Source organism: Rhinoderma darwinii, chromosome 11, assembly GCF_050947455.1.
Source record: "Rhinoderma darwinii isolate aRhiDar2 chromosome 11, aRhiDar2.hap1, whole genome shotgun sequence".
Taxonomy (NCBI): domain Eukaryota; kingdom Metazoa; phylum Chordata; class Amphibia; order Anura; family Rhinodermatidae; genus Rhinoderma; species Rhinoderma darwinii.
In genome coordinates this window covers 30416542-30488630 of record NC_134697.1, presented here as the reverse complement: position 1 = coordinate 30488630, position 72089 = coordinate 30416542, and the positions used below count along the sequence as shown (strand labels likewise).

Sequence of the window (72089 nt, the reverse complement as noted above, 5' to 3'; positions counted from 1 at the left end):
GCATCAAATATCATAAGTTGGCTGTTTTCACATTGAATGTAGAGGAGAAATGGATCAACCAGTATATCGCTGAGTTCACACGGGGCGGATACGCTGCATAAAAGCATGCAGCGTATTCGTCCTGTGCAGGGCCGGCCTTAGGGGTGTGCGACCTGTGTCTTAGCATAGGGCACATCGCTCCAGCAGCTGGAAGTGGGCGCTGCGCTGGCTCCCTTCCCCTGCTTGTTTCAGAAGTGCCCGGTCCCGGCAACTCAGCAGTTGCCTTTCTGCCCGGGCACTTCTTCACTCAGCGGCCGTCGCTACCGCTGTAGCAGCCATAGTGGCTGGTAGCGGCGACACCGCGCATGAGGGCGTCACATCCGAGGTGGACCCGTGCGGGATGCGTTATCAAGGAACCCACATAGCATGAAATGTAAGAAAATAGGACATGTCCAATTTTTCACATACCCTTCAAACGCTCCGTTGAAACAACAGTTGTGTCTAACGGCCCCATTGAAATACATTTGTTCGTGTGACGGTCTTTGTTTTAACGGCTGTCACACGAACAACTTATACGCTCGTCTGAATGAGCCCTATCAGTTATATCATGTCAATTACTGGCTTCAAAATGCTACGATTCATTCAAGCAGATTATTATGATCATTGCAAATGAATGTACAATAAGCATTTACATAAAGCAATTTTCCATTTTACAGCATTGGTCTGTGACACTGGGGGGGGGGGGGGGGGGGGGTCATTCCTACGCTGAAAACTGAAAAACACACCTGTTTACATGAATACCACACTGGGCTCTATATGACGAAACAATATCTTAAGGGGAGTGTCCAAATTTGTAGCCGTTTTTCTTATAATTTCCCAATTAATCTAAAATAAAAAATAAAGTAGCTTTGGAAAAAGTCATAAGTAAAGGTTCCATATCGTATTGTGTCTACAGCTCCAATGCAAACCTATATATTTTCAATTCTTACTGTTAACATTGGTAGATTAGCAAGAAGTAGGGGACATGATGTTTGTCACCATGACTGCTGGATCAGACTACATAGGGATTGTTTGTAGTCTGTAACCATGGAGACATGAGGGTCTACATTGGAGCTGTAGACATAAAACAATAGGCAATTTGTAACTATGACTATTTGCTAAATTGCATTTTCCATTTTAGACACATTGGAGCAATAAAAAAAAAAAAGGTTTGCGAAGGTGTACATAGCCTTTAACAGGTCAGATAATTTTTTATTACCCTGGCAGAAATGATCAATGAAACTTTATTACGAGGGACATTTACATGCAGCTATGATCGCTAGATGTAATCAGAATGAATAAAATCACATGACAAATCACACCGTCTTACCCTACCCCAAAACCAGACATAAGATATGTATACCTTTGAGGGCTTTTTTTTTTTTCATAAATAGATCTGGCGATTAGTGTAACTTCCTAATTCGTTTTTATTACAAATTTGTTTTACTTTTGGAGATACAGCTGCTCTGTATTCTCTATACAGAGCAGCTGTATTGTACGCTAAAGAGGGTTTTATACTCGGCAATTATCGGGCAGACAAGCGTTCATTGTCGATAATTGCCCTGTGTAAATATGGCAGCGATCAGCAGATGAACGAGCAAACACTCAAGCATCTGCTGATCGTATTGTTTTTTAAAAAGTAAAAGATTATCGTTGCCATCAGCGCATCTCCCTGTGTAAACAGGGAGACGTGTCGCCGACATGATAATAATGTATGGGGACGAGTAACGACCGCTCGTCCCAATCCATAGCTCCTTGTGACAGGTGCAAACGAGCACCGATCAACAATGTCTTGGATGGCGCTTGCTGCACTGGCCAAAATCGGCCGGTGTAATAGGGGCTTAAGAACTGAATCCGTTAGTCCCGTGGACCTGATGGGTTCAGTGTCGGCGAGTCCTGCGTGTCTGACACGCAGGAACCACCTGTAAACTATCACATCTAAGTTTGTGATAGAATACAGGTGGATCCTGGTGTCAGAGACAAGCAGGACTCGCCGACACTGAACCCATCAGGTCCGCGGGACTGACGGATTGAGTGAATAGCGAACGATACAGCTGCTCTGTGTAGAGAATACAGAGAAGCTGTATCTCAAAAAGTAAAACGAATTTTTAATAAAAACTGAAGTTACACTAAGCACACTAATCGTTAAAAAAAAAAAAGCAGCCCTCAAAGGTGTAGATAGCCTTTAAGCATAAATAACTAAATCCACCTGATGAACTACTAACTAGATTATCTCTGCGGGGCGACTTGAATCCGATTTGCAGGAATCACTACTGTCTATATATTATGAATACCTATATAGAACCAGACCTAATAATAAACGTTATGGTAAACGTCCACACATATCAAAGAAGAGCAAGCAATAAATACCTATAACTGTATGTGAGGACAGATATTAGCAAAATATAAAACCAAGTACAGCCAAAAATTTGCAAAAATAATATATCCTTTATTACAATAAATACAAGAACATGTTGGCCATCAAGACCTAAAAACCACAAACAATTAAAATATGCACAGTGGACAACATAAGGCTACTGACAAATGGCTATTATACAGAAAATCAGAAAATGCCATAAAGAGTCATACTGACAGTCATGCCATAAATGCGTAAAAATCCAAAAAATTACAGAAACCTGGAGCTGTATCTCCAGAAGGATATACAAAACCTGAACAGTATAATATAGACCCTGGTCGAAAGTGGTATGCAGATAAGACTAAGTAGCCAACACTGAGTAGTCAATGTAAATGAGGAGGTATAGAGACCAGGATATCACCTAAAGTAACAATAGGTCCCAGAAGCCATACCAACCAATATACTGCATGCCAAGCCAAAAAAATTAATGTCCACAGCAGGAGCCCCGACGCGCGTTTCGCGGTAGCTTTTTCAAGGTGTACTAGCTAGTGATATGACTTACGTTGTATTTATACTGAGTTGTAAGGGAGGTGTGTTGAAAAAATAGCGAATGGCAGCACAAATCACCAACACAAAACACCTGAAACATATCAGGTGTCATGCATTGGCGAGTCAAAAAAGCCGGCACATAATTACCAATAGCTTCTAATCAGTGGGCAGCAAACCGGCATTATTGCCGATGACAAGTACGTCCGAGAAGTGAGATGCGCGCATGCGCGTACGCGTCATTCAAAGACGCAGACCCAGGAAAAAAGTCATCGCATATAGATGACAGATCATACGATAGTGGCCATCTTAGATATGGGCACAAACACCGATGAGGAATGCGCCTGCGCGTACACACCGACCGCCGAGAACAAATGTCAGAGCAAATATGTATGACGTGTTATACCATGGTAACCACTGTAAACATAAACAATAGCAGTTAGAGGTCCAATTAAAGAGCAAGACCAGATTTAGCATGAGAGTATAATGAAGCTATAGGATCTACACTTGTAAACAGACAATGCACATAATATCACAATATCAATTCATACATCTAGAATACTAAGGGGACCACATGTTAAACAATGTATATACATGATACAGAAAGCACATAATATAAGAAGAAAAAATAATTAATGATATTTAGTGTTAAAATATAAATTAGAATAATGAATGAAAACAAGTGAAAAAATTTGCAAAACACGTGTTATTTATGTCTATATATTATGGCTGCTAAAAAGATTACAACATACACTAGAAATTTCTTAAAGAGAAGGAGTCATGAAATTAGTTTTTTTTTATCATATTGCTTTTAATATGATATTAACATAAATTTTATTTATTTGTGTTTTCATGTTCTACTTTTTACTGTGTTCTTACTTTTACTTCTCTATGAGGGCTGCCATTTTTTTTTCATCTCTGTATGTGTCAATTAGCGACACATACAGAGATGGAATACGGCATATACAACCCCATAGAGAATGCAAACGGGAGCCGTTCCATTCTCAGAAGCATACGCCGTCTGTGTGGGAACGGCGCATGCGCCGCTCCCACACAGACCAAAACGAAGCTCGTTCGCAGAGCGAAATCCGCCGCCATTTTCATGTGGACCGGAAGCCGCTGCCGGACAGTCAGATGACGACTTCCGGCCGCGGCTTTCCGGCCATATGTTCAGGCCCAAGGAATAGGAGCGTAGACCAGCGGAGGCGGCGGCAGCAGCAGGTAATTTATGTTTGTGTATGTGATGTGTGTATTATGTTCGTGTGATACTCTCTGCTGAGCCCTGTATCTAATCCTCCTACACCATGCAGTCGCTCAGAAAATGGAGGCACACAGTGTAGAAGGTTTGAAGATTCAAACCCTCCCTTCTCCTGGCACTAGCCTGAAGAAGGGAGGGGGGATTGTGTGAGGACACTAGAGAGAGTGTGTCCACCCCAAATTTGCAGCATTAAATCAATGAGGTTGCCTTAAAGGAACAGTGTCATCACAAATTATTTTTTTATGTGTTAAAGATGTTAGTGCTTTATTAAAAACGTTTATATTCATTTGTGTGTTTGTGTTTTACTTTTTCTTATTTTTACACTTTTTCTTCCCTATGGGGGCTGCCATTTTTTGTTCCATTTCTGTGTGTGTCGATTAACGACACATACAGACATGGAATACGGCAGCCACAGTCCCATAGGCACTGCGAACGGCTCCCGTCCCATTGACTGCAGTGTACGGCGTCTGTGTGGGAACTGCGCATGCGCCGCTCCCACACAGTCCTATTCGAAATTGGCGCCGTCCGGCGCCATTTTCCTGTGGACCGGAAGTCGCGGCCGGACAGTAATATTACTACTTCCGGTCGCGGCTTCCGGATTTGTGCACTTGCACCAGCGGCAGCAAACGGAGCGGACGGGCCGGAGGGAGCCGCGGCGGCAGGAGCAGGTAAGAGATTTCAATGTATGTTCGTGTTTGTGTGTGTTTACTACTGTATGTAAACCTACTACACTGTGGGTTAGCTCAAAAAATGGCGACACACAGTGTAGGAGGTTACACCGTTCAAACCCCTCGTTTATCCCGGCACTAGCCAGGATAAAGGAGGGGGGGATGCTGAGAGCTCACTAGAGCGAGGGCTTTTAACCCAATGTTGCAATGCTGCAATTTTGGGAACAGCTCCATCTAGTGACCAAAAATGGGTAGTATTATAAATTAGAAATAATTTATAATATTTCCTGACTCGTGAAAAAAATAAAAAAAATTTGAACAATGTTTAATCACCCACACACTAAATTTTTAATTTTTAAAAAAAAAACATGTTTTTCTGGCAACACATTCCCTTTAAAGGGAACCTGTCACCAGCATTTCACCTATTGATCTTTACTTATCCCTCACTGGCCGCTGCTATCAAAAGTTCATTACCGTTATCCCCTCTTCTAAACTCCTCCTCCGACTGTAAATAACGCTCTGCAAACATTTTGCGCCTTTTATCGTAATAATCCGGTTTCCCGTTGTGCGCACACACCAGAATAGGACAACAATGCGCAAGCTCAGGATTTTGTGTGGTGAGGAGCTGTCAATCAAAAGTAAGGAGGCGGGGTAAACTCGGAAAGACTTGAGGAATGAAGATATGACTCTTTTCAAACGAAGATTTTACTCTTTTCAAACAAATGACTCTTTTCTGCTCATTAGCATACGGTGTGGGAACACTAAAAAACTGAATACTAAAGCTACAAAGCCGACTAAGAAAACAATTATAGGTTATATAGAAATTATTTTCCATCCACTACCACCAGGTATTGCTGGTTTAATAGGTGAAATGCTGGTGACAGGTTCCCTTTAACACATTGACAATGCGGGACCTGCTCCCTCTAGTGCCCAGCACATGGAAATGTTATAAATTAGAATCTAATTTATAATATTTCCTGATGTAAAGGATCTGCCAGGCACAGCTTCGGGGTTAACTCCCAGAATTAATCAGTCAGCACCTGAGGCTACACCCCTGAGACTGACTCCTGCTTCCACCACTGTGGCTGGCAGGCTTAGGAGTGGGAGAGCCTATCGTAACCTGGCCAGACTCAGCTAGCTCCCGCCCTCGGTCTATTTAAGCCTGCCCTTCCTGTCCCTCTGTGCTTGTGATTCTTTTCTTGTGGTTTCCTGGCCCAGCTACAGCTCCTGCTACTTTTGATCCTGCTCCATACAGACCCTGGCTTACCGACTACTCTTCTGCTCTTCGTTTTGTACCTCGCACACTCCTGGCTTGACTCGGCTCGTTCACCACTCTGGTTGCTCACGGTGTTGCCGTGGGCAACTGCCCCTTTTTCTTGCTTGTGTTCCTTTGCATGTTTGTCATGTTTGTCGTGCACTTACTGAGCGCAGGGACCGCCGCCCAGTTGTACCCCGTCGCCTAGGGCGGGTCGTTGCAAGTAGGCAGGGACAGAGTGGCGGGTAGATTAGGGCTCACTTGTCCGTCTCCCTACCCCCCGCCATTACATAATCACAAGCCCATACCTAGTCTACCCTGGTCCCTGACACCACTATGGATCCCCGTGAGACCCTGGCTCAGCAAATGCAGGGTCTCTCCCTACAAGTCCAGGCCCTGGCTCAGAGGGTCAACCAGCCTGATGCTACCTTGGTAGTTCCCCTCACCGCACCTCTTGAACCCCACCTCAAGTTGCCCGACCGGTTCTCAGGGGACCGGAGGGCTTTTCTCTCCTTTCGGGAGAGTTGTAGGCTTTACTTTCGTTTAAAGCCTCATTCCTCAGGTTCTGAGAGCCAGCGGGTGGGTATAATTATGTCCCGGCTCCAGGAAGGGCCCCAAGAGTGGGCCTTCTCCTTGGCTCCTGACGCCCCTGAACTTTCCTCCGTTGATTGTTTTTTTTCTGCTCTCGGACTTATTTATGACGAGACCTTAAGTCAGGGTAAGAGACCTGTGGAGGAGTATTGCTCTGACTTTCGGAAGTGGTGCGTAGCTTCTCGGTGGAATGACCCTGCTTTAAGGTGCCAGTTTAGGTTGGGTCTGTCGAATGCCCTGAAAGACCTGCTAGTTAGCTATCCCTCTTCTGACTCCCTAGACCAGGTTATGGCTTTAGCGGTACGACTTGACCGACGTCTCAGGGAATGACAACGTGAACGTTTATGTGTTTTCTCCTCCAACTCCCACATGATGCCTCCCGAAGCTCCGTTGCTTCGTTCCTCCCCGAAAGATTCAGAGATACCTATGCAACTCGGGGCCTCCGTGTCCCCCCAACAACGTAGAGAATTCTGCAGGAAGAATGGTCTCTGCTTCTACTGTGGGGACGACAAGCATCAAGTGAACAACTGTCCTAAGCGTAAGATTGCAGCCAGAGAACTTCCGCATCTAAGTGATCATCAGGGAGGTCACTTGGGCGCACAGGTATTTCCCGTAAATAGGAAACGTACTAAGATCTTGCTTCCCTTTCAGGTCTCTTTTGGTGGTAGGTCTGCTACCGGCAGTGCCTTCGTGGATTCAGGGTCCTCTACTAATATCATGTCTGTGGAATTTGCTATGTCTCTTGCTATGCCTCTGATTGATTTGCCTAAACCTGTCCCGGTAGTGGGTATCGACTCCACTCCTCTTGCTAATGGTTATTTTACACAGCATACCCCTGTTTTTGAACTCCTTGTTGGCTCCATGCATTTGGAGCAATGCTCTGTACTGTTGATGCAGGGATTATCGTACGATTTGGTTCTAGGTCTTCCCTGGTTGCAGTTGCATAATCCCACGTTTGACTGGAATACTGGGGAGCTAACCAAATGGGGTAATGAATGTTGTACGTCATGTTTTTCTGTTAATTCTATTTCTCCCCCTAAGGAGGCGAATACGCTACCCGAGTTTGTTCAGGACTTCGCTGATGTTTTCTCTAAGGAGGCCTCCGAAGTGTTACCTCCTCATAGAGAATACGATAGCGCTATCGAATTGGTACCAGGAGCTAAGCTTCCTAAGGGCAGGATATTTAATCTTTCTTGTCCCGAACGTGAAGCCATGAGAGTGTATATCCAGGAATCCCTGGCCAAGGGTTACATTCGTCCCTCTTCTTCTCCGGTAGGTGCTGGCTTCTTCTTCGTAGGGAAGAAGGATGGTGGTCTTAGGCCATGCATTGACTACCGTAGCCTGAATAAGGTCACGGTAAGGAACCAGTATCCCCTTCCTTTGATTCCTGATCTCTTTAATCAGGTTCAGGGGGCCCAATGGTTTTCTAAATTGGATCTACGGGGGGCGTATAACCTTATTCGCATCAAAGAGGGGGATGAGTGGAAGACTGCGTTTAACACGCCCGAAGGCCATTTCGAATACCTCGTCATGCCCTTTGGGTTGTGTAATGCCCCTGCGGTCTTCCAGAATTTCATAAATGAGATTTTGAGAAATTACCTGGGGATATTTCTGGTAGTGTACCTTGATGACATACTGGTGTTTTCCAAGGACTGGTCCTCCCACATTGAGCATGTCAGGAAGGTGCTCCAGGTCCTTCGGAAAAACAAACTGTTTGCCAAAACCGAAAAATGTGTGTTTGGGGTACAGGAGATTCCATTTTTGGGTCAAATCCTCACTCCTCATGAATTCCGCATGGACCCCGCCAAGGTTCAGGCTGTGGCGGAATGGGTCCAACCTGCCTCCCTGAAGGCGTTACAGTGTTTTTTGGGGTTCGCTAATTATTACAGGAGATTTATTGCTAACTTCTCGGTCATCGCTAAGCCCCTTACGGACCTCACTCGCAAAGGTGCTGATCTCCTCCACTGGCCTCCTGAGGCTGTCCAGGCTTTTGAGGTCCTAAAGAAGTGCTTTATCTCGGCCCCGGTGCTGGTTCAGCCCAACCAAATGGAGCCATTTATCGTGGAAGTTGACGCATCTGAGGTGGGAGTGGGGGCTGTCTTGTCCCAGGGTACCGGGTCCCTCACCCATCTCCGCCCCTGTGCCTACTTCTCCAGGAAGTTTTCGCCAACTGAAAGTAACTATGATATTGGCAACCGTGAACTCTTAGCCATTAAATGGGCATTTGAAGAGTGGCGCCACTTCCTGGAGGGGGCTAGGCACCAGGTAACTGTCCTTACCGACCACAAGAATCTGGTTTTCCTAGAATCTGCCCGGAAGCTAAACCCGAGACAAGCTCGATGGGCGTTATTTTTTACCAGATTCAATTTTTTGGTTACCTATAGGGCTGGGTCTAAAAATATTAAGGCTGATGCACTGTCGCGTAGCTTCATGGCCAGCCCTCCTTCGGAGGAAGATCCTGCTTGTATTTTGCCTCCAGGTATAATCATTTCCTCGATCGATTCTGATTTAGTCTCTGATATTGCTGCTGATCAAGGTTCAGCTCCCGGGAACCTTCCTGAGAACAAGCTGTTTGTTCCCCTGCAATTCCGGCTAAGGGTACTTAGGGAAAATCATGACTCCGCACTATCTGGCCATCCAGGCATCCTGGGTACCAAACACCTCATTACCAGAAATTATTGGTGGCCTGGGTTGCCTAAAGATGTTAGGGCCTACGTCGCCGCTTGTGAGGTTTGTGCTAGGTCCAAGACTCCCAGGTCCCGACCAGCGGGCTTACTGCGTTCGTTGCCCATTCCCCAGAGACCTTGGACACATATCTCCATGGATTTTATCACCGATTTGCCTCCATCCCAAGGCAAGTCGGTGGTGTGGGTGGTGGTGTACCGCTTCAGTAAGATGTGCCACTGGTACCTGCAAACACTGATGCTGCTGCAGAATCAACTGTAGCCTCTGGTGCCGATGTGGCCGTCACGATGCAGGACCTGTGAGTGACGTCACAGATCTGCACTGTCAGAAGCTGGGCGTTCTGAAGAGAAGAGGATGTTACTTCTCTTCAGAGCGCCCAGCTAGTGAAAGTATTAAAAACGCCCCGATGTACGCACATAATACACGCCCACTTGGACTTTTACTTGTAAACACACCCACTTGGACTTTTGCAAGCCTCATTTGCATAACTACAAAAATGGTCATAACTTGGCCAAAAATGCTCGTTTTTTAAAAATAAAAACGTTACTGTAATCTACATTGCAGCGCCTATCTGCTGCAATAGCAGATAGGTGTTGCAAAATCTGGTGACAGAGCCTCTTTAATAAACTTGGAACAGATCCTTAAGCCACAGACATTTAGGGTGGGGGATGGGCAGAGGCGTTGACTATGACGATAGTGAGTTCTACCATACTCTGGTGTTTTTTTTTTTTTTAATAAGAAAAGCTTTGCTTTATTGATTCACAGTAGTTTCATTGTCCGGTCTGCATGCTAATGTAAATGTGTCTCCCGGTCATTCCCAATTCCTAGTTATTTACATGAAAATCTGCATTAGCTCAGCTACAGTTTCCTCATTGCAGCTAATGGAAGATGAAAGCCACTTTGATAGATGCCTCCCTCTTCCTTGTCTCTTATCAGATCTGTCTGGCCAAGCAGAGCTGTGAATACCTATTCATTAACATGCTGACCCTACACCACTATGTCTTTTGTTACATGGGTCATTGTCCACCTGTCCCCCCTGTTACCTTCAAGAACAAACATAAACTCCGATCAGTCAACAGGAAAATCACTCAAGTCTGATGCCTGGGCCTGGTAGCATATTGCCAACACTCTTATAAAAGGGTACAACACTCAAGAATATTTTGCTGTAGGGTAATGACATCTGCTTCATCTGTATACACGGAACGCAGGGTTTAGGGACGCCATGTCCTCCAGTATACATAGAGCATGATTGTATTACACTTCTGTTGTAGTCTATACAACCGTCATAAATAATTCATAGATAGGATAAGATACTCTGATAACAAGAAGACAGGCACAGGGGGTACAAATGGTCAAATTAAATGTCTTTGGTGACAATCCAATTGTGTCCGTCCAACAGAAATCAGTTCCTTTCCTCTTGATTACAAGCTGTCGCATTCCAAGGGTCATAACTTTTTTTTTTCAGTCGACATTTTTTATGAGGTCTTGTTTTTGGTGTTTTTACATTTTATTACTTTATTAGGGGGGTTTAAATAAGTAAGAAAAATGCCATTTTGCATTTTTTGGGGGTTTAAATTGACACCATTTACCATGCGCTATAAATAATGTGATAACTTTATTCTTTGCTATTTTGCTTTACTACTTTAATAGAAATCATTTGTTTTTGTGTCACTGCATTCAAAGAGACATAACATTTTTATTTTTCCGTTGACGTAGCTGTATGACGGCTTATTTTTATTCAGGACAATTTATCATTTTTAACTGTACAAGTTTTATTTTTACTTGTGATTTTGTATATTTTTCTCTAAGCTTTATTGTTTTTCTTTCTTAATTTTTTCTTTAGTCCCACGTTGGGACTTTACTATGTGATCCTTGGTTTGCTTTTATTATACACTGTAATACTTCCGAATTGCAGTATATTATAAGGGTCAGTAAAACACTCACATGCAGCCTGTTAGGCCCTTGTGGGGGGGCATGGGGTGACAGAGGGAGCCCTTTTTTCCTAAAATTACATAGATGCCGCAGTCGCTATGGATCACGGCATCTATGAGATAAATGGCTGGGATCGTAGGTTTCTCTTTTCCCGGTAGCTCGAGCAGGAGCTCCGGTGTTTTTAGACACCTGATCACCCGCTCTACTAGGCACAGGACACCCGTGCTAAGCTTATTCCTCAGTGCCACAAAAAGAAGGCGCTGTATAATAAAGCCCATTAGTGGCCACCGTAAAAACACGTATTGGCGGTCTCTAATGGGTTAACAGCTAAGGATGTATTTGCATGGATGGCGCTAATGGCATTGCACATGCAGCTTTGAGTAGAGACAAATCTAGCAACATGTTCTAGAAAAGTTACCTCAAAATCATGTCACACTTGTTTTATCTGGGATTATGCTTAAAGGCTCTGTAAAGCCTTTTAAGGCAAAAAAAATTTTTCATAAAACCCAACTCAAAACTTGTGCAAAATCAAATAAGACATTGATTTATATAAAAAAAATTAATAATAATTGCCTTCAAACATTTACGTAGCCTTTAACAAGACACCACTGTCACATCAGGTATAAACCTGTACCCTGCACACAACCATATTATGGATCGGGGTTGTACATAGCTGTAATAGAGTGCCTATAGCCAGCTATGGACCCATACTGTGCCTCTGATGTTATACAGTCACACAAAGGTTTTCTGTATGAATCCATGAAAAAACGATTCACAAGCTTATAGGGGAGAATGGAGGCTCCATATGGCAGCACACAGAGCTCCAATGAGTCTCTAAAACGGATCTGTAAAACATTGCCGTGTGCATGACCCCCAAGTAGTATTTTGTTTTTCCAATTAATTTTTTGAAGGAAAAATCATTATTTAGGATAAAAAAAAACCTCCAAGACCAAATATTTTCAAGGAAAAATGTAACCTGCCCAATTCCTGTCTCCCGCTACAGGAAACATCATGGACAGTGTTGGGCTGCCCGCAATGCTTTGAGGGGCAATATCTCCATATAGAGCACTCCATCATTTTTAAAAAGAAAAGAAGAAGTAAAAAAACATTGCAGCAGTGTTTGGATCGTGTGCAAATATTCTCACCTATGGCTAGTTATATCTCTGTGCTGTGCAGTTGAATACAAACAATTGTTCTCTGTTATCAGCTATTCCAGGCTAGGAAGAGACTGACTGTAGTTAGGGTCCTTTAACATCACCAGATCTAAAAACGAGGGGCCAATCAACGTGACAGCTCATTGATCGGTGCTCGTTTGCTCCCTTCACAAGGAGCTATGATCTGTAATGTATGGGGACGAGCGATCGTTTCTATGATTGCTCGTCCTCGTGCATTTCCATCATGTCGGCAGCACGTCTCCCTGTTTACACAGGGAGATATGCTGCCGACAAATTTTATATTTTGTGCTACCTAAACGATACGACCAGCCGATGAACGAGCATTTGGTCATTTATCGGCTGATCGTTCCTCTATTTAAACAGGGCAATGATCGGGCAGACGAGCGTTCAGATGAAGGCTCATCTGTCCGATAATTGGCCTGTGTAAAAGGTCCTTTACTGACAAGAAGTCCCAAAAGAATCCTTGCCCTCATGATCACTACTTTATGTGACATACCTCCCATTCTGAGACGCTCCAGAGACGTTTATATGTGTGTGTGTGTGTGTCAATGTTATTAGCAGCTCTTTTTATAAGTAATAACTGCACACACTGCTGACGTTCAACAACACTTATGTTTTTAGATGCAAGACTTCTGTCTCTGTATCTCCTTCCTTTATTTTCATCAGTTTTTAATTTGTTTCTGCTGTTAACATTTGTTCTGTTTTTACTTTATTCCTTGTTTTTCCGATGATGGAGGCTATGGAGCAACTTTTACAATTGTGACGTACTCCGGCTTCTTGTTACAATCACTCAAGAGACCAGTCCTACCTAATATGTCTCCTTTGAGCACACAGCAAGATTATATTACAGTATAGTAGCCTGAAGCTGCCCACACACTGGCTAATCTTTGCTGGGTGACCAAAGGGAAGATATTGTATAAGATTAGGTTGTGCAGCATTTGGAGCAAGTATCTGCTGATATAGACCCCATGCACACCACCGTATTTTCATCCATCCGTAAATACTGTCTGTAAATATGGTCCGTATTGCATCCGTATTTGATCCGTGTATACGGATCCGTAAAAAAAAGGTGGAGGCTGCAAATTATGTCACCAACATGTTGCATAGCAGCGCTTCCGTAAATACGGACGGTTTACGGATGCACCTCCGTAGCCGTCCGAATTTACGGAATTGCCCATAGGCTTAATTACGGACAAGAATAGGACCGGTTCTATAATTTTTCTGCACAGAGACCCATCAGTAAAAATACTGAAAGGTATCCGCGGCCAATATAAATGAATGGGTCCGGAATTACAGTCTGTAATTACTGTCCGTAATTACAGATGAAATATACGGTCGTGTGCATGGGGGCTTGTCATCATAAAATCCAACATGCCACAGGCTGAGGGCGCTCATCTTCTGATTCTACTTATCAAGAGGACCAATAATCATACCTCAGATGTCAAATGAATTATCATATGCATTCACTTTGAAATTGTTTTAATTCAGGCTATGTTCAAATCTGCGTTCTGTTCTTGGTTTGTCTGCTCCGTCATAGGAACAGAACGAGAAAAACGGAAGCGCCGGATCTGTAGCATGACGTAAACCAACTGTGTCCAACGCAACCCATAGACTTTAATGTGTTCTGTCGGTTTTGTGTCATTTTCCTGGAAAAATTGCGCTGTATGATGCACTATTTTGTCCAGAAAAAATGAAGGAATCTGCGCCGGAGACCCCATTACGCAGATGTAAACAGAGCTATAAATGTATTTTTTATTGAAAGAGTTTTCTTATATAACAAAAAAAAAAGGTAACAAAGAATAAGAAGTACAAAAAGTATAAAGCAATGGTATGTCTTCAGTAATTCTAAATAGCATAAATAATGTAAAGGCAGTAACCATTTCCTCTGGTAACGGTATATGTAGCATTTGCAGGTAGGTGTAATCTAGTATTTGCATTAACTTTTTTATTTGGGGACTAACACGGAGGAAGTAAATATCCTACGTGAACAAATAAATGTGGCTATAGACATTAGCTAGCTGTCAGCCCTAATGTCACCATTAGCTTTGCTGAACACGCTTATTTTTCCAATACAGGCTGGAGATTAGAGGCTGCCGGGCACCTCTGGCACTGCTTATCACTGGATGACAAACAAAGATTGTACAGGTAAAAATCCATCTATTCCATTTCTTATTTCCCCAATGGGACGGTCTTCTAGGACCAACAGACATTAGTATGTAAATGGCTCCTGTGGAAATTTTTGAGCTTCTTCCACAGAAATCTATGGCCATCTTTAGTCTTGCATTTCAATTATTTCTATTTTAAGAGACCATTGAACCGTCACTCCTTCACAGTGTGAATTCAGTCCATGTGTAATGAATAGGTCTACAGGCCAGTAAGGGCCAGCTCCAGCTGTGACAAGCCATGAGGGCTCATATTCCCATGACAAACCCATTCCATAATAACTATTCTGCTCCTCGGCACTACACGTGGCTTATTGGCGTCTGTGATTCTCGCCTAACCTTATAATTTACTATAGACTGCAAAAATAAAAAAAAATTGCGGCTGAAAAGCTGCAAAAAAAAATAAATGTTATACTTATCCAGAATTCTTTACTTCTTCATCCAGGCCAGCCTCCTAGGATGACATTTCATCCCATGTGATCGCTGCAGCCAATCACAAGCTGCAGCGGTCACACGGGATAAAACGTCATCTCAGGAGGCCGGTGAGGACATCAGAGGGTAAATATGTGGTTTTGTTTTTTTATGTGCAGTTTTCCACCGTGGACATTCTGGCAGAAAAACTGCACCACAATTTGTGTCAATAAAAAACGCCTCCAAAAACATCCCAAGAAGTGTCCTGCACTTCTTTTGACGAGCCGTCATTTTACGTGCCGTATTTTGACAGCGACGCGTAAAATTACACCTCGGTGGGAACAGAACATCATAATTCCCATTGAAGCCAATGGGCAGATGTTTGTAGGCGTATTAGGGGCATTTTTTTCAGGCGTAATTCGAGGCGTAAACGCCCGAATTAGGTCTGAAACCACTGCGTGTGAACATACCCTGAGAGTATGTTCACACGCAAACTCAAAAACGTCTGAAAATACGGAGCTGCTTTCAAGGGAAAACCGCTCCTGATTTTCAGACGTTTTTTAAGCCACTCGCGTTTTTCGCAGCATTTTTTACAGCTGTTTTTGGAGCCATTTTCAAAAGAGTCTATGAAAAACGGCACAGAACGCAGTTTTTCCCATTGCAATCAATGGGCAGATGTTTGGAGGCGCTCTGCTTCAGATTTTTAAATTAAACAGCCCGAAAAACGGCTGAAAATAGCCCGTGTGAACATACCCTTATCCACGCGCCCTTTCATGAAAAGAGAACAGTATCCCCAAATGCTGGTTCCGGTTGGTTGTACACTGTTGTAACACTTTATGGGTATTTTATATGGTTTAAAAAGCACCAAAGTGACTCAGTGAAATGACACTTTAAAGCAGATCTCCTATTGCGGTCTTAGACATATATATATATATATTACTACATGTCCCTTTCCTGACTGTGGTGTACATGCCACAGAGGCAGACCATATGTTTGGTCCCATCGCCTTTGCTATCGGGTGGCGAGAACCAGTGCAGGAGCTGCTTTGTTAGCAAACAAGCAGGTGGAAAACTGTACCAAGTTGTATGGAACAGGGGTGGAGGGGGAAACATACACCAGGCCCTTCAGTCGTGAATGGCAAAACCAGGCATCAATTTAGATCTTATGGGGCCCCCTCTCCCCTATGTATGCCACTGATTCTTGGAATTGATCTTCTTCATTGAAGGGTGCTAGGTTCCTTTTAATTCTGCTCTATTGGGAACAGCTATTATCAGTAACTTCAACTTAGGCCCCATGCGCACGACCGTAAAAACACCCGTAATTACGGGCCCATAGACTTCTATTGGCCACGGGTACCTTCCCTTTTGCATATGGAAAGGTGCCCGGGCCGTTGAAAAATATAGATCATGTCCTATTTCAGGCCGTAATTACGGCATGGGCAGGCCCATAGAAGTCTATGGGGCTCCCGTAATTACGGGTGGCTACGTGTGTGCACCCGTAATTACGGGAGCATTGCTAGGCGGCAGCGCTGCGTAATATGTTGGCGCTATATAAGTAACTGAAATAAATCTTAAATAAAAAGGCGACGTCAGGGATTTCAATTTTTCAATAAAGAGAAGCAGAGAAAATGGCGTCTGAGCGATCATGTGACAATTTCCAGCCCCCTTTTTTTACAGGTCCATAAATACAGGTGGAATACGGGTTAAAAACGTGTGACAAAGGCCCAGTATTCACGGGAGGGCTAAAATACGATCGTGTGCATGGGGCCTTAGCTGTATAGCTCCTGTTTCGTTAGAGGCTCGGGCTGCTACCTTGTCCTTTACCCATGCTTTAGGCCTCATGCACACGACAGTATTTTCATCTATCCCGAAATACTGTCAGTAAATACTGATCGGTAGGCATCCATATTTCATCACTATATACAGATGGGTGACCGTAAATACGGTCCGTATTGCATCCGTATATACAAGTCTGTGAAAAAAAGAGGGAGGATGCAAATGATATCATCATGTTGCATAGCAATGCTTACGTAAATACGGACGGTATACGGATGCACATCCGTATACCGTCCGTATTTACGGAAGCTCGCATAGACTTCTAAGGCCCCATGCACACGACTGTAAAGTTGCCTGGAATTATGGGCCCATTCATTTCTATGGCCGAAAGACACCTTCCCGTATGTCTACGGGAGGGTATCCGTGCCGTAGAAACCGGCCGAAAAAAATAGGACGACCTGTCCTATTTTTTTATTTTACGGACCGTGCTCCTATACTTTAATAATGGGAGCATGGCCCGTAAAAACGTCTGGCTGTCCGAGGCCGGCCGTGCCCGTAATTACGGGCACGGTCGTGTGCATGAAGCCTATGGGAGAGTTCTTGCCGTAATTACTGACAAGAATAGGACGGGTTCTATCATTTTTTCAGCACGGACACCCATCAGTAAAAATACTGAAAGGTGTCCGTGGCCAATAGAAATGAATGGATCCGTAATTAATGATGAAGAATACGGTCGTGTGCGTGGGGCCTTATACTGCAGTTCTGCTTGGCAGCGGTTGTAAGGTTTGTCATGATAATTGGCTTGTATAAGGCTGGGTTCACACAGAGTTTTTTGCAGGTGGAATTTCTGCCTCAAAATTCCGTTTTGACGTTTTAGGCAGATTTTCCTCTGCCAGTACGCCGATTTTCCCGGCGTTTTTCACCCGTGGTCATTAAGCGCAGCGGGCATAAAACGCAGCGAAATACGCTTTCTCTGCCTCCCATTGATGTCAATGGGAGGTCAGAGGTGTAAACGCCCGAAGATAGGGCATGTCCCTTCTTTCTCCCGCGAGCCGGTTTTACCGCTTGCAGGAAAAAGACGCCTCCGCCTCCCATTGAAATCAATGGGAGGCATTTTCGGCCGGTTTTTGGAGTTTTGCGGCACGGTTTCCACGTAAAAAAACTCAGTGTGAACATACCCTAATGGTGTATTCAGACGTGCAGGTTTTGTTCAGCTTTTTTTATGCAGTTTTTAAATCCAAAACCAGATGTGGATCATAAATTGAGAGAAAGTATAAAAGACAGAGACTACTTTTCCTCTTATTTGAATCTACTCCTGGTTTTGGCTTCAAAAACTGCATAAAAAAACCTGAACAAAAGCTGCATGTGTGACTACACCCTTAATGACACACAAAATTATTTATTATTGCAAAAATCGATTGTGCCGGACTAAACATGTGAACAATCATGGGCCGGTTATGCCAAATAACTGGAATTTTTATGTTACTTTGATACAGGAGGATTTAATCAATATCCCTTTTACTACTGTTTTTGACTTTTGTTATATTCATATATTTCTGAGCAGTAGCTGGAAAAGATCCCATAAGAGACAGGAGGCAAACCTCATTGATCACTTATCCGATCACTCCGTGCTGCAGACCTAGAGAAATTTTTAAGCTTTATAAAATTCATCCTTTGGAAACCTCTTTGCTAGATAATACAAGCCAATAATACACTACAATATTACAAATAGTCCACCATATTATTATTTATTTTATTCATATAGTGCCAACATATTCTGCAGCAAGGTACAGAGATTGTCATTACTCACTGTCCCTATTGGAACACACAATCTAAATTTCAAGGTAACCTATCAGTAGGTGTTTGGGGTGCAGGAAGAAGTCAGAGTACCCAAAAGTAACCCACGCAAACTCATATTTAAAACCAGGACCCCCAGCGCTGCAAGGCAACAATTGTAACCACTAATCCACCCTGCTGCCCACATTAATATACCATGCAGAGTTCTTCTGTGCCCCATGCCTGGCTGCGCTCAGAACATAGGTTCGTGTCGCCATGACTACGGTCAGGGGTTAGTATAAGCGGGATCGCAGCGTTTCTGCCACAGAAGTCTGAACACATGGCTCTTTGTTGCGGGTTTTACCTTCCTATTGAATTCAATGAAGAGAACCCGCAACACAAAAGCAGCGATTCCGCACCATAACTTGATATGCTGCCGCATTAAAAAATCTGCACCGCGGGTCAATTTATGAACGTTTTTTCGGCTGATTTTTTAAAAATCTCATCCACACTGCTACCACTGTAAGAGTCAGTTCACACAGTGCGTAAATACTGCAGTTTTTCCGCAGCAAACATAGTAGCAGCAAAGTGTATGCTATTCCGCGGCAAAAACGCAACTCAGAAAAAAATAATTCTCATACTTACCCAGAAGTCTGTGTTGCTCCCTCCAGCGTGGCCTGCTGGGATGTTTCCTCACATGTGACCGCTGCAGCCAAACACAGGCTTTAGCGGCAGTCACATGGGATGAACCATCATGCCAAGAGGCCGGCCAGAATTACATCAGAGGGCCAGCCTCCTGGGATGCTTCCTCCCATGTGACGGCCGCTGCAGCGGTCTCCTGGGATGAAACACCAGTGCTGCAGTTTTCCACAACGGACATTACATCGAAAAACTGCAGCACAGTTTGGTGCGCTTTTTCACCTGGAATTCCCTGCAGCGCACAGGGCAGATACGCTGCGTGTGAACTCTGTCTACGCTGCGGATTTTCCACAATTAAATCTATTGCGTAAAATCTGCAGTGTATACGCCAAGTGTGTACCTACCCTATGTGTTTATATCATTTCGCCAGTCCAAATATGTGGCTATCGCAATGATGTTCACTTATTGCATTTGCAAAATGAAGTATCGCACACTGTATGTTCAAATTCGAGTAACCATATATCCAAACATGTGCAACATTCTTTTCCACTTACAACTTTTTGAATGAAAAACTCATTTTCTCACGACACCAGCTTTGTATCCGATAGGATTTCCGGTCATTGCATAGCTGTGATGTCAGCTGCAAACCATCCAGGGACACAACTGGGATACCAAGTCTCTGGACACACGACTCAGGTCATTCTGTTGTTCCAGATGGCAGGATTTCCTATACAGTTTACAATCAATAACCAAAGCTTTATGCTGGCATACACACAACCGAGATCCCTGCACTGAATACGGACTTCTCAGCCCTGGAGGACCCTGCATGATACTTGCAGCCAGGACATGATGGCACCGCTCACTTTATGCATTTGGAGGTATACATTATTGCACCTGTGGGCAAGGGGCACCTGGGATCGAGGGTAGCAACACGCCCTATTTTAAGGATTAGGCCTAACACATCTATTAGTCTAAAGCAGACAAAAGACTAGCGATTTAAGTCGGCCGTTCTCGGGATGATTCGTCGTTCACGGTCCGTCTGTGCAGATTGTGGTTCTGAATGACAACGCCAAAAGTTAAAAACAAATAGACAATAGATCTCTGCGTTGATCCTGGTCCGGGCTTGTACTGATGGAACGCACACCTGTTTGGCATGAATGACTTTCAAAGTATTGCCAATGACTGCACCCGATAACCAAACAAATCCATCATCAGCATTTGTAACACTAGTTTGTGTGGTGAAAAGGCACCAACAGAAAGTCACTAATGTATGGCCAGCTTGAAGACAATTCTGATAAATAATTAAAAAAATAAAAATAGGCAAAGCCATCAGCATAACAGAAAACTAAATAGACTATCAACACAATGTGTAAAAAGGTCTTTATTAAATCCAATTCAAAACTAATAAAAACACCCCTGTTGGCCAACCTTAGCCCAAAATGAAGAATATAGAGCCAGGATCACACAGATTTTAAGCAGTTTTCAGCTGTTTTCTGAGCCAAACACTGTAGTGGACACAAAAGCGAGAAGATGCATCATTATTTTATACATTTCCTTCATTTTTGATGCACTCCTGGCTTTGGTAAAAAAATAAAAAGCCAAAAACAGCATCGAAAGAGTATGAACCTGGTCTTAACCCCCCCCCCCCCCCAAAAAAAAAAACTAAAACAAAACCACAAGGGCATTTACCAATATCTTTGAGTCATTCAGTGTGGATACGGATGGCAGAAGACTGATGACAACGTCAGCACCAGGGAACACGGGTGAGGAAATCAGATGACCACATGCTTTTCCATGCAGATATTTACTGCGACATATTGACCATGAACAAGCAACACAATGTAAAAGAAACCAAACCAACTTTTAGGCAAAGAAAAGGTTTATTAAAAAATCCAAAGTGCATAGCACTCACCCAGAATTCTTTGTTGTGGTTTAAGACTCCAACAATTTTTACACATCCCACCAACAAAAAAAAACCCACAACAATTTGGCTTCTGCATTCAAACATGTATCATGTGGTCAAGTCCCTTCTCAATGAACAGCTCTCCGTGAACATAGCTTTGGCTGTTTTCTTAACAATTATGTCTTTGCACAACAAACTTATTATGCTACATAATAAATAATAAAAAAACAAAGTAAAAAAATAATTAAAAAAAAAAATTGTAGTGAACTTGCTGCCTTCTAAAAAAATGTTTTTTTTCAAAATGGACTCTGTACAGACGCCATACATTTGGATTTTTTTTCTATTTTCTCTACATTGTTCCCTTTATTACCAAGAGAACAGCTCCAGTGTTTGTAATTAACTAGTATGTTCTATAGAAGTTGGAGGAAAAAATAATTTTTACACAAAATTATAGACAAAAAAATAAAAATAACTATTTCGGGTTCACAAGTTAGCCGTTATTCAAGTTAGAGCAGAGCTTTGTAATAATGAGGTAGTTAAATAAAGACACTTAGAAAGTCCTCAAGCTGAAACGCTATCTATAAAATGAGGATTTTTTAGTATTTGGGCACTTCTTGATTAATTAACGAGCCTCATGTATAGAAACAGGACAATAAATTGTCCCAGTTGGCCATAATGACCAATCAGGTCACTTTGTTCCTTTTCGAACCTGCATTGGAAAAATGAATTTCAGAACCGGTTTACTGCTATGGACAACACCTTGAATTTGTCTCCACTAATTTTTCTACATGAGGCCCAAGTTTTATTTAAAGCAGCCATGTAAACGCTACTTATCTAGGATTAAAGAAGCGGAATGGGATTTCCTAACTACACTAAGAAAATAACCGTAATAAAATAGAAATTACATCATTCTACAATATTTGGACAAATCGCAAGCAAAAAGTTTTCCATCTACTTCAAAATATTGCTGAAGGCAGTAATCTCTGAAACTGCTGTTCCTAAACCTTATTTGTAACATGACATATTTTTGCCTAATTTTCAATGGCGGTTAAGTCTTATAATATTTAGGAAGAAGATTAAAGGGGTTTCCAAATAGATTTTTGTGACAGATGTCATTAGAGCCGCATGGGTTGGGTCCTGGCAACTTGATGGTAAGACTGAATGCGTCCTGGAACCATTTTCAGTGAAGTGGCTGTTCATATGTGGTCACTTGGGTGCTTCTACTGATGTGACTCATGACATGTCTACTTAAAATGTTTTAAAATTAAATTTGGAGGGGACCCCTTTAAACTTACCGATCCTATAAAGGGCACCAGTTCTGGTCTTAATCATTTGGCTTGTAAAGACGTCACCCAAACTATATCTAATGCTACCTACTGTGTCAAATCCTTATCTAAAAGCAACAAGAGGGTTTACTACCAAATTTCACATTGTTTGTGGTAACATCACACCGTATATATTTGGATATAAATTACACTACACTGCTTCCATAAGGGGGATTCAGCCAAAGACTAATTCCATAAGGGCTGCAGAACAGCCTAAAAATGACGTTTTTGCTGGACAGAAGCAAAACCATCTAGTAGAGGTCTAATCCTATGTTAAATAAAAACACCAGCAGCATAAACCGTAAGTTATAGATATATATTATTTCCCTGAGTTATTGTGAAAGATTGCCTTAAGAAAAAAAGTTGAGGTATAATTGAATTATTAAAGCAATATTTCAACATTTACCAGTAGAGAATGCCAAAAGTCATACGATAAACAAGTTTGTCCGCATCAGGCACCATGCTGGTGATGGGTGAAGGCAAGTTTGCTGCATCTTCACGGATAGGCAACATTTCTACATATTAATACTGTACATCTCCTTCGTAACATTAAAGAGGTCTTCTGGAGAAAAAAAAACCAAAACATAATACAAAAAAAAAAAGTGAGTATGATTCCCTGAAGATTGTGCTGGGTGTCCTAGCCAGTCAGACAATACTTTAGCACCATTGAGTGGTTTGGCCAATAAGTCTCACATTGAAATTAATCTTTGCTTTTGTAACAGACGCTTCCTCTGATCTTACATCACTGAGGGAGAGGGTAGAACCCCAAAAACAAAAAGTATGGACTGTAGATTTCACAGTATGTATTGCTTGAGTAGGGCAGGAAGGTTATGAAAGGCCTTCATCACCTCTCAAAACACTGAGTGATACAGGAGTAGTGTCCGTTCACTGGAAAGTTTCTGTTGTAAGACACCCCTAAGCAAGGCTTCACTTCTAGGGGTACAGCGGCTAGAGAGACACTGGCAGCAGTCTGTATGTGTGCCCGGGGCTGGACGCTTGAGGTCAGGCCAGAGGAGCAGGTCTGGAGAGGAAACGCCGACGTGTGGGCTGTAGACACAATCTGAGGACAGCCGGGCTGTGGAGTAGCTGGTTGATGATGAAACTGCAGCTGGTGTTGGGGATGCAGAAAGTGAGGCATGTGCTGCTGGACGTGGGCTTGTGGTGGGGCCGGGGACTGTGGAAATAGACATGGAGTCGCTGCATGGCTCAGATGAGACTTGTGCTTGTTGGCTTCTTTTACGTCATTGTCATGTGCACTAAAAGGAACAGAAATTAGAAGTTAAACCACAATAGTATAGCAGCCGCATACACCAGTGTGTGGTACTATAGCTTTAAAATGAACGTTTACCACAGAACACAATTTTTTTTCTTTTTATCTACATAGGTCCAAAATTTAGAGCTAAAAAAAGTGTCTTAATTTCTCATAAGAGCTGTTTTTCTGATACAGGGCACCAAATCCTCTACAGAGACAGAGTTGATTGATGCAGTCAGTCTGTCTGCAGCCACAGTGGACATTTACATTAGAGGGCTTTTCCAATAAAATAAAAAATAAAAAGGCGTATCCCTAGGATATTTGATTAATTTATGGTCTTCAGGGCTCAGACTTCTCGGACCCCGCTGATCTTGAGAATGAAGGGGCTGCAGCAGTGATTTTGCCCTCCATCCCCTTCTGAAATTTCCCTGCAAAGCGGCGCCCCCAGCCACTCGGCGGTGAGGGAAATGCAGTGGGCCCGATTCACTTGGGTGCCGCTGAGCAGGGAAAAACCGTGAAGATACCGCAGTGCTAAAACATATACATATGGTTGTATTTGAAGTGAATAAATACATCCGTCCTTTCCCTGGAGGTCAAAGGATTGTGAAGCAAATCGCATCACATTTAAATGTAAAAGATGGCAGTGTGGCGATATACCACATAGGTGCCATTTTAATGGTGTCCATGGGTACAAACTGGTGTTTAACTCTACCTTTAACAACCAGTATACCCAGTACACATCCTCTCATCTATTAATAACTGAGTCATTTTAAAAGCAGAACACTTCCTAGACCTGAAAACTCAAATGGAAAGAAACATACGTAATATAAAAGGAAGTGGCACGTTTAAAATACATAGCTATACTGAATAACTGCTTGCAGTCTATCCGACATACACCCAAACCGCACCGGTTATCAAAACGACAGCAGATAAAAATAAAAATGCACTTTAAAGAAAAACAAAAAAAAAAAAAAAAGTATATTAGATAGAGTATATACCTATAGGCTCATCAGAAGAGTACAGGCTGCAATTTACGGTTATAATCTGCGACTGGACTAAAGACTAAAAAAACTTCCGTTTGCAGGGCAACCACAGGGAACACGAAATGTTCTCCTGTTCCATTGTAGAGCTTCACTTCCCAATCAAGGTACTTACATCAGTAATCTCTCAATGCAAGGCACAAGGATGTCCCAGGAGTACACAGTGAGACGGTGAAGCCTTGTAGGCCAAGAGGGCGTAAGCCGTAAGATAATGCGAGACGCTGCAACACACGCAGCAGCCACAAGTGAAGGAATGTAATTTAAAAACATGTGATCTGCAAACAAAAGCAAAAATAACAATGTTAACATGCATTTTTAAGATCTTATCCTTGGGTTAGCAGACTTAAAAAAAAAAAAAAAAAGGAGGCCCTACCTTGCAGAGATACTTCTAAGAAATAGTCTGCATATTTGGCCATGTAAATTTTGGTCTTCTCTAAGCAGATCATGGGCCAGCCATCATGGAGGTCAGTGTCGTGGACAGCAATGGACAAGTAGTAATCTATAAAATGGGCAGGAGTTGGGAGGCACAAGTTCCACCCAAATGTTTCCAGCAGCAGAAGCTCCATGTGGAGCAGATTTTGTTTAGTTAGCACCAGGTTCATGTTGGTCATACATCCGAGACTATTCAGCTGGTCTAGCTTTGGCACTCGATCTTCCTTATCTTCAAATTTACCTGAAAAAAAATAAATAAACCCGTACAACATGAAACATGCATCAAACCATCTTACTATTAATGCCAGTCTTTTATAGAATAGGATATATAGTTCGGCACAGTATTCCCATATACACCAAAAGAGGAAGCATGAAGCCAGATCATGGGCTTACTCCGATACATGACAGTATCTGAGGTTAGGGTTATTAGAAACATTGCAGAATTTGTTTACACCCGAATATTTAGGCCCCATCACGAAAAAATAATCCGTATTACAACTCAATACGACTATAATAATAGGACATACATTTTAGAAGGAACATACACATTACAGCTCAACTCAAGGTCCATGTTAATACTGATGAACGAGAGCACACCACTGGTGCAGCTTATTTCAGTCGGGCAATGTTTGGGCTTACTTCTATCCCCACCCGTAATTTATCCCCTCACCAAAGCAGTTGGCCTTTTTGGTCTGGCCTTTGGAGGTCAGTCAGGAGTCCTAGTGCCACAACCAAGGAGGGTCTATTGTATATGCCCTTCCTGAACAAAATATTTAAGTGGATCGGTAAGATATTTATACTGGCCAGTCCGATTTCAGCGTGCGGTCACTTATTAGTTAAAAGAGGCTCTGTCACCACATTATAAGTGGCCTATCTGCTACATAAGGAGATTGGCGCTGTAATGTAGGTGACAGCAGTGCTTTTTATTAAGAAAAACGATCTATTTTTACAACTATAGGAGCGATTTTAGCTTTATGCTAGTTTCTTAATGCCCAAGTGGGCGTGTTTTACTTTAGACCAAGTGGGTGTTGTACAGAATCAGCGTCATGTACTTCTCTCCATTCATTTATACCGCGCATAGTGACACTGCGTTGTTCACCATGTTCTGTCTTATACTGACATATTAACGTTACTGAAATGTTTAGACAGTGAATAGACATTCCTTCCAGCCAGGACGGGGCTGGATGTCTATTCACAATCCCTGCACTTCGTTAACGTTTGTTTGGTACTTACAGCAGAGAAAGCGTAATCTCGCGAGATCTCGCTGTAAATAACAGGTTACAGGGGGATTACACTTTGCTCTGCTGTAAGTACCAAACGTTAACGAAGCGCAGGGATTGTGAATAGACATCCCGTCCTGGCTGGAAGGAATGTCTACTCAATGTCTAAACACTTCAGTAACGTTAATATGTTAGTATGTATAAGACAGCACATAGTGAATAACGCAGTCACTATGTGCTGACTAAATGAATGGGGAGAAGTGCATGACTCCGATTGGGCAACGTCATACACTTCCCTGTACAACGCCCACTTGGTCTAATGTAAAACACGCCCACTTGGGCATTAAGAAACTAAAATCGCTCCTAACGTGGTAAAAATAGATCGTTTTTCGAAATAAAAAGCACTGCTGTCACCTACATTACAGCGCCCATTTCCTTATGTAGGGGATAGGGCACTTAGAATGTGGTGACAGAGCCTCTTTAATGTTAAAGTAGTTAGAACTACTACTTGTGGCACACGGAGTCCGCAAGTACGAGTCCAAGTATATTCACGTCACTAGAGCTACCCAAGCGAAGCCCCACTGATGTAGCTTCCGTGGGCCGATATAGCAGCCAGGGACTGCGGCTGCTAAAGTGTTCCGGTCGAGTCAGCAAATGGGGATACGGGGCTGCTCCAGTAGCTTCCCTGGGCCCACATAGCAGCCAGGGATACCGGCTAGTGAGAACAGTGTGGGGGTCTACCATCATGGCAGTGGACACCTGGATGGCGATGTGTGGGGCATGCTGTAGTACACTAGCATCGACATATTTGGCAGACGAAGGCAAAAAAAAACCATGATGTGAACATTGCCTAAAGGTCCCTATTCTAGTATATATGGGGAACATTCTGCACAGAAAGATCAGCATACTGCGCAGCATGGTTACATTCATACATTCCTTCATATATTGCTATACTGATAGGGCTGATGGGAGAGTAGAATGAATGAATAAATAGTTAGTGACCTTTAAAATCAAACTAATAATGGGAAGCAATGAAGGCGGATTCCTGAGCCAAGCGCTGCCTCCATCATTTATACAGATCAGCGGGTATTACAATGCACTCATTTTATACATAGCACACATTATCCAGCAGCGACATGAATACCATTTACAGGCATTACACAAATCCTCCTCTACAAGAAACGACTCCATTCAATGCTAACAGCAACCCCACTGTTACACTGGAGGATGCCAAGTCATCTAAATAAAAAAAGTCCCTTGGTGCCCGACATTTAGGATTATTTGCAACTGTTCATAACAGAAGACAATGGAAAAAATACAAAGAAGGTGAAGATCAAAATCACTACAAAAGGTGGTGGGGGGGGGGGGGGGGGGGGGGGATTGTGTATATGCCATAAATGTCCAAGATTGGACTATCCCTCTAAAAGGCAACCACAGGGGAATTATTACCAAAACCTTCAGCAGGTAAAGGAAGAGTTTCTAATACCATTATCGAATTGTTACTTATGTATTTCCCACATATATTCCTAATCTAGCGGTCTGCGCAGTCATTCTCCATTATAGTCTATGGTAGATATGGTGTCAATTTGGAGGTCAAACAGCCAATGGGATTGGTGTGAGGATGTACCTGCATAGGACCCATTCAATAAAGAGCCAAATTTACTTTTCTGGCATGCAGCCAGAAAGCAGCAATATCATCTTAACCCTTCATGTACAACCAGCCATTTGTTTGGAACGGAGCTGAATTCACATGGACGTTTCCAATAATTCACTGCTGACCCTGCATGCATCAATGGAGGACGAAGAAGTATGAAAAATATTACATACATAAGAATATGTAGAAATACTAGATGGTCTTACTTCCTAATAGCAAACAGGAGAGTGCCACGATATGTAGCTGTTGGATTGAGATATCATATCGGTCCATGAAGAGATCCAGCAGGTAGACAGCGAGATGACGGGCAGTAGGACACAGCTTAAATCGATTACTGACAATAGCGATCAAGTCTGCAAAGTAGCGTCTTAAGTTCAGCTGGGGAGACTGGCCTTTGTAGGACGGAAGCTTTAATTCCTAAATAAATTAAAAAAAGATAGCAGAATGGTAATTTAAGCCTGTAGAGAAACGCACAGGATATTATACCCCAGTTACACGCTCTGTAGAAAGGCACAGTCTTCATACAGGTTTTATCTCCACATGCTACATTTTAAAGTGGTCTTAAACACTTAAAGGGAACCGTCACCCCCATTTTACCTATTAAGCCAGCAATACCTAGTGGAATTGGGTGAAATATAATTTCTATGTAACCTATAATTATCTTCCAAGTAGGTTCTGTAGCTTTAGTATTAAATTTTTTAGCGTTGAAAAAATAAAAAATAAAAGTCATATTCATTCAAGCATTTCAAAGTTCCCGCCTCCTTACTTTTGACTGACCGCTCCGCACCTCCCTCCAGCACACAAAATTCCATGCTTGCGCAACAATGTCCTGTTCTGGTGCGTGAGCACAACGGGACACCATAGCGGCGCACGCACAGGGACTAGATTTGAGGCCCGAACGGAGCAGGGGGTATCAGACCGTACATGACCGGCGCTTACTCGTTCTCACGAGATTTTGGCATTCAGGGTGGGCGGACATTAGAGGAACGAATGAGACTGATGGATTATTACTATAAAAGGCGCAAAACGTTTGCTGACTTATTTACGGTCGGAGTTTAGGAGAGGGCAATAAACTTTTGACAGCAGTGGCCAGCGAGGGGTGAGTAGAGTCCAATAGGCGAAATGCTGGTGACTGGTTCTCCACTACTTAAAAACATGGCCCGTCAACATTTGTTGATTGGTGGCATTACCGTCAAGATCAGAACAATAAGGAGACAGCAAATCGTCCCTTGAGGCGGCAGTGACTGGTACTGCAGCTACTTTCATTCAATTGAATAGGAGGAAGCTGCAGTAACAGGCACAACTGCCCATACGAATAAGCTGCCGTGCCAGTGTCACAGCCCCTTCACCCCAAAGGTTGGACTCAAACCAATGAAACATTAATGGCCTATCCCAAGGACAAAATAGACGAGGAGACAGCACTTCCAAAATATGTCAGCTTTTTAATCACCCGTGCGACGTTTCAGTCCAGCAGGACTTTTCTCAAGCATTGCTTGAGAAAAGTCCTGCTGGACTGAAACGTTGCACGGGTGATTAAAAAGCTGACATATTTTGGAAGTGCTGTCTCCTCGTCTATTTTGTCTATCTGATATTGGGGACCGCGGATCCGGTCCTATTGAGGCGTGCACCCACTTGTGGTCCTGTGCTGTGGTAATTTTCTGCTTTGGATATATCCCAAGGACAGACTCAATGTCTGAGCTCCGTAGAAGCTCTTTAAACTGTAATCCATAGAGTTAGGTTTTATTTATCCATTGATACGTCTTTTATATATTTTTAGCTAGTAGATACTTTAAAGAGGCTCTCTCACCAGATTTTGCCACCCCTATCTGCTATTGCAGCAGATAGGCGCTGCAATGTAGATTACAGTAACGTTTTTATTTTAAAAAAAACGAGCATTTTTGGCCAAGTTATGACCATTTTTGTAGTTATGCAAATGAGGCTTGCAAAAGTCATAGTGAGTGTGTTTAAAAGTAAAAGCCCAAGTGGGTGTGTTTAAAAGTAAAAGTCCAAGTGGGTGTGTTTAAAAGTAAAAGTCCAACTGGGCGTGTATTATGTGCGTACATCGGGGCGTTTTTAATACTTTTACTAGCTGGGCGCTCTGATGAGAAGTATCATCCACTTCTCTTCAGAACGCCCAGCTTCTGGCAGATCACGCTGTGACGTCACTCACAGGTCCTGCATCGTGTCAGACGAGCGAGGACACATCGGCACCAGAGGCTTCAGTTGATTCTGCAGCAGCATCAGCGTTTGTAGGTAAGTAGCTACATCAACTTACCTGCTAACGCCGATGCTGCTGCAGAATCAACTGTAGCCTCTGGTGCCGATGTGTCCGACACGATGCAGGACCTGTGAGTGACGTCACAGCGTGATCTGGCAGAAGCTGGGCGTTCTGAAGAGAAGTGGATGATACTTCTCATCAGAATGCCCAGCTAGTAAAAGTATTAAAAACGCCCCGATGAGGTTACTGGAGTCTATGTCCCCAACTCTCCGGAAGCAGCTCTTTTATTCATGTTCCCGATGCCAATACAAGTTTATAAAAGCTCACTAGTTAGACATCTCCTTCAGGCAGCAAAGTCAGTAATCCCGCGCAGGTGGAAAACGGCAATACCCCCAACATTAGATGAGTGGTTTCGGGAGGTTGCCTTGATACAGCGAATGGAACACTTGGTGGCTCACTCCCCGGCATCTGTGGTAAAATACACGTCTACATGGTCTCCTTGGATAGTGTTTCTTTCTTCTCCTTCCTACCTCACGGCGGTAACCTGAGTCGGCCTATGCCCCTGTGAAATGTACTATGGCTTTTGCGCGCTGCTGATTTTCATTCATAATACGCCAGAACTGGAGTCCAGGATCCCCTTGTCCTCTCCCCTCCCTCCTATCCCTCCCTCTCTTGGGGCCTTTTTCTATACTTTCTCTTCCCCTGTCTAGGGTAATGTGCCTCTTCTTCTCTGTTTGAATTAAGTGGTCTCGCTGTACATTCTGTTGTTATGCCTCTAGGATTACTCATGCTACTGTTGTATACCGACCACTCTTTTTCATGTTGAGATGTGTTGCACATTATTGATTTTCCTTTTGGTGTTTTGTTTGTTTTTGCTTTGGTCCACTGACCTTGTTTGTTTTTATTTAGGTGTGGAGGCCTTCCCTCCACTATGTTTTGTAAATTTTGTGTTCTGAAACTCAATAAAAATTTGAATAAGAAAAAAAAAAAACGCCCCGATGTACGCACATAATACACGCCCAGTTGGACTTTTACTTTTAAACACGCCCACTTGGACTTTTGCAAGCCTCATTTGCATAACTACAAAAATGGTCATAACTTGGCAAAAAATGCTCGTTTTTTAAAAATAAAAACATTACTGTAATCTACATTGCAGCGCCGATCTGCTGCAATAGCAGATAGGGGTTGCAAAATCTGGTGACAGAGCCTCTTTAAATGAGCTCCTGTATTGAATTACTTCTCATACACTCTAGGAAAAAGGTGACAGCCCTTGTGGGATCTGTAATGGCAGCCATATTGATGGTCACAAAGCTTTAATGGAAATATATATAGCTGAAAAGTGGCTAAAAACTGAAGGGCCTTTATTTACTGGTGCTCTGTGCTGGCTCAGGTATAAACAGAAGCCATGCCGATTGTGCGCAGAGAGCCTGGCTACTATACTGGATCCATTGACTTTACACACACACGGCGTATTGAGGGCGGATACAAGGAGTCAAGCTGCGCAGCATATCCGCCCTGAACACCAAAGGGAATGCCGTCCGAAAACCCACACGACGCTGTGGTGCGTTTTTTGGGCGTAAATTATCGCACATACTAACCCACCCCCTCCTCCGACGTCCGCTCAGCAGTCTGAAATGTCATCCAGGGAGGCCGGACTGGAGAAGAAGCAGGGAACTCTGAGTAAGTATAACAATTTATTTATTTTTACTTGCGATTTTTGCGGCAGAATCAGATTCCGCCACAAATATCCCAACACACACCACTTTGTTGCGGGTTTAAGCACCCTATTGAATCCAAATGGGAAAACCCGCAACAGAAGAGCTGCAATTCGAGCATTAATTTACATGCTGCGGTTGAAGAAACCGCAGGTCAATTTAGGTGCGTTTTTTCGGTGCCATTTTTCTGCAGTTTGGGGACGAGATTTGTTGAAATCTCACCCACTCTGCAGCTGATGTAATACGCTGTGGATTTTCTGCAGTTAATCCTAATAGGGTCCGTCAGGTTTCTGTGCGGATGCCAGTATTTTTGAATATTGGATGTCAATGGGAGATGAAGTGGGGAAAAAAATCCAATCGGCTCATGTGGACATGACAGTAAAATCGGCCAACGAACGCGGAAATGCTCGTTAGTCAGCAGATTGGAAATTTTATGCTGCCATAAAAATAATCATTTGTCGGCAGCACATCTCCCTGTCTAAACGGGCAACGCGCTGCTGACAATATGCAAATGAAGGGGGGGGGGGGGGTTGTCAAACAATCGTATGGACTATCTTTAGCCCCCATAAACCAACAATCATTGCGCCTTGTAAACTAAGCAGACGAGCGGCACTCGGAACTGGACATGGATCTGCCTGTGTAAAAGGGCCCTTAGCCAGACCAGTCATGGAATGATATTATTGACTTTAGTGGTGAGTCAATTATTTTCTTGCCATTCAGGCCCCATTCACACGGAGGTATTTTGCTTCAGTATTTGGGTGCGCTCACAAGTGGGGTACTTGCATCGTATTTCTGAAGTGTAAAAATACGCTGCGGAGATTACATTGTATGCCTATAGGAAAAATATTCAGTAACGCAGACAGATGTGTCTAGTTCTAGCATTGCAGAATATTTTTCCCATAGGCATACATTGTAAAGTTTTCCGCAATGTAAGTTTACGCTGTGAAAATATGCAAGTACACCACACGTAGGCGCACTGTTTTTGTGAGAAAGCCAGGAGTAAAAACGAAACAGAAAAGTCTGATCGAAAGACTCGTACCTCGTCTGTTTTCTTGGACCCTCTCCCGGTTTTGGCTTAAAAATACTAACCTAAATACGGTCGTGTGAAAGTGGCCTTATAAACAGTAGCTCACACAGAGTTTTTTTGTAGGCAGAAAAATTCTGCCTCAAAATCCATTCTGGAATTTCAAGCGTTGTATTGATACTTTTTTTTCTGCGTTTTTCGCTGTGTTTTTTGACTGCGACCATGGAATCCAATGCAAGGACTGCAGGAAAAATAAAAAATAAATGCAGCGAAAAACACAAGCACAAGGTGGTACATACCACTTTAATTTCTCACACGAGCAGCCAAAAGCTGTCTGTGGGGGAAAAAAAAACAAACAAAAAGAAAAAAACTGCCTCCCATTGAAATCAATGGGGGATGATTTGGGTGTTTTTTTTGCCACGGAATCCGACACGGTTTCCGCATCAATATCAGCACCAAAAAAACAAAAACTTCGAAAGGCTGAAAACCTAAAAGGAAAAAAACAAAAATCAAGAGCACAGTTTCCCGTACAATCTTAGGAACACTACAAGCCCACGATCACCTTAAAATTTTTACGGCACAGTATTGGTGATATTTTGTGTAGTACCAATAAAAAGAATCCTACGCAGTGTTTAGCTGATCGCCATGGATTCAGCTTCTTAACCCCCTGGCAATCAACGGTTACCGTCAGGGGAAGCAACGGTCAGCATTACATGCCAGCTATCCAAATAGACAGCCGTCCATCTAATGAATAGACGCGACGAGTTTGCCCGAGCGTGCTGGTACATAGGGACATACCTCCATGTTTATATGCCCTATTAGGGTGGTTATCGTAGTGAGACAGCCTCTTGACTTAGTGACACATCTACTCTTAAATGGTCACTTCTAACACAAGTAAAATAAACATTATTAATGGGCAGACCCAATATATCGTTACTCAACTTCATGGGCCCTGTCCAGCTGAACACACTATTTGCCATGGTTAGACCAGGTTCATAACCTGTGTGAATTCAAGATGACGCATTTATATTTAGGCTTAGCTGAATTCCTTTCAGGAATGGTCTGCACAGGAAAACATGAAAACACACAGATTTGTAGGTAAAACTTCACACAAAAACCCTATTTTCTGTTTTTTTTTTAAGTGCCTAAAGACTAATTGAGTTGTGCAGATTTCAGACGTGACTGAGCTGTGTCGAAGAATAATTCATCAGATTAATTAATGTGGGTAACCATAGCAACCTAATCCACTCAGCTGAATGTCGGAAGAAATCAAGGGTAGAGCCCAAATAAATAATATATAAATATATATATATAAAAAAGTTACAATTAATTAGTCAACGACAGTATCGAGTCAAGGTTCCATATATTCAAAACTCTGAAGAGAAGAACAAAAGATCAGGGGTGTAAAGCCTCCGCCACCTTGAAGCTGGACACTTGTGGCAACAAAAGAAGCTTTTGCAATTGCTGGCCAGTTTGCGGTTTTGAGGGACGTCCCCAGCATGCTGCCGAATAACAAAAGAGATGTAAACCGTGGAAATCTACTTGTGGCAGCACCCAAGAGCCGGCGCACAAACTATTTTCAAACACACATGCCCTAAAGGGAAGTGAAGGCTCCCTGCTACTTAACACGGGAGTGTGAACTGAAGCATCGGGAAGTAGCCAGCTGGCCCCAACTCAAGACAATAAAACACCAAGGATCTCCCCTTCAGGAACATTTTTTTTTTATATTAAATTTATATATAGAATTTTTTAACATTTTAATACATTTCTTCAATTTATTGTTTTTACAATAATTGCTTTTTTTTTTAACTGTAAATCATTAGCAGAATATTTGCAGGGTATTAGTCCCCCTTTGCAGACAATCTTTCCAGCAATTTAAACCGCATCAAAAAATAAACAAACATGCATTTTTAAGACATTTTTCCATTTAGTGTCATTTTGACTTATTTTCTGGTGCTTTTCAAGACCTATAGAGAAGTCTATGGGGAAAAAAAAAAAACACTATACCCAGGGAATGCTGCTTATGAAAAGAAAAAAACAAAAACACACATAGTTGTGTAGCGCTTTTGATATTTTACTAGAGAGACTTTAATGTAATATCTGGGCAAACAAAAAAACTAAATTTCTACAGTTTAAGGGCCCATTCACACGAACGTGAATAACGTCCGTGTGGTGGGCATGGAAACAACGCACAGTACACGGACCCATTGATTTCAATGGGGTCGTTCACACATGAAGGACTTTTCACGCAGCGAGAGTCCGCTGTGTGAAACTCACTGCATGTCCTATATTGGTACGTTTTCACGCGCCTATTGAAGTCAATGGGTGCGTGAAAACCACGCACCGCACGCGGATGCACATCCTTGTGCGGTGCGTGATTTGCGCATCAATTCAATTGAAAATAATTTAAAAAAAGTGCTTTGCAAGTGCGTGAATAACGCATGCCCCTCGCAAAGCACACTGATGCATAACGCAGCACGCACGGACCAGATTCCCACATGTGAATCCGATACGTACGCTCGTGTGAATGTAGCCTAACGTCGCATGTGTATTCTAGTCATATTTTATTATGCCACCCACACTCTAAACCGTAATTTTTGATTTTGCATAACTAAAAGTTTATATATAAACAATGAAAAATAAGATTTATATATATAATAATTTTTTTTATTTTTTTTTTTAGATTATCCTTTTTTTTCCTGAAGGTCAACAATAAAGAATACATTGCAGGAATTTCATGGAAAAAAAACCAAACTAAAAATAGAGCAGATTAGAAGAGCACAGGATATTGCACTTACTTTATAGCGGAGAGTCTGATGGATGTCTGCAGCGAGCTGACCCTTCCACCACAACCCTTCAAGCTCCATTTCATGGGAAGTCAAGAGAGCAAATGGCAGAATTACCTGGTCTGCAAGAGAAAACGTCCAAAAAACAAGTTTATTTCTCCATATACTTTTTCCCTGTAGCTGAACTCAGCCGCCAACTCAACCCAACTTTACATACAAAGAGCTCCCTAAAGTGGGAACTGCTAGAGCAGAAAGAAGCTTCCCAGCCTTATTTGCGCTTAATTAAAATCCCACCAACAGGGGTTTAACCCTTCACACTTTTGAAAAAAAAACAAAAGTCCTAGCTCTTCACACCTGCAAATCTAATTAACTTTTTAATGATACTTTGCCATTGCTTTATCAGTGATGTATTAAAAACACCTAAAAATAACCAAAACCACCCTAAAAATAAGCCAATTTTTACAACAAATATAGAAAAAGTATTTAAAAGCGTGAAAAAGTTGTGTATGTATAACAGTACAATAGACAAAATAAAAATGATACCATTTATTACCCAAATATTATAATTAAAGCAGCGTAAGTGTTTAAAAAAAGAATCCAATACTATAGACTTCTTATTTATAAAGTTCAGAGCGACCTAGGAATAGCACTGTATATAAGTCGCCAAAAACACTCACAAAAGTTCACTTTAAAGTAACAATGAAGCAAAAAAGTTAAGTTTAATTTCATGTAATATTTGTAATTAGCTGCTAATCTTAGTGAAATTTAACCATTTACTTTTTCACGCAGTAATACATTTCAACAGAAGAAATACATAAAAAAATTAGAAAGAAAAACAAATCTCAGTAATATGTTCGTGCGAGTCCTGGGAGATCCACGCTCCATGCAATTACTATACAGATCACGACCAGGCTGCTGCCCTATAGAGGTCTATGGACATTCCTAGCAGAGGACACTGCAGCCAACAAAGCGCCATCACCCCCCTCAGACTCCCAGTGCAAGTTGCCCATAAAGTCCCTTAACATCCCCCCCCCCCCCCTCCCCTATCCACCGACCTCAATCCCTGATCCGCTCCTCAACTCTTCTCACACTCCAGGCGCATCTCTCGTCCCTTGTAACCGAGGCTCCCCGTTCAGCTTCTCGCTGCTGCCCGGCCCCGTCCATTAACAATCGGCTAGGATCTCCCCATCCATTGTTAAAGGGCCGAGCGCTAATGGAGTGTATACAAAGCCCTAGCTCGGACACATGCCGCTGGGGGGAGCTCAACCAATAGTAGATGATCTTACAGCTGTGGCTTCCGTTTCCGCCCAATCACGGCTGTGCTCTTATTTTAGGATTTGGAAACTGTAAATCGCGCAGCCGCACCTCGAAAGAATTTTGAGTCTCGTAGCTTTCCGTATAGTAATTGAGTTAAAATACATATAGCTACGTCGGAGATGGGTAGGGTTGGTGATAGGCGGGGCTGGCGGTTGATGGGCGGGGCGTAGCAAGACTTAGCTGACTCCCCCAGACGGCCGATGTGATGTAGTGGGCGGGACAAGGTTTGGTTTTGATAACGCCCCTGGAGGGGAATGCGTAGCACAGTGGGGCGTGGCTGAGGGGGCAGGCCAGCTGTGCTGTGAAGGAGACAGCCCTGCGGGTCACCTGGGGACAATATACCCATATTGTCCTAAACCACGTGACTGTCGTCATCTCTTCCCTCCAGCATATTTCAGAATAATTAAAGCTGTAGCCTACATTATTGCCGTCACCTTTTCAAAGGACTTTGGCTTTGTGGGGGACATTGGTGACATATCTGAGCAAAATGTCACCACTCACCAGTGTCCAACATGCGATGGTCTGACGAGCCATGCGTCACTAAATGGAATGGATAAATCAAAACGGGTGCAAAGAAAAATTGGAGTAGTTGCCAATGGCAACCAATCAGATTTTGCTTCATTTTTCAGATGCCTTTTGGAAAATAAAAACAGCAACTGAATTAGTTGCCATAGGCAACTACTCCACTTTTCCTTTGCAGTGGTTTTATTATATCTCCCACACGGTCTCCCATTGTTTTTTTTTCTCCTTAATCGATCCAACATTAGACGAAGTGGCACAACGCTTTCCTAGTGGGGGTCACGATGGTCGGACATTGCTGACATTTCGCTAGTATATATGTCACCAGTGTCTTTGAGGAGACATTAACCCCTTAAGGACGTGGCCTGTTTTGGCCACAGCAATTTTTCGAGCTTTTTTTTCAGTGTCAAATTCCAAGAGCCATAAGTTTTTATTTTTCCGTTTTTTTGCTGGACGAGTTGCATTTTTTTTTTTTCAACCTCACCGTTTGGTATTTTTTTATTTATCTTTTAAGTGGGGCAGCAATTCCACCATAGTTTTCTTGGTTTTATTTTTAACCCGTTAGTGACCGACCCATCGTGTTTCTACGTCGGTCACTAACGGGCTTTATTCCGATGCCATAGACTTTTTACGTCGCGGCATCGGAATAAAATAGCGCCGCCGGGGGGAGGTTTAGCTCCCTGCTCTCAGCTGCCGGAGGTTGCTGAGGGCTTGGAGCAGTGACTGGGGACCGCTGTTTTCAACGAATACCGGCGACCGCCGTTACAATAAATGTGCCTCAGCAAATTATGATTTTATCTCCTCTCACCATGTATGTTTGGTGAGAGGAGATAAAAAAAACTGCTTCTTAGGCCCCCTGCTGCCTCCGATCGTGTCCCCCGTCGTCCCCCTGTGCCTAACTGCCAGGAAAAAAAAAAGAAAATGGCGCACGCATGCGCAGTGAGTCTAAGGCAGCTATTCTGCCTGTAAATAGAAACTGATCAGGGACCCTGATAATTGGTCCCTGATCAGATGGTCACTGTGATATACCTATCACAGTGACCATAGTCCCATATTTACACAATACAGCACAAGATTTGTGCTCTTTCCCTCCCTCCTCTCACTGTAGTTGATCTGTGAGAGGAGAGAGAGAAATACTATAGAAATCTTGTGCTGTATTATACTGTGAAATACACCACATTCGTACTCGCCAGTGTTCCGATATTGTCCGTAATCACGCCAGATTACCCGTAATTCTTTTTTTTCTTCGCTGAATTAGTTTTAGTTGCTGTAATTAACTGCGGTTTACCGTATTTTTTTTACGTTAGTGTTGTGTCTATATTATATAAAAAAATAAAAAAAAATCCCCAAAAAATTAAAAATACAAAAAAAAAATAATTTACTTGTTAGTTTAGTGTTAGAAAATAATGAACCGCAGAAGCCGCAGAATGTTCTCTGCAGAGCAGGCATACGCCATGCTATGCTCTAGCGGTTCCGGCAGTGATACAGACACTGCGTCAGAAGCAGAACTTGGCTCAGAAAGCGACACAAGTTCTGCTTCTGCCACTGGACCCCCCAGCCCTATGGTGGTGGACGCAGCGGTCACCGGTGAAGCGTCAGGAGCCGGGCCTAGTACTGCAGTCCCTCCCGCAATGTGGGATCCTGCAGTCTCTTTCTCCCCCCAAATTCCGCCATTTACAGCGACTCCAGGCATCAACTCTGATGTCACAAATTTTACCCCCTATAATTTTTTTAATTTGTTTATAGGCGATCAGGTCCTGGAACTAATCGTCCAGCAGACGAATTTATACGCCAGGCAATTTGTCAACCAAAATCCCAGTTCTTACTATTCCAGAGGATGGATCCCCACAACCGTCTGTGAAATGAAAAATTTTTGGGGAATTACCCTAAATATGGGGATAGTAAAAAAAACCTTCTATCCGCTCTTACTGGGCTACTAACGCTATCCATAGCACCCCTGTATTTTCTGCTGTCATGACCCGAACGCGCTATGAGACGCTAATGCGCTTCATGCACTTCTCGGACAACTCCCAAATCCCCCCAAGAAGTGACCCAGGCCATGATCGCCTCAACAAGTTGAGACCCCTCATCTCCCTCCTATCTGAGTCTTTTCTAAATTTGTACACCCCAGGCCAAAAAATAGCGGTAGACGAGTCCCTTATGGCCTTCAAGGGCCGTCTATCGTTTCGCCAATATATCCCCTCCAAAAGAGCCCGATACGGAGTGAAACTCTATAAGGTGTGCGAGAACACAACGGGCTACACCTGTGCCTTTTTTATATATGAGGTCAGGGACCGCCACCTTAATCCCCCAGGATGCCCAGAGGATATTGGCATTAGTGGGAAAATTGTCTGGGAACTCATGGTGCCATTCCTACAGAAAGGGTACCATGTGTACACCGACAATTACTACACCAGTGTCCCCCTGTATAAGTCCCTCCATGCTGCGAATACAGGGGCCTGTGGGACGGTACGAAAAAATAGAGTCGGCTTCCCTCAACAGCTGGTGTCCAGGCGACTAGTAAGGGGTGCGTCACTCTCATTCACCAGTGACCAGTTGCTCGCAATAAAATGGAGTGACAAAAAGGACGTGTACATGCTCTCCACCGTGCACGAGGACACCACAGTGGCAGTAGGAGAGAGGGGCGCTACCTCTGATAAGAGGAAACCGGTCTGCGTGGTGGACTATAACAAGTTCATGGGGGGAGTCGATCTATCTGACCAGGTCCTACAACCGTACCTGGTCAAGCGCAAAACTAGGGCCTGGTATAAAAAGGTAGCGATCTACCTTATCCAGATGGCCACTTACAACAGCTATGTGCTCTACAAGACCCAGGGAACGCTCAGTTTCCTCCAGTATCAGGAGAAAATTATAGAGCACCTCCTGTTTAACTCCCCCGCACCTGGAGACTCCTTTGAGTTAGAGAATGTCAAAAGGCTCACTGAGAGCCACTTCCTTCACCCCGTCCCTGCCACTGAGAGTAAGGAATACCCCCAAAGGAGATGCCAGGTGTGCAGTAAACACGGAAGGAGGAGGGATACCCGGTTTTACTGCCCCATGTGCCCTTCAAATCCAGGCCTGTGCAACTACCCCTGTTTTGAGACCTACCACACCGTTTCTAATTGTTAATTTTATCTATAATTTAGGGAACACCAAAAAGGGCGGGGGGGGGGGGATTCTTTTTAGGGAGTCAATTTCATTTATTCATATTTTATTTTTCGTTTCTGAGCTTTCCAAGGGAGGGAGGGATTCTCACGGGGAGGTAGTAAAGTATTTATTTCAGACTGTAAAACTAATTTTCCCCTTTTTTGATTTTTTTTTATACATTTCTTGGACAATTAAATCCAGGACTTGATCACTCACAAATGAATACAGTTTATTGTGCAGGAGCCCACATCTGTCTATTCAGAACATGGACCCCACAAGTGTTCTTGAAATAAAAAATAAATGTGGGCATTGCATTTATTAGTAGATAAATCCAACACCTGCGGCCCGTGCCGCCCCTGAATTAGTGGAAGTCGTGCATTTTAGCAATGGTTACAAGAATAAATTGGGGATGTATTTCCTTTTTCTTATGACTATGTCCTGCCACATACGGCTGTTACATTCCTAATTCTGTACCGTGATACGGGCATTATATTTTTTTTTTGGAGGATCTCTAATAATCGAGCTGTTCCTTATCAATACACCATGGGCTTTGTTACGGTTCTTCTGGAAAATACGGACATCATTTTGGGGATTAGTGATCCTTTACTGTTCCTATAGATGGTTTTGGACATTGCCCCCCTATATATTCTGTAGGTGATTGGTTGGTTGTTTTGCGCACATAGCGGTTCCTACCTTGCCGGGCAGGGGCCTGTTATGGTGTACCGCGTCACTTGGCACATTCGTCCCTCATAAGGATTGATGGAGCTAAAGAGACGTTGTACAACCAGTCACTGAAAAAAAAATCCTTGTCATGACAGCCCTGCAGGTGTTCTTCTATCCGGTGAACAGACTCGAGTTTGCAACATAGTTGGATACATTTTCCTCCATTTGTTTGAAGATATTGCCCGTCACTCCAGTACAGTTTATTTTTTCCTCTCTGACTGATTTTATATTAGGACAGAATTCTGTCCACAATGACATCATAATGGCACCATTCTGTGCCGCACAAATTTATTAATGTGGCATATTTCTAACAAAATAACCTTCTACCACGTCTCCTCTATTTCATGTGGAAACGTAATAAAAGCTTGAAGAAAACATTATATACCCATAGTGTCTAAAATGATACCCATTATTTCCTCCTTTAAAAATTTTTTGGTCCGCATGCCCACTACACCACTACATGAATACCTTTAGGGGTTTAGTTTTTAAAATGGGGTCATTTCTGCGTGGTTTTTTTTTGTTCAGGCAGCTCAATGCCTCTAAATGCATGATATGGGGCCTTGAATTTATTCAATTGTGCCCTGAAAGCCAAAGGGTGCTCCCTCTCTTTTTGGCCTAGCCACACATCTAAGGGTATGTTCACACGGCCTATTTACGGACGTAATTCGGGCGTTTTTGCCCCGAATTACGTCTGAAAATAGCGCTGACAAACATCTGTCCATTGAAAGCAATGGGCAGACGTTTGTCTGTTCACACGAGGCGTCTATTTACGCGCCGCTGTCAAATGACGGCGCGTAAATAGACGCCCGCGTAGAAGAAGTGACCTGTCACTTCTTTGGCCGTAATTGGAGCCGCTATTCATTGACTCCAATGAATAGCAGCGCTAATTACGTCCGTAATTGACGCGGCGTTCAAGCGCCTGCACATGCCGGTACGGCTGAAATTACGGGGATGTTTTCAGGCTGAAACATCCCCGTAATTTCAGCCGTTACGGACCCCCGCCGTGTGCACATACCCTAATAAGCAGATTGGGGCAACAATGAGAGTATTTTTGAAAACAGGAGAAACCGGGTGATAGATTTTGGGGTGTGTTTCTTCATTTTCATGTTCGCTTTACACAGAAATCGGTCTTCAAACTGATACTTTTATGAAAAAAGTGATTTTTATTTTTTTTCACCTGCTATGCATTAAATTTAGCAAAAAACTGTGGGGTCAAAATACTCACTACACCCCTAGATAAATACCTTAAGGGGTTTAGTTTTCTAAATGGGGTCGTTTATGGGGAGTTTCTATCGTTCTGGTAGCTCAAAACCTCTCCAAATATACAGTGGGGCCTAAAACATTTTCAAGCAAAATATGAGACCTGAAAGTCTCCGGGTGTTCCCTTCCTTTCGGGCCCTGCCGTGTGTCCAGGCAATTCATTAGGGTCACAATGTGGGCATTTTTGAAAACAGGAGAAACAGGGTGATAGATTTTGGGGTGCATTTCTTCATTCTCATGGTTGCTTTACAAAGAAATCGGTCTTCAAAATGATACTTTTATGAAAAAAGTGAGATTATATTTTTTTACGCCTGCTTTGCATGAATTCTTACAAAAAAACTGTGGGGTCAAAATACTTACAACACCCCTTAATAAATACCTTAAGGGGTGTAGTTTGCAAAATGGGGTCACTTGTGGGGGTTTCCACCATTCTGACACCTATGAGCCTCTGAAAACCTGGCTTGGTGCAGGAAAACCAAATGTACTTCAAAATGTATAAAATTATTACTAAACTTGTAAGTCTTCTAAATTGCTCAAAAAAAATAATTTTTTTTTCAAAAGTGCTACCAAAATAGAGTAAAGAGATGGAAATATATATTTAATAAAAAAAATTGTACAGTATGTATGTACATATGTGACATATTGCCGTTAAAAATAGGGAAAAATTATAATTTTTACAAAATTTCATTTTTTCTATTTTTTTATTAATTTCCGTAAATCGTATCAGTCTACTTTTACCACTAAAATAAAGTACAACATGTGACGAAAAAACAATGTCAGAATTAGGCCTGATTTACACGAGCGTGTGCGTTTTGCGCGCGCAAAAAACGCTGCGTTTTGCGTGCGCAAAAGGCAATTGACAGCTCCGTGTGTCATCCGTGTATGATGCGCGGCTGCGTGATTTTCGCGCAGCCGCCATCATAGAGATGAGGCTAGTCGACGCCCGTCACTGTCCAAGGTGCTGAAAGAGCTAACTGATCGGCAGTAACTCTTTCAGCACCCTCGACAGTGAATGCTGATCACAATATACACCAACCTGTGAATCAAAAAAGACTTTCAAACGTACCATGAACTGCCTGCTTCCTCCAGTCCGGTCTCCCGGCCGTTGCCTTGGTGACGCGTCCCTCTCTGGTCATCCGGCCCCACCTCCCAGGATGACGCGGCAGTCCATGAGACCGCTGCAGCCTGTGATTGGCTGCAGCCTGTGCTTGGCCTGTGATTGGCTGCAGCTGTCACTTGGACTTAATTGTCATCCCGGGAGGTCGGACTGGAGGAAGAAGCCGGGACTTATCGGTAAGTCCGAACTTCTGTTTTTTTTTACACGTATATGTATATTGTGATCGAAAGTCACTGTCCATGGTGCTGAAACAGTTTAAGTCTTTCAGCACCGTGGGCAGTGACTGTCTCCTGACGTCGCGTACCCGAACATTTTTTGCCGGGTTCGGTCAAAACGAGTTCGGCCGAACCCGGTGAAGTTCGGTGCGCTCATCTCTAATTTGACACTCCGTTTGGATGTTTGTAAACAGAAAAGCACGTGGTGCTTTTCTGTTTACATTCATCCTTTTGACAGCTCTTGCGCGAATCACGCAGTTCGCACGGAAGTGCTTCCGTGCGGCATGCGTGGTTTTCACGCACCCATTGACTTCAATGGGTGCGTGATGCGTGAAAAACGCACGATTATAGAACATGTTGTGAGTTTTACGCAACGCACTCACGCTGCGCAAAATTCACGCATCGTCTAAACAGCCCCATAGACTATTATAGGTGCGTACGACACGCGTGAAAAGCACGCGCGTCGCACGCGCGTATAATACGCTCGTGTAAATGAGGCCTTACTTGGATATTCAAAACTTTCGCTGAGTTATTCTCTGATAAAGTCACACATACCAGATTTAACAAATTTGGCTTGGTCATTAAGGCCCAAACAGGCCAGGTCATTAAGGGGTTAAAACAGTCAAAAACGTCTCAAAATACGGAGCTGTTTTCAAGGGAAAAGAGCCCCTGATTTTCAGAAGTTTTTTGAGCAACTCGCGTTTTTCGAGGCATTTTCTACGGCCGTTTTTGGAGCGGTTTTCATTGGAGTCTATGAGAAAACGGCCCCAAAAATGTCCCAAGAAGTGTCCTGCACTTCTTTGATGAGGCTGTAATTTTACGAGCCGTCTTTTGACAGCGACGCGTAAAATGACAGGTCGTCAGCACAGTACATCGTAGAGCCCATTGAAAGTAATGGGCAGATGTTTGCCGACGTATTGGAGCCGTTTTTTCAGACGTAATTCGAGGCGTAAAACGCCTCCATTACGTCTGAAAATAGGTCGTGTGAACCCAGCCTTATTCTGTGGGTCAGTACGATTACGAGGATACCAAATTTATGGTGCTTTTATCATGTTTTATTACTTTTGCACATTAAAAACCACTATTTAAAAAAATAAAAATAGTTTGTGTTGCCATACTTCTTAGCACAATAACTTTATAATTTTTCCATCAACGGAGCAGTGGGGGAGTGGGGCTTGTTTTGTGCAGGATGAGTTGTTTTTTGTTTTTGTTTTTTTTGGCTGAGAAAAACAAAAACAGCAATTCTAGCATTGTTGTCCATTTTATTCTTTAGGGTATGTTCACACGCCCTATTTACGGACTGGAATTACGGCCGAAAAAATGGCTCCAAACATCTGCCCATTGAATTCAATGGGTCTTACGGTTTTCTGTGCAGACAGGCTTTTTTTTTTTTTACGCGCCGCTGTAAAAAAAGACACCCGCCTCAAAGAAGTGCATGTCACTTCTTGGGACATAATTGGAGCAGTTTTTCATTGACTCCATTGAAAAACAGCTCCAATTACGTCCGTAATGGACGCCGCGAAAAACGCCTGCACTTGCAAAAACTTCTGAAATTCAGGAGCTGTTTTCACCTGAAAACAGCTCCGTAATTTCAGACGTATTTTACGTTTGCGTGTGAACATACCCTAATGGCGTTCACCGTGGGGGTTAGGCTTCATTCATATCTGTGCTAGGGCTCCGTTCAGTCGGAGCTTTCCATCAGAACGGAGCCCTGACAACACAAATGGAAACCTATGGTTTCCGTTTCCACCATTGAAAACAATGGTGATGGAAACAAAAACCTATGGTTTCCGTTTGTGTCGGTCAGGGCTCCGTTCCGACGGAAAGCTCAGACGGAACGGAGCCCTAGCGCAGATGTGAACGAAGCCTTAGGTGAAGTTCACACAACCGTCGTCTCCCGTTTCGGTCTCTTCCGTCAGAGGAAGAGATGACCGGAAATCCAAACGGAAAGCATCGCTTCCGTTTGAATTACCATTGACTTCAACGGTTATTCTTTGGTTTCAGTTGTATTCCGTTTGCCTCTGTTTGCTAGGTTTCCGTTTTTTCACAGAAGCAAAAATGCAGTACTGCAGCTCGGCCGCTATTCCGTGACCAGAGCCATCTGCTTCTGGCATGGACATCCGGTGTACGGAGGCAGCTGATCGGTGCGTGGTCGAGGTGTCGGACCCGGACCGCTCATATACTTATGACCTATCCTGTGGTTCTGGCTCAGAGGGAGATTCTGAGTGTCGGACACCCCCTCTATGACATCCATATGCTGTAATAGGACATATGGATAAGTATTGTCTTCAAGAGACAATCCCTTTTGAACGCAGCGATTATTACTAGACACGATCATAAATGACATTCAGAATTGGAGATGTAAATCCACCTTAATACATTGACAATTTTGGGATTGGAAACTGTACTTTCTCTTTTGACAAATATAGGATTTTCCTTGCATTCCTGAATCCGCCATAAATAAGAATAGGTCATTAAAGAGCCATTGTCTATAGAGGAATCAGTTTCCACTTTTAGAGGAAAGCTTCACAAGAATTATAACAAATGTATCTTATCAAACAGAAAAGAAGTAAAGCTTGTATAAGATACCAAGGACTGCTATAAATAGGAAAGAAAAATGCTTAGTAAGGGCTCATTCACACGAACGTGAATCTCATCCGTGTGCTGTGCGTGGAACTCGCTCACAGCACACGGACCCATTGATTTCAATGGGGCTGTTCACACATGCGTGAGTTTTCACGCAGCGAGATTCCGTTGCGTAAAATTCACCGAATGTCCTATATTGGTGCGTTTTTCACAAACCTACGCACCCATTGAAGTCTGTGTGCTGTGCGTGATTTGCGCATAAATTCCATTGAAACAAAAAAAGATGTGCTTTGCTAGTGCATTAAAAAACACACGCCACTCGCAAAGTACAGATGCAATAACGCAACACACAGGGACCAGATTTACACACGTTTTTTACATGCGTAAATCAGTCACGCTCGTGTGAATGTAGCCTAAATATTTGTTGTGTCAGATCAGTTTCGCAAATATTTGAGTAACATACAAATATTACAAAATATATTCAGACAATTAATAGGCATTTTCCCATCTGAGTCATTTATGGCATTTGCACAGCTTGCTCCACTGTTTCCGACACTCGCATCTAGTTTGAATGGAGCGGCAGCTTGTAGGCTTGACAGTCGCTCCATTACAACTCCTATTCACCATGGTTGTGCGGGTTAGGGGGGGGGGGAATGGGGGACTTGAACTCCAGTGATCATGGGAAATTCTGTGAATCGGGGATGTGATTGGTGGGAAAAATATGGCTGCTTTTTTACAGAAACAGCGCCAGACATGTGCATCGGCTAGATCTGGTATTGCATCTCAGCTCCATTCAAGTGAGTGTACAATACCATACACAGCCTGTGGACAACTGTGGCGCTGTATCTAGAAGAAAGCAACCATGTTTTCATAATCTCATGCAACCCCTTTAATGTGGTAAAAAGACAACAAATCAGCATTCCCTAAGAAAAAAATTGTAGAAAATTCTCTTTTACTCATGCGCCGTATGCTAATTAATCATTAAGTGTCCGCTGGGCGTTGCTTAATCTGTGAAGTCTCCTGCGTTATCGGCGGCTACCCCTCCGCTCTTGATTGACGTCTCCTGTCTCATCCTTTCCAGAAGATGTCAATCTATAGAAGGTGCCACCGATAACTCAGGAGACTTTACAGATGCCCTATCAGGACATCATAGAAAGGGCCCACTGCTTGGACTCTTCTCTATTAGTCAGAGCAGAGAGACACTAAAGAATATATTACATGGTCACACATTAAGGCCTGGTTTACACGAGCGTGTGCGTTTTGCGCACGCAAAAAACGCTGCGTTTTGCGTGCTCAAAAGGCACTTAACAGCTCCGTGTCACCACCATATGATGCGTGATTTTCGCGCAGCCGCCATCATTATGACACTCCGCTTGGATGTTTGTAAACAGAAAAGCTTTTCTGTTTTCATTCATCCTTTTCAGTGCTGTTGTGCAAATCACGCTTGTCCCACGGAACTGCTTCCGTGCGACATGCGTGGTTTTCACGCACCCATTGACATCAATGGGTGCGTGATGCGCGAACAACGCACAAATATAGGACATGTCGTGAGTCACGCTGCGCAAAACTCACGGACTGTCTGCACTACCCCATAGACTAACATAGGTCCATACAACACGCGTGAAAATCACTCGCGTTGCACGGACGTGTATCACATCTTCCCCTGATTACCTATTCGCTATGGGCTTCAGCAGCCAGACTTGCGGTGATCATTTTGAAAGGGGGCGGTCTAGATCACAGTTGGGGTATGTGCACACGATGAGAGGCTTTTACGTCTGAAAAGACAGACTTTTTTCAGGAAAAAACAGCTGCCTCGTTTCAGACGTAAAAGCGCCTCCTCGCATTATGCATTGACTTCAATGGGTGCGTGATGCGCGAACAGCACACAAATATAGAACAGGTCGTGAGTTTTTTTGCAACGGACTCATGCACAAAATTCACGGACTGTCTGCATGGCCCCATAGACTATCATTGGTTCGTACGACACGCGTGAAAATCACGCGCGTCACACGGACGAATGACACGCTCGTGTAAACGAGGCCTAATTCTCATGGTCAGATTGGTTCTGCCAGATGTAGATCTGCTACCTTGGTTCGAAATCTTGTTGCACATGCAATATTTGTCCTTAGTTGCTAGCCTTTACTTCACTACCATCTTAGGGCTCATTCAGACGAGCGTGATTCTAATCCATGTGCTGTGTGTTGAAACAACGCACAGCCCCATTGATTACAATGGGGCTATACACACACACACGAGAGTTTTCACGCAGCGAGTGTCCATTGAAGTCAATTGGTGCTTGAAAACTACGGACAGCACACGGACACATATCTGTGTGCGGTCCGTGTTTCATGCATCAATTCCGTAAAAAATAAATAAATAAATAGAAGTGCATGCAAGTGTGTGAAAAACACAGCACTTGCAAAGCACACTGAGGCAAAACGCAACGCACAGATTTACGCACATTTTTTTTGTCACGCTCGTGTGAATGTAGCCTTAGAGAAATACATGTGGGGCAGCCTCTGTTCACACTACATCAGAACCGTACGCCTGACATACACCGGAAAAGCCCCTGGCGCATATGTCAAATCTATCCATAGTACCCCTTTAACCCGGCTTGTCTTTTTGATAGTCGCCGGGCCAGTATGCGTCGGCAAACTTTGTTTTTTTTCTGGTATGAAAAAGTGTAGTAAACTATGCTAATCCATACAAAGTTATACAGAAAAAAAATATATATATAAAAAGGAGTTTTCCCCATCAGGGACACTTATGACATATCCACAGGATATGTCAGACAGATGCACCTATCTCTAGAACGGGGCCCCCTAAACCCCGTTCTGCCGCAATGTGTTGCGGCTGAAGCAGGAGATTTCTGACCATGAACAAGAAATCAACGTAGCTCGCTGAGCTACACTGTTTTCGTAACACCCGACCAAATAGTCAGGAAGTGGCCAGGAGACAGCGGGAGCAGAAAAAGGTAGAGCGGGGTTTACGGGGCCCCATTCTAGAGATAGATGTGGGTCCCAGAGGTGAGACCCACATCTTTCTGACATTTAGGACATATCCTGTGGATATGTCATAAATGTCCCTGATGGGGAAACCCCTTTAAACCACATTATATACTTTTTTTTTTTTTACAATGGGGTCCTATGGGCAACATATCCCACTGTATGTCTATACATCACAGCCTCCCATCGGAGGTATGTATCGGGACAACCTCCCAACGTATACCTCAGACGTACCACTCTGGCGTAATGTGAACAGAACCTTAGATAGATCCTACCACATAAATAATTCCCTATGGAGAAAATTTTTCATATTGTGGGAATCAAGGGATATCAGAACTGGTCAGACTAGGGGCCACATTGTTTTGTGTATAGTCAGCTTTTGGGTAGGTTCACACGACAAACAAAAAATGGCTGTAAAATATGGAGCTTTTTTCAAGGGAAAAACAGCCCCTCAATTTTCAGCCGTTTTTTATGTATCAAGCGTTTTTTTATGTGTTTTTTATGGACGTTTTTGGAGCTGCTTTTCTATTGAGAAAAACAGCTCCAAGAACGGCTCAAGAAGTGACATGCACTTCTTTTTTTACAGGGCGTTTTTTTATGCACCGTTTTTATAAATCCCCGTAAAAAAACGCTTGGGAACGAAACGCAGTTTTTCCCATTGAAATCAATGGGCAGATGTTTGGAGGCGTTCAGCCCCCGTATTTTCAGCAGTTTTTTGGGGCGTTTACGGCCCGAAAATAGGCCGTGTGAACATACCCTTAGGCCTAATGCACACAACAGTATTTTTCATCAGTAATTACAGACCCACTCATTTCTATTGGCCATGGACACCTTTTAGTAGTTTTACTGATGGGTGTCCGGGCTGAAAAAACGATAGAACCTGTCCTATTCTTGTCAGTAATTACGGCAAGGACTCTTCCATAGAAGTCTATGGGAGCTTCCGTAAATACGGACTGCTACTGATGTGCATCCGTAAAACGTCCGTATTTACGGAAGCATTGCTAGGCAACATGTTGATGACATCATTTGCAACCTCCCTCTTTTTGTAAGAATCCTTATATACGGATGGAATATGGATGCAATACAGACCTTATTTACGGACACCCTTATATATATATATATATATATATATATATATATATATATATATATATATACACACACACATATACACGGATGATATACAGATTCCCACTGATCCATCTTTACGGTCAGTATTTCAGGATAGATGAAAATACGGTCGTGTGCATGGGGCCTTAGGCTTTTTAATCCTGATTTCTGGATTGTAAGCTTTTTTGGGCAGGGTTGTCTCTCCTTTTGTTTTATGTAGCAGATGTTTTCTACAATGTATATAATTTTGCATGTTACCTTGCACACACTATAATCATGGAGTGCAGCAACAAATACTCAAACTTTAACCTCATACACAGTGTACTGTGATGGGACTGGAAGGGTCACCGGCTGTAGACCATTTCACTATTTTTCAAACTGTGAAATACAATACCCCCATCTTCCGAAGAGCCCTGAGGCTGAAGAGATTGATAATTATCTACAGAGATGGGCCGACCTTCTAGCAAGTTTTTAAGCTTCAATGATAAAACAACATGGGAGGCTTTTGTTCGCTTTTGGCCATTTTATGGATGGAATGTGATATATTGTTCTCGTCTACACATAACAAAAATGATGTTACATAGTATGGTTAAAAAAAAAAAGTCATATGTCCATCAAGTTCAACCAAGGGGTGGGAGAAAGGGAAGAGATGGGAGAAACTACAGACATTTGTTTTACTCCTATTGATCCAGAGGAAGGCTAAAAAAAAAGTTAATAAATATAAAAAATTATCCCCTATAAAGGAAAAATTCCCTCCTGATCCCAAGTGACAATCCGACTGGATCAACACTCAACCGAGAATTCTAAACATTGACATAGGAGCAGATATTTTTGTTCTAGGAAATTATCTTAGGCTATGTCCACACAGGGCGGATACGCTGCGTAAAAGCACACTGCGTATTCGCCCTGGGCGCCGCAGGAAATTACGGCTGAAAAACTGCACCAAATTGTGGTGCAGTCTTTCGGGTACAGAATGTCCACTGCGGAAAATAGCAGGTAAAAAAAAAAAACAAAACAAAACACACACCTACCCTCTGAGATCCTGTAGCCCGGCCTCCTGGCATGACGTGTTATCCCATGTGACTGCTGCAGCCTGTGATTGGCTGCAGCAGTCACATGGGATGAAATGTCATCCCAGGAGGCCGGCCTAGAAGAAGAAGCAGATTTCTGGGTAAGTATAAGGTTTTTTTTCGGAGTTGCGTTTTTTTGTGGTGGAAACACAGCTCTTTTCAACTGCAAAAAATGCAACATCTGCTATTTGTTGCGGGTTTTACCGCCACATTGAATTCAATGGGGAAAACCTGCAACAAAAAAGCAGCGATTACGCAAATACTAATGACATGGATAAAAAAAACAAAAACACACTACATGTCAATTTCTGAACGTTTTTTCCGCTCAATACTTGCAGTGTGTGGATAAGATTTGTTCAAATCTCATCCACTTTGCTTCTGCTGTATTATGCTGCAGATTTTCCGCAACAAAATCTGTTGTGGAACATCTACAGTATTTACGCTATGTGTGAACTGACTCCAAGGCTGAGTTCACACGACCTATTTTCAGACGTAAACGAGGCGTATTATGCCTTGTTTTACGCCTGAAAATAGGGCTACAATACGTCAGCAAACATCTGCCCATTCATTTGAATGGGTTTGCCGACGTACTGTGCAGACAACCTGTCATTTACGCGTCGTCGTTTGACAGCTGTCAAACGACGACGCGTAAAAATACAGCCTCGTCAAAAGAAGTGCAGGACACTTATATACATTATATGCGGGACACTTCTTTCAGACGTAATTTGAGCCGTTCTTCATTGAACTCAATGAAGAACAGCTCAAAATTTATGGCTGTCAGAGAAGCCTCGCAAAATGCGAGGAGGAGCATTTACGTCTGAAACGAGGCAGCCGTTTTCTCCTGAAAACAGTCTCTTTTCAGACGTAAAAGCCTGCTATCGTGTGCACATACCCTTAGCCTTTTTTGCAGCCATCTACTGTCCCTGCTGTGACGGCTCCTGCGGTCGGCTATTCCACAGAGTCACAGTAAACAAGGCTTGTCGCCTCTAGAGATTGAACCTTTTTTCCGCCAGACAGAGGGAGTGCCCGCTTGTCTTATGAGGGGATTTTACATGGAACAGGTTTTCATGATATTTCATATATTAATACAAATTAATCATGTCCCCCCCCCCCTTTTTGTCTCTTTTCAAGGCTAAATAAATGGAATTATTTGAATCTTTCCTCATAACTTAGATTCTCCATGTCCCTTAAGGCCCTTTTAGGGTATGTTCACACGACAGCGTCCGTAACGGCTGAAATGACGGGGCTGTTTTCAGGAGAAAACAGCCCCGTCATTTGAGCCGTAACGGCATGTGCAGGCGCTTGAACGCTGCGTCCATTACGGACGTAACTGGAGCTGGTTTTCCATGGAGTCCATGGAAAACGGCTCCATTTACATCTGAAGAAGTGACATGACACTTCTTTGGCGCGGGCGTCTATTTACGCACCGTCTTTTGACAGCGACGCGTAAATATACGCCTCGTGTGAACAGACAAACGTCAGCCCATTGCTTTCAATGGGCAGATGTTTGTCAATGCTTTCAAGCCATATTTTCGGACGTAATTCCAGGCATAAAATGCCCGAATTACTTCCGTAAATAGGCCGTGTGATGTGCACTTCTTCAGACGTAAATGGAGCCATTTTCCATGGACTCCATGGAAAACCAGCTCCAGTTACGTCCGTAATGGACGCGGCGTTCAAGCGCCTGCACATGCCGTTACGGCTGAAATGACGGGGCTGTTTTCTCCTGGAAACAGCCCCGTAATTTCGGCCGTTGCCGTGTGAACATACCCTTACACTGGGCGATCATCAGGCAGAAAAGCTTTCATAGAACACTTATTTACTTGCAGCGATCAGCAGATGAACGAGCAAACGCTCGATCCTGCTGATCTTATCGTTTTAAAAAAGTTAAATATTATCGTTGTCAGCAGCACATCTCCCTGCCGACATGACAATAATGTATGGGGACGAGCAATAGGAGTAACGACCTATCGTCCCCATCCATAGCTCCGTGTGACAGGAGCAAACGAGCGCCGATCAACGATGTCACGTTGATCGGCGCTCGCTGCAACGGCCGAATATCGGCAGGTGTAAAAGGTTCTTTATTCATTTATTTGTTCTTCTTGGTATTTTTTCCAACTCCAGAGCATCCTTCCTATGAACTGGAGCCCATAACTGAAAGCCATATTCTAGATGAGGCCGCACTAAAGCCGGGTTCCCACGTAGCGTAAACGCTGCAGAATTTCCCCAACAGAATTCTGTGCAGAAATTCCACAGCATTTACTGTAGCAGCAAAGTGGAGGAGATTTAGAAAATGTAATGTCCACGTTGCAGAAAAAAACCGCAGCGTAAACTTTAACAAATTGACCTGCAGTGTGCAAAAATCGCAACTCAGGAATAAATAAGTTATACTTACCCAGAACGCTCTCCACCTACCTGCACTCTAGCCTCCTGGGATGATGTTTTATCCCACGTGACCACTGCAGCCAATCACAAGCTGCAGCGTCACATGGCCTGCAATGTCATATTAAGAGGCCGGACTACATGTATGGTAGTTTTTTTTAACCTAGCACTGCATTTCTCAGTGGGGATTCCATTTGAAAAACCACATGTGGTGTGGTTTTTCAGACGGAAGGTGCTGCAGGTTCCAGGTCAGATATTCAGCGCAGTTTTCCTGTGGGAATACCCGGCATCGCTCCTAAAAAAAAATGATATCTCATTGATTGGTATGGAAAGCAAACATGGTGAGGGGGAATAAGTTGGTTGAGGGGGAAGAAGTTGGGTGAGGGGCGCCAAACTGAACCTTTGCCCTAGGTGTTGGAGAACCTAGCTACACCTCTGTCCCTTGATCAGAACAGATTAAAGGCCCATTTACACAGGCTAATAATCCGCTGAAGGGGCGTTCTAACGAACACTCGTTCCCGATTATTGCCATAAACAGGGCAGAGATCAATGATGCAAACTGATGTCGACCGAACGATCATATTAACGATCGTTTGTCTCCATAAAATAAAGCATCGTGTAAAAGGGCCTGTTAACGAGCACCAATCGGCTTGTTATATTGTTGATTGGCGCTCGTTATGGGAAAAAAAACTGCCCGTGTAAACCAGCTTTTACTTGCAAAAACTGTAGTTTCCATGAACTCAAATACTAAAGTCTATGGCCACATCTAATGTCAGCTATAATGGCTCCTTTACAAACCTGCATAGATTACTGTGCAAAAATAATCTTATTACCAAGTGGGTTTCTTATCCGAGAGCCATTGTTTCTTTTGCCACCTCTTTGCAACCGACCTCAATTTAATTAAAAAGTGTGGCTTCCCCTTTAAACCCCTCCATACAATTTTGTCTCCATCATTATGTAGGATTATTTTCTGACTTGATTAACGCTTTCCTAACATAACGGCATGACAAGATTAAATATGTCCATATGGCCATGTTCACGCATAAAGGGCAGGGTAATAGTGCTGCAGTAAAGAATAGTGGACAATTGTCATGGTGTTTGGTTTCATTTTGAGGGATTTTTATAGGATTTACTAGAATTTTTTTTCAAATAAAATCATATTAAAAAATAAAACAAAAAAACAAACAAACCTTGGGCTGCGGGCAATTTACTTTATTCTTAGGAGTGGAGTACAAATACATAGGGAGGGGGCCGCTAATTTGTAATGTGCTTAAGGCTCCATGCACGTGATCGTATTTTATCAGTAATTACTGACTGTAATTACGGACCCATTCATTTCTATTGGCCACGGACACCTTTCAGTATTTTTACTGATGGGTGTCCGTGCTGAAAAAAATGATAGAACCTGTCCTATTCTTGTCAGTAATTACGGCAAAGACTCTCCCATAGATGCCTATGGACGCTACGGATGTACATCCTTAGAACGTCCGTATTTACAGAAGCGTTGCTATGCAACATGCTGACGACATCATTTGCATCCTCCCTCCTTTTTTACGGATCCATATATACGGATGTTTTACGGCTGCAATACGGACCGTATTTACGGACTGTATTTCGGGATAGATGAAAATATGGTCGTGTGCTTGGGGCCTCAGACAGTATTTACGCCTACCTCAAAGTAGTAATATGCGCCAAATTTATTGGAAACGTGCCATTTTTGTGCAGAATATTGGTATACATGTATGCCAGCCAGGGAACAGGTGCTAATTTTATACATTTTAAGAAATTTGCACCATTTTCGCTAACAGCACTATTGATAAATCTCCCATTTTCTTCAAAGTTCCACTGTCTTTTACATAAAGACTCAATGTACCTTAGTGGTGCCTGTACATGTAGCAGCCATGTGACGGTAGTGTGCCATGGTTTTGCAATGCGTTTTTTGGCTATGCTGCTTGTACAGGTGAAGCACATTAAAACCATAAGCTTCACCTGTACAAGTTGTGCGGCCAAAAAACTTGCCTATTTCCTAGTCGCACACTACATTAGGGCACCCTTATTAGGGTATGTTCACACACACTATTTACGGACGTAATTCGGGCGTATTAACCCCCGAATTACGTCCGAAAATGCGCCTCGATAGCGTTGACAAACATCTGCCCATTGAAATGGGCTGACGTTTGTCTGTTCACACGAGGCGTATATTTACGCGCCGCTGTCAAAAGACGGCGCGTAAATAGACGTCCGCGTCAAAGAAGTGACCTGTCACTTCTTCAGATGTAAATGGAGCCGTTTTCCATGGACTCCATGGAAAACCAGCTCCATTTACATCCGTAATGGACGCAGCGTTCAAGCGCCTGCACATGCCGTTACGGCTGAAATTACGGGGATGTTTTCTCCTGAAAACATCCCCGTAATTTCAGCCGTTACGGACGCTGCCGTGTGAACATACCCTTAGAGATTAAAGCAGATCGATCAGCTGAATATGCTGCCCTAGGCAAGGTCAGCATATTAGAGGGTTAGGTCTGTTCTATTAGTCAAAATGCCATTTGGCTAATAGAAGCGAATACGCCGGACTCATAGTTAGGCCGAATTCAGGCGACCGAGTGCGTTTTTCACGGCAGAGTTGCACCAGTGTGGGACCCGTTTTCACAGATCCCTAATAGACTTATTCTTTAATCACTTCTATTAGCAAATATCTATCTACCCATCTAGTTAAAATTATTGCAAGATTTTCCACCATGCTTCATTTCATTAATTTTAGGTGTTTTATTTAAGAACATTTTGTGGCTATAGTTTACTACAATATCAGACTCATTTATAGAACAAATTGTACTTTACTCATTAATTCTATGGTAATAAGTAATGAATGGCAATAAATAATGAAAGTACTCGTACACAGATTGAGAGATCTCTCACCAAATAGATGCCGTATTACGAAGGCATTCTGCCCTAGAAGCATTGCTAATAATTCTATTAACCCCTTGAGGACCAGGCCAGATTTTAACCTTGAGGACCAGAGTAGTTCTTTTATTTTTGCTCTTTGCTTTCCGGTACTCATAACTTTTTTTTATTTTTTGTTCTTGTATGAGGCTTTGTTGTTTGTAGGGCGAGTTGTACTTTAATATAAATTTAAACATCAAATTTTTTGGTAAATATAAATACATTTTCGTTTTAGCAAAAGTGCAGTAAAATAGCTATAGTGTTCCAGTTTTTATTTATATGTACTGTAGTATGTAATTTTTTTTAGCATTTGTGTGTTTTTTAAGGTTACATTTTTTTTTATTTTGATTTTTTAAACCCAGTTGTCATTTTTGATTCTTATTTTTTTTTTAACTATAGTGTACTGCCATATACAAATATATATATTTGTAACATTTTTTAAACGAGGCAGGACTCTGAGGGTATGTTCACGCGGCCTATTTACGGACATAAATCGGGCGTTTTTGCCCCTAATTACGGCCTAAAATAGCGCCTCAATAGCGCTGACAAACATCTGCCCATTGAAAGCAATGGGCAGACGTTTGTCTGTTCACACGAGGCGTATATTTACGCGCCGCTGTCAAAAGACGGCGCGTAAATAGACGCCCGCGTCAAAGAAGTGACCTGTCACTTCTTTGGCCGTAATTAGAGCCGTTATTCATTGACTCCAATGAATAGCAGCGCTAATTACGGCCGTAATTGACGCGGCGTTCAAGCGCCTGCACATGCCGGTACGGCTGAAATTACGGGGATGTTTTCAGGCTGAAACATCCCCGTAATTTCAGCTGTAACGGACGCCCTCGTGTGAACATACCTTTACACATTACTAATCTAATTACACATGATAGATTTTACTATGTCAATTTAATTGTACCCTTTAGGGTATGTTCACACGAGGGCGTCCGTAACGGATGGAATTACGGGGATGTTTCAGCCTGAAAACATCCCCGTAATTTCAGCCGTACCGGCATGTGCAGGCGATTGAACGCCGCGTCCATTACGGCCGTAATTAGCGCTGCTATTCATTGGAGTCAATGAATAACGGCTCCAATTACGGCCAAAGAAGTGACAGGTCACTTCTTTGACGCGGGCATCTATTTACGCGCCGTCATTTGACAGCGGCGCGTAAATATACGCTTTGTGTGAACAGACAAACGTCTGCCCATTGCTTTCAATGGGCAGATGTTTGTCAGCGCTATTGAGGCGCTATTTTCAGACGTAATTCGGGGCAAAAACGCCCAAATTACGTCCGTAAATAGGCCGTGTGAACATACCCTAAAAGATTCATACATTTTTTTGACCTTACTTTATTCACCCATGTCCAATGGCATATGGATGAATAAAAGATCCATACACTTTTTTCATTATACTTTGGAGTGCTGCCTCATTTTTGAATATTTTTAATACTGGAGGACACCAGAGTCGGAGGTCATGGGAGAATTTTTACACCTACTTTCTGAAATTGCAGTGCTGCTTTCTTAAATACGGTATGAAATTCTCTGCCCCCCCCCCCCAAAAAAAATTGAATGTCAATAAAACAATGGGAATTCTAATCTTGAAAGCAGTGCAGAGAATTTCCGGCATCTACCTTGTTCACTAAGGTTTCCTATTAGTCTACAAACAGTCTGTGTGATTTCCGATCCTTCCCACCAGCTTTGTGTCTCCTTTGTTTCCTCACTCTCGGCCGAGCCCATTTGCTTTTTCATTCCCATTTCAGCAGTCGTGGCTATTTTTAGCTTTCCTATACCGCTCTGCATTCCATTGGCCATTTTTCCTTGTCACACAGTTGCTTCTTCCTAGGAGCGGCCCCGCAGATATGATTGCACCCCCCACTACTCTCTAAGATGTCAGCTTTAAATGGAGGGCCTGGTAATTGCAGTTCTCCACTATAATCACTATGCTCTGAAATAGTATGTAAACAGTTGCTTTAGGTGTGTTGTAGGGGAAGGATTTGTAGCAGAACACAAGATAATTACAGATGTTTATTAACCCCTCTTTTCAGTTTTTATTCTGGAGAGCCCTCAACCCTCCCATTGTCCAGAGCAAGAACATCATTTGCATGCATATGAATTACAGCAGTTTAGTCTCCACTGGTTATAATGAGATCTGCATTTTTATGAAATCGAGGTGCGAAGAGATAAAGCAATCACTGCACTGAAACAGGTCTGCAGACATTACTACTAAATAGGCAGGCCTCATGCCCACTTCAGTTTTTTCATCAGGGTGCTATCCGTTTTTTTAACTGATAGCACCCCGACACATTCATTTCAATGGGGCCTTGCACACTTCCGTTGTTTTAACTGAACTGTGCGGCCGTTCCGTCAAAAATAGGGAAGGTCCTACTCCTGTCCGTTTCTGACAGTACAGTCTTGGCCTTTGCATCGATGTGGTCCGTGAAACAACGGACTGCACACGGAAGCCATCCGTGTGCAGTCTGATTCACGGAACAGTCATTAGCGGCCGTTGGACGGCCGACGGAAGTGTGCTTGAGGCAAGTTTACTAGAAAAATAAAGACGAAAATAATCTCTCCACATACCCCGCCCCCCCAAAAAAAAATCAACTAAAGGCCCTTTTACATCGGCCGACGCTCGGCTGGTGCAGCGAGCGCCGATCAATGAGACATCGTTGATCGACGTTCGCTTGCTCCTGTGTCACGGCGCTATGGATGGGGACGAGCGGTCGTTACTCCGATCGCTCGTCCCCATACATTATTATCATGTCGGCAGCGTATCTCTGTTTACATAGGGAGATGAGCTGCCGACAACGATAATCTTTAACTTTTTTAAAATGATACGACCAGCAGATGATCGCTGCCTTTTTTACACAGGGCAATTATTGGCAACGAGCGTTATATGAACGCTAGTCTGCCCGATAATCGTCCTGTGTAAAACCCCCTTAAGGCCAAGTTCACACAGTTTTTTGGCGCGGATTTGGTCGCGGAAACCGCGTCGGAATCCGTGCCAAAAAATGGCCGAAATTGGCCCCCATTTATTTCAATGGGAGGAGGAGGCGTTTTTTCCCCGCGCAGCATGTCCTTTCTTGCAGCTCTGCCTCTGACCTGCAAAAAACTCGGTGTTAACTGGGCCAAACAATAAAGTCAGTTAACCCTCAAAAGTTCACATTCGGGCCATACAGTTGGGCTATAAAAATAAAATAAAAAATAAATTAAAAAAAAAAGAAGAAAGAAGCATACTGTCAAGCAAGTTTGGGATACAGACATATGAACAGGGTATGAACTTACGCTAAGAGCTAATACACACTTGGGAATTACAGGTCCGTATTAATTCAGCGTTTTTTTCATTCAATTTTTTTCTACCAATGTTTTTTTCACATTTCTAATGTGCATGTTTTTGTTTTTTTTTATCAATACACAGCATGTTCCATGTTACAAATTTGTATGGGTACAGTTTTTTAATACTTTAAAAAAAATAAAAATGGAACAAGTACAGACAGAAGAATGGACAGCTCCAAATACAATACGGAAACAAAACAAAAAGTCCATACTGCTCATCCAATCATACTGCCCATTCAATCGTATTTTTTTAATAAGCAAGTGTGAATGAGCCCCAAGTCTGTATTCACACAGGTAGGTTATGTGGCTTTTTTCAATTTATTTTTTAGGCGCATTTATTGAAAGACCACGAGAAAAAAAAAATTGCTATGCAATTTTTTGCAACCATTAAACTAAAAAGTGACAACACCTACCTGTGTGAATACAGCCTAAGGCCGGATTCACACGAGCGTGTGAGTTTTGCGCACGCAAAAAATGCGGTGTTTTGCGTGCGCAAAAGGCACTTAACAGCTCCGTGTGTCAGCCCTGTATGATGCGCGGCTGCGTGCTTTTCGCGCAGCCGCCATCATTATGACACTCCGTTTGGATGTTTGTAGACAGAAAAGCACGTGGTGCTTTTCTGTTTTCATTCATCCTTTTCACTGCTGTTGCGCGAATCATGTGCGTCCCACGGAAGTGCTTCCGTGTGGTGCGTGTGATTTTCACGCACCCATTGACTTCAATAGGTGCGTGATGCGCGAAATCCGCACAAAGAACGGACATGTCGTGAGTTTTACGCAGCGGACTCACGCTGCGTAAAAATCACGGACTGTCTGCACGGCCCCATAGACTAATATAGGTCCGTGCGACGCGCGTGAAAATCATGCGCGTTGCACGGACGTATATCACTTTCGTCTGAATAAGCCCTTATGCTGCAGTTTAGAAAAAAATGTAATAAAATCTGCTGTGTTTTGCCAGAATTTCACGGTAATCACAGCATTAAACCACAATATAGGAATGCTGCAGAAATTAAAGGGATTGTCCAGAATTAGGGTATGTTCACACGCACTGTTTTCAGACGTAATTCGGGCGTTTTACGCTACGCCTTGAATTACACCTGAAAAAACGCCTCCAAACATCTGCCCATTGCTTTCAATGGGTTTTACGATGTTCTGTTCCCACGAAGTGTTATTTTACGCGTCGCTGTCAAAAGATGGCGCGTAAAAAGAAGCCCGCTAAAAAGAAGTGCATGTCACTTCTTGGGACGTTTTTGGAGCCGTATTTCATTGACTCCATTGAAAAACAGCTCCAATAACGTCCATAAATACGCAGCGAAAAACGTGAGTAGCTACAAAAACGCCTAAAAATCAGGAGCTGTTTTCGCTGTTTAAGCCGTGTGAACATATCCTAAGAACGAAACTCTGCTTTTCTTCCAAGAACAGTGCCACTATTGTCCACAGGTTGTGTCTGGTATTACAGCTTATACCCATTTATGTGTTATTCTACGTAGGGGAGGGGATGAAATTGCTAGTGTGCATATTGCTTCATGTGGCCATGAATTTGCAATTCCTAAAAATCTTACAGTTCGATAATTCCTGAGGCTACCCTACAATAGCTTCGTAAATATGGCACCCGACGGAGCACGGTATTGCGGCAGACAGTGTCCCTGTGGCTCCATAGTATAGAGCCGCTCGTGACTGCAAAAGGGACATTCATCTACGTTTTCTACTATAGCACAAGTTTGATGACCAGTAGTACGTTTCAGGCGTGTTTATTACAAAAGTACGACTTACAACACTAGCATTTAGGAATACAAAATTAAACAACGCACAAACCATTTCTCTGAGATAAAATTCGTGAATGCTTAAATTGTTGAAATTACACCTATAATCATGGAAACAGCGCCACCTGTTGGTGCAGGGAATGAGAAGTGCATAGGAAAATTATAGGCTGGATTTGTAAGGAGTAACATTAAAGCTGGATATAGACTTTCTTTTGGTCAATTACTCCGCTTTGAAATAGAAATAAAAGGACTTGTCAATGAAATATCCTTTGATGTGTACCGCCACAGTGTTCTGTCACTTAGATCTGTCCCCACCTGTGAGTTTTCATGCATCTTTTTAACGCTACACATTTGCAGCTTGCGAATGTTTCTCCCAGGAATTGCATTGCCCTTTGAACAGGTTTCCAGCAGTAAACAGAATTAACTCTATGTATGAATGCAGGAATTGTTTAAGAAAATTTGATTACTTCTAGACGGCCTATAGATTATATGAATTAAGAAGGTCTGCTGTTAACCCTGTAAGGCGTCATGCACACAACCATAGTTTTGCAGCTATATACTATCTGCAATTGAACATAGTATACACATGCTATCCTATGGGCCAATGCACACGACTAAAGTTTCCACGGTTCGCGCATTGCCCAGAGCAATGCACATCTTGTAAATAAATAAATAAATAAATAAATATGAATGCACATCTTGTGTGTACACGGTCCGTGATTGCGGGCGGCCAGACGATGATACTTTGCTGCCCATTCATGCCGTAATCACGGCCCGTGCACACAGCTATGGCCGTGTGCAGGAGGCCTAAGAACTAAGGGCTTATTCAGACGAACGTGATATACGTCCGTGCAACGCGCGTGATTTTCCCGCGTCTCGCACGGACCTATATTAGTCTATGGGGCCGTGCAGACAGTCCGTAATTTTCATGCAGCGTGTGTCCGCTGCGTAAAACTCATGACATGTCCTATATTTGCCCATTTTTCGCGCATCACTCACCCATTGAAGTCAATGGGTGCGTGAAAACCGCGCACAGCACACGGACGCACTACCGTGTGCCGCGCGCTACAGTAGTCAAAACTATGAATGAAAACAGAGAAGCACCACATGCTTTTCTGTTTACAAACATAAAAACAGAGTGTCATAATGATGCCGGCTGCACGAAAATCACGCAGCTGCGCACCATATGCTAATGACACACAGACCTTTTGCGGACATTTTGCGTGTGCAAAACACCACATTTTTTGCACGCGCAAAACACACACGCTCGTGTGAATACGGCCTTAGGGGAATTTCTTTAACATCATATTAGGATATTGCTATTTATGCAGGTAAAAGTAGCTGCAGACCATTTTCTTGGTGGCCAGCCAGAATGTGGTCAGTGAATTCTCATCATGGACATGTAGATTAGCACTACAAGTCCAAGCGTGTTCGACATTGCTCCACTCTTCCTTTTCATGGCTGTCTACATTGGGACCTGAAGGGTATGTGCACACACACTAATTACGTCCGTAATTGACGGACGTATTTCGGCCGCAAGTACCGGACCGAACACAGTGCAGGGAGCCGGGCTCCTAGCATCATAGTTATATACGGTGCTAGGAGTCCCTGCCTCTCTGCAGGACAACTGTCCCGTACTGTAATCATGTTTTCAGTACGGGACAGTAGTTCCACGGAGAGGCAGGGACTCCTAGCATCGTACATAAGTATGATGCTAGGAGCCCGGCTCCCTGCACTGTGTTCGGTCCGGGACTTGCGGCCGAAATACGTCCGTCAATTACGGACGTAATTAGTGTGTGTGCACATACCCGAAGAGTTACACATAAATTATACAGCAGTATTTACAGAGATGGAAACCTACTATTAGGGGGGGATTTACACGAGTGTGTGCGTTTTGCGCATGCAAAAAATGTGGCGTTTTGCGCGAGCAAAAGGCACTTAACAGCTCCGTGTGTCAGCCCCGTATGATGCGCGGCTGCGTGATTTTCGCGCAGCCGCCATCATTATGACACTCCGTTTGGATGTTTGTAAACAGAAAAGCACGTGGTGCTTTTCTGTTTACATTCATAGTTTGACAGCTGTGCTTCCATGTGGCATGCGTGATTTTCACGCACCCATTGACTTCAGTGGGTGCGTGATGCGCGAACAACATAGAAATATAGAACCTGTCGTGAGTTTTACGCAACGGACATACGCTGCGCAAAAATCACGGACTGTCTGCACTGCCCCATAGACTAACATAGGTCCGTACGACACGCGTGAATATCACGTGCGTTGCACAGTCGTATAAATAAGCCCTTAAGGTCAGCACACATACAAACATACTCCACCTAAAAAAAAAAAAAGTATTTGACATTTCAGGACTGCAGGGGATTGTTTTCACTTATTTTCATAAGAAGTAATATATAAAGGGAAGCCGTATAGGTCTGCTCTCCTGGAACCAATTCTGGTTTTGACTTAAAAAAACATGCATGCAAAATCTGCAATGTGTGGTCTTCTTCACGTTGGAATACACGGATATACTGCAAAAAAAAAAAAAAAGTATAGATGCCTATACAGTAGGATACAGTAGGATGTATAGATGCCTATACAGTAGAATACGTCGCAGCCCTCCGTCAAAGATATACATCAGAAGCTTTTCCCGGCATATACATCAAACAGAGGGGAGTACCGTGATGTAGACAAGGCCTTATGCATTTTATTCCTGTATGATCCACTTCTGACTTTGGCTGAAAAAACTGCACGTGCGCTTCCAGCCTTAGGCCTCGTGCACTCGACCATGCATTACAGTCCGCATACTATCTGCAATTGCGGAGCCACAATTGCGGATAGTATGGGACACATTCTATTCTATGGGCCAATACACACGACCGTGGTTTCCACGGTCCATCGATTGGCCGGGAGATCGGACTGCAAAAAATAAATAAAAATATAGGACTTGTCATTTCACAGCCACATTTGCGGTCCGGGCTCCTTAGACCTCATGCACATCTTGTATGTGCACGGTCCGTGATTGCAGACTGCCCGCAGATGACACTCCGCGGCTGTGTTCATGAGGTCTTAGGCCTTGATCACATAGTGCAGATTTTGCAAGTATTTTTCAAGCCAAAAACAGGAACAGAACCTAAACAGAAATATATATATATATATATAGGTCTGCTCTCCTGGAACAATTTTGTGTTTTAACTTGAAAAACGCAAGCAAAATCTGGTCTGTGTGAACAGCACCTTATGGTGCAGTCACATGCAGAAGATTTCAGTGCAGAAATTTCTGCTACTGAAAATCAACTCTATTTATCTCAATGAAACTTGCAGAAATCCATGCACCTGCTGCAGAACAACCCCATTCAGAGCAATGGAACTGATTTTCAGTCGCAGAAATTTCTGCAAAAAAATCTGGTATGTGTGAATCCACCCTAAGGTCAGATCACACCCACATCGTTTTAATGCCGTTTTTTGGCTCTGTTTTTGCATCAAAAGTTGTGTGTGATCCTGGTCTTAACTACAGAACCCTATGATCTTCTAAGTTTGGGTCAGCAGAACTCCAGTGCGCATAGTCAGGCATTGCAGCCACAATACAGATAGTAGAAGGCATCTGTATTACAGCCATCTGAAATGGACCATAGGCTGACATAGTGCTACTGATGACACCATGACGGCACGGTTGCGCTGCCTCAGAACAATACAGACTGCCATAAAATTCATCTGTATCAAATATGAAATTCCCCAGAGTTCTGCAGGTCATTATCTGGACGCTCCTGCTTGTAAAGTGAAGGAATCCGATTATAATTTACATTATGGAATTGTTACTTATGCAGTTTCCTAACATAGGCATTGAAGGAGCCCCAAGCTTCACTTATATATAGAGATACAGAATATTAGGCTTCAAAAATCCCTAGAACCTAAGTAAAAAGCTTTACATATGTTAACTGAGCAAATAGAGACGAGAGACCTTTTAGAAGTCACGCACCTGGCCTGTCACAAGAAATCCAAACACAACACTTCCCGACCTGCTGATTTTTCTACCTGCTAATTCCTTTTTTAAAGAACATGAACTTTGGGGCTGGGCTGCATTCTGGAGAGGGGGTGGGGGTGTTAGAAAACCCAGCCTATGGCAGCTCAGACCCTATCTGTCTGTATTTTTTTTATCAATTTAGCTAAAAATGGGTCAGTGCTTGGCAAAAATAGCAAAAAGTTTCTAACTGCATTGTCAGGGTTAATTCAGATGTTGTGGTTGAGGTGCGGTCTGCGTCCCCCACAAATTATTATAACGGGGGTCCCAAAACCAAAATTATTACTATCTGAGGAATTTGAATACAGTGCTTGGCCGTTGCCGTTGACTCCATACACATTGAATAAAGCGGCAGGGCGCATGCGTGACCACTGATCCAATCAAACCCACTTCTTACTGCACTCGTGCAGTGAGAAGGAACGGTTGTTTGGAACCCCCCGTTCTAGTGAGCGTGAGGGTGCCAGTGGTGGATAGGTGATAAATGTCCTTTATGGGATAACCCTTTTAAAAGGGTATTCTGGTTTCAGCAGATAAGGCCTCATGCACAAGGATATTACAGACACAACCTCTGAATTGTACAGAACCATAGAACAGTGGCTATAAACTTCTTTAGGGCCCTACTATACCTCTATATGCCTCCGATTTCAGTAGGAATAAGGCTGTGACTGTGAAATAGCCTGTTAATGACCGCGTGTTGTTGCGGGTTAAATGGCCCTTTACCTGCAAAATCGTGAGGCCACGGGACCGGATTGATGCGGGCACGATACTGCCGCAAATCATACCAACATGCTATTCAGCGCGGCTTTTAAATTGATTGTTAATGGCCACACAGTGTTGCAGGTAAAACGGTTTTTTACCTGCAAAATCATGCAACCACGAGGTCTATTCCTTGAAGGTTTCCATTAAATGGCTGCAAGCAGAGATCTTCCAAACCATGAGGAATTTATACAGAAAGTATATTGGAAAATTGTATAACTTCTTCTTATACAATGAGGCCCCATGCACACGACTGTAGTTTTTATCTGCAATAAAATACTGACACATTAATTTCTAACGGCCACGGACACCTTCCCGTATATTTACGGGTGTGTGTGTCTGGGCCATAAAAATAAGCCGCAAAATATAGGACATGTCCTATTTTTCGCATTTATGGACCGTGCTCCTATACTTATTACTGTGAGCACGGTTGTTAAAAACAGCATTGACCACACACACTGGAGGTCATGTAAAGAAACGTAAGCAAGCAGTGCCAACCAGATTCCAATTATAATTTTTTCATGTGAAAGATAATGAACGAGTCTGAGTGGTTGGTATGTGAATCACCATTAGGTCGGTTTACATTGTGATCTAAATCCCATACACCAGAGGGTTCAGGTTTTGCGGGCATAATACAAACCCTAAAAAAATCCTGAGTTGCCCTCTGAGTCTCCTTATCATTAACCCCCTCAGAACCCATACTATCTTGGGGTTTGGGACTGCAGGAATTTTTTACTTTTTGCGTCAACTCCATTCTAAGAGCAATAACTTTTTTACATTTTAACATATTTTGTTTTTTTTATGTCATTCAATATACGATTTAAATAACTTGTTAACTTTATTATACAGCTCGTTATGATTGTGGCAAAATACTATATGTGTATTTTTTTAACACTCTTGCAAAATGAAACAACTTTTTATGGAATGGCCGGGAGGGAAAGTATAGAGTGGGCTGACATGTGTCAGATGTATGTTACAGCCGGCACTTCACGGCAACAAGCGGGATCCCACTCATTAAATTGCTTAAATGCTGTGGTCAATCTTAGCCATTAGAAAGAGGGGGTGGCCCTCTTCAACAGCCCGTCTGCCCCCATGCGACGCGACTGCGGGGTACCGATGGTTGTCATGGTCTAATAAAGGTCCCTAGGTCTGCCATTTCTGTGCTCCTATAAAGCATTAGGAGCCTGTAAAACTTAGTATTGAAGTATGTCATGCAAGCGACCGCTAGCTCAAGTCCCCTTGGGGGACTAATAACAAAATTTCCATACAGTTTTTTTTATATATACAAAAAAAATATTGAAAGTAAAAAAAAAACATTTTCCTATTTTCCCATAAAAGCAATGTAAAAAAACCAAAAATTTGCATTATTGGTATCGCCGCAAAGTCCAAACTATTAACCCGCATGGTGAGCACAGTAAACAAAATAAAAATAATTTAAATTGAAATAAATTGAAATAAAAAAATATCAAAAAGTCTTAACTACCCCAACATGGTACCAATAAGAAACTATAGCTCATCTCACAATAAACAAGAGCCCACACCGCTCAATCGACTGAGAAATAAAAAAGTTATGGCTCTCAGAATAAGGCGACACAAAACTTTTATTTTTAACAATTCTTTTTTCCTCATAAAAGTAGTAAAACATAAAAATTCTATATATATTTGATATCGCCGTAATCGTATTGACCCGTAGAATACATTTAAGATGTTGTTTTTCCCGCACGGTAAACGCCTTAAGCATGAAACCCAAATAGCTATGGAGTAATCACTATATTTTTCCATTACACTCCACAAGTAATTTTTTCCCGTTTCCCAGTACATTATAAGGTACGAAAAATTGTGCTGTAAAAACCTCCAACTTGTTTTGCAGAAAAAAAAGCCCTCATACTGACAGGAAAACAAAAAAGTTATGGCTTTTGGGAGGAAAAAGCAAAAATGAAAAAACAAAGAATAGCTGCAGAGGGAAGGGGTTAATATATCGCTGTATTTTTTACAGTTGAATTATTACTGAATTGGTTATCTATACCTCTGTATGTTGATTTAGTTTTAAAAAATCTGAGAGGTTGAGAATTTTGTATGTTTATTATTTCGCTTATTTCGTTTATTTAGCTACATCTGTCAAACTATATATGAAATTGTTTCCAAATGTAATAACAATTCAACTGTTGCTTTAATCTTAATACAAACATTGCAGTGGCAGACACGATGACATCACAAGACACATGACATCATAGATACCCCAGAACACAACATGACCTCACAAGGGTCATTACACTGATCAGATGTGTAAAGTTCTAAAACTAAAACAGGTTGTGTTACTTGAGTTTGACAGCATGAGCAGGACACGTCCAGGTATGTTACTCACTCCCCACTCAATGCTATGGGCCGTGTTCACACGTAGTGCGCCATTAAAGGGGTCGTCTTATGACAGACAACCCCTTTAATTAGGTAGCGGCTGCAGCTATCAGCTGGTCACTGCAGGTTCGGCTCCCAAGACCCCTGGAAACAGTTGATTTTGTGGGTGAAGCCAGACATTTCCCCTGCAGCAGCCGTACACTTGATGCATGGACATCCCAAGTCTGCCAGAGCGAGATCCCTGGTTTGTTAGCGGCTCTCCACTCTGGCTCATAGAAGGGGGTCCCAAATAATGCATATAGACAGGAGTTGTACTGATGGAACAACACATATTATGATATTAAGAAAAAAGGTCTGTTTTTTTTTGTGTTGTTTCTTTTCTGAACACTCTTTTCTATACGCACTGTCTGGTATTTTTGACAGTCCAGATGTGGAGGATTTCACAGTGGACTTGCCGCAGATTTCAGCTTTTACATTGCAAAGGATGAAATCCGCAGTGAAATTCCGCTGTCTTTCCGCAACAGACTGTGCATGCTGTGGAATGTAAATTCCGCACTGCCAGCTAGTTTTCGCACTGTGATTTTCCATAACATCTGCACTAAGTTACCTAAAAACCAAAGGAAAAAAGTCTGCTGCGGATTTCCACAGCAGCCTGTCCGTAGCAAATCTGCCACATCTGAACGTGCCCTTAGGCCCCATGCACACGACAGTAACATCGCCCGTAATTACGGGCCCATTTATTTCTATGGCCGACAGACACCTTCCCGTATGTCTATGGGAGGGTGTCCGTGCCGTAGAAACCTGCCGAAAAAAATAGGACATGTCCTTAGTGTGTACGTTGAGAGCTTTCCTGGCATACATGCAAAACATACAGCAAAAACTTGATGTCATTGGGGCCTAATATGATTCATTTGTAAGCTCTTAAGAGCAGAGTATCTGTTGTTATATTAGATTGTAAGCTCTAAGGAGCAGGAAATTTATTACATCAGAGTGTAAGCTCATCGGAGCAGGTTGTATGTATCATTTTTTCTAGATTGTCTCTCTCCTAAGCTTTTGATGATGTTAACAGGGGGATTAAGGCCCTGTTCACATCACGTTTTTGGCCTATGTTTAGCGTATATGCCGGGAAAAGATCCCAATGTATACGTTAAAAGTAGGCGGTGAAGCATGCCTAACAGTGGCATCCGTCACCCATAGACGACTGTTAGTGCATTTGTTTAATGTTGACATCATGAAAAGCTCATGAAGAATACTTTTAACAAATTCCTGTGACGTATGCCATACAGTGGCAATCCCCATCTTTAGACTACCATGTTAAAAAAGTGTAGACTTTTAATGTGCACATTTTTTTACTGGACTTTGCAGGATGACTCACTGGCCAGACGCTGGGCAAAAGGACATTCTTTTTGCCTCTGACTGACCGTATAGCCCTATGGACATGTTTAGCCTGTATGTCAGGAGTTTTTCTGATGTACACGCTAACAATTATGTTTTTTGGCCTAAGGTTACAATATACGTACACGTTAAACGTAGGCTGTGACAGAGGCCTAAAAGTGGCATCTGTCACACATAGGCTATTAGGGCATGTGTTTAACATTTATGTCCTAAAAAGCTCATGATATGTTTAAGGCCTAGTTCACATTGCATTTCATTTCTAGACTATTCTATTTCTTCCTGAGGGATACCGCAAAAAAAACGTACATGGCGCGGTATACATTTTTTTAACATGGGAGCCCATATGTGATGGATGCCACTTTTTGTCATCCATAAGAGGTATACCTTAAACTTATACATTGGGGAGCTTACCCAGAACCGGTGTCCCCGGTAGTGCTCGGGTAGTGATTTCAACTAAGGAGTCCCCGGCCAGAGCATTGGAGGCACTCTCGCTGGTTACTCCAGGACTAGAAGAGCCCCTAACATCACTTATATATGTACAGTGACGTCAGGTTCTTCTCCAGGAGCGGGCCAGAGCATTGCCGATGACTGAGACCCCCACCAATCACTAAAACGAAGTGGCAGAAGCGCTCGTGTGAGCACTCAGAATGCTTAGTTTCTGTTCGGCTTTTTCCGGAAATCGATGTAGCGGTGTGTGGACACAATAGAAAGTCTATTAGCCCGTTCTCCGCTACATCGGCTTTCCGGAAAAAGCCAAACAGAAACGCAGCGGCTGAGCGCTCACACGAGCGTTTCTGCTGCTTAGTTTTAGCGATTGGTGGTGGTCTCAGTGCTCAGACCCCCACCAATCAAAACTTCTGACATGTCACTATGAGATGTCAGAAGTTTGTTGAATGTTTAGTTACCCTTTAAGGGCATGACCACACGTGGCGGATTTCCTCCGCAACTGTCCGCATCAATGCCGCACAAAATCTGCGTTGCAGATTCTGCTGCGGATCTGCACAAAATGTGCAGTAAATTGATGCGGACTAGCTGCTGCGGACTGCGGTAAAAGTACTTCCCTTCTCCCTATCAGTGCAGGATAGAGAGAAGGGACAGCACTTTCCCTTGTGAAAGTCAAAGAAATTCATACTTACCGGCCGTTGTCTTGTTGACGCGTCCCTCCTTCGGCATCCAGCCCGACCTCCCTGGATGACGCGGCAGTCCATGTGACCGCTGCAGCCTGTTATTGGCCTGTGATTGGCTGCAGCCGTCACTTAGACTGAAACGTC

General features: G+C 43.0%; 1 protein-coding gene across 1 annotated transcript; it reads right to left on the bottom strand.

Annotated features, from left to right (window-relative positions):
* Nucleotides 1-21108: 21108 nt before the first annotated feature.
* On the bottom strand, nucleotides 21109-37129 carry CCNJ (cyclin J). Its single transcript, XM_075843239.1, has 6 exons — nucleotides 36872-37129; nucleotides 35829-35938; nucleotides 28280-28490; nucleotides 25141-25440; nucleotides 24883-25042; nucleotides 21109-23731 (listed from the first exon to the last, which is right to left on the bottom strand). The coding sequence occupies exons 2-6, from the start codon at nucleotides 35895-35897 to the stop codon at nucleotides 23320-23322; spliced, it is 1152 nt and encodes a 383-aa protein (XP_075699354.1). The 5' UTR covers nucleotides 35898-35938; nucleotides 36872-37129; the 3' UTR covers nucleotides 21109-23319.
* Nucleotides 37130-72089: the final 34960 nt, after the last annotated feature.

Excerpts from the sequence above, each read along its gene's own strand:
- CCNJ (XM_075843239.1), bottom strand. The coding sequence starts at position 35,897 with ATGGAGCTTGAAGGGTTGTGGTGGAAGGGTCAGCTCGCTGCAGACATC. Across the intron at positions 28,491-35,828 it reads ATCAGACTCTCCGCTATAAA|GAATTAAAGCTTCCGTCCTA; the intron begins GTAAGTGCAATA and ends TAATTTATTTAG. Across the intron at positions 25,441-28,279 it reads CTCCTGTTTGCTATTAGGAA|GTAAATTTGAAGATAAGGAA; the intron begins GTAAGACCATCT and ends ATTTTTTTTCAG.